The sequence below is a fragment of the Amblyraja radiata genome, chromosome 33 (assembly GCF_010909765.2).
Source record: "Amblyraja radiata isolate CabotCenter1 chromosome 33, sAmbRad1.1.pri, whole genome shotgun sequence".
NCBI classification, from domain to species: Eukaryota; Metazoa; Chordata; class Chondrichthyes; order Rajiformes; family Rajidae; genus Amblyraja; species Amblyraja radiata.
This window is the reverse complement of record NC_045988.1, coordinates 19,473,617-19,536,724: the sequence shown is the minus strand read 5'-3', so window position 1 is coordinate 19,536,724 and position 63,108 is coordinate 19,473,617. Positions and strand designations below refer to the sequence as shown.

General features: G+C 42.8%; 1 protein-coding gene across 1 annotated transcript; it reads left to right on the top strand.

The window, feature by feature from the left end:
- Positions 1 to 14,123: 14,123 nt before the first annotated feature.
- spa17 (sperm autoantigenic protein 17) lies at positions 14,124 to 59,839 on the top strand. Its single transcript, XM_033049681.1, has 7 exons — positions 14,124 to 14,801; positions 17,637 to 17,707; positions 30,188 to 30,277; positions 39,907 to 40,005; positions 42,801 to 43,295; positions 46,247 to 46,353; positions 58,088 to 59,839. Exons 1-7 carry the CDS (start codon positions 14,648 to 14,650, stop codon positions 58,773 to 58,775), a joined length of 1,704 nt encoding a protein of 567 aa, XP_032905572.1. The 5' UTR covers positions 14,124 to 14,647; the 3' UTR covers positions 58,776 to 59,839.
- Positions 59,840 to 63,108: the final 3,269 nt, after the last annotated feature.

Genomic DNA, 63,108 nt, shown 5'->3' with positions numbered 1-63,108 from the left:
TACAACCTGTAGCATTCAGAAGGAGGAGGCTAGCACGGAACCATTAATTTCCTGGAATATAACTGGGATAAATGATACAAACCATTTATCAAACTATGTATAGATTATTTTGTAGGCTGATCATTGTTGTCTTTCATTATCATGTGAGTGAAGAACAGAGCGGAAACACATCAGCCCAGTGACCAAGGTTTAGATTTATTATTGTCACGTGTACCGAGGTACAGCGAAAAAGCTTTGTTTTCTTTCTGCCCCATCAAATCAGTTAATACTAATTGGACCATTCCCCAGCTTATAGAGCGTACCCTCCATATGAGAAGACCATTTATGGAGTAGCTGAAGGCAGATGGCAAGAGCACTTTTATTCAATGTCTTCATTCATGGCATGTGGGTGTGTTGATAGAAAGGCCGGCACCCTTTTGTCCCTTGAAAATCCATGTACAATTTTCTCACAGTTCTATTTTTGAAATCTAGCTCCAAATTGGTTTCCAGTGCTGCAATGCTAACTGCAGTAAGATATCCCTCCCCACCTCCAGTCTCCCTGCAGTCTTCATCACATTCAAATGTTGCCTCCTCCACCACATTTAGTGGATAGATGATAATGATACAGTTCAGAAATAACTTTTCTGAACACCTTCTCTTCAACGTAAATCTTGACAGTCAAAACCTTTTTCTCAGGGTGGAAATGTCAAAGGATAGAGGGCATATCTTTAAGGTGGAGACAATTTATATTAAATGAACATGTACATTTAAACATACATGCCGACCAGCACATTGTCACAAAAATAGGATTGAGTATCAATAGATACATGAAGATAGACACAAAATGATGGAGTAACTCAGTGAGCCAGGCAGCATCTCTGGATAGAAGGAATGGGTGACGTTTTGGGTCGAGATCCTTCTTCAGACCGATAGATACATGATGGATAGCACTGGCATGTAGGGTGAGGCCTAGTTTCACTCTATGATTCAATCACTTACAGTATTAACACTGTATCAATTCACTTGTTATGATTTCAAGGTCAAAACATGGTGAATAGATCCATCATCCCTGAGTTTGCAGCTAATCCCACTCCAAACACGGAATGGAATTGGTCCTGGCATCATGTTTGGCACAGGCAGCCTGTAATGTCATCAGGCATTTATATGGGGATGGCTGAGTGTTTTGGCATTGGTGATAAATGTGGCAATCATTCAAAAAGGTTGAGAACACTAGATCGGTCCTTTTAGCCTGGGGCATCCTCAGAGTACTTTCATTTGGAGTTCAAATATAGTGCAGAACTACGTACAATATGGTCTGTTGGGATATTAGAAAAGCTCAGGTCAGAATTACAAAGTACTGAGAGCACATCAATGAACTCCATTTCAGTGACCTGTACCATGTACTGTAAGGAGTATGTGTATGTGAACAAGCAGCATTCATTAATTGAAACTGCAGGCTTCCATTTCATGAAATGTACCTCCGAAATTAATTCAGGCACATAGGTTGGAAAACACTGAACCTGTTACCAATGCCATCTGTGGATAATGCAGGAAACAGGCCCCCTGGCGATGGGCAAGACTTTCTTATCAAAAGCACTGTGTGATAAGGCAGAAAATTTGGCTCTTGTGAACTGCTGCCTTGGAACATGAAGAAGGAATTGTGAATTTGAAACAAATTTTCAACATCATGCATGTTTCGGATTTATTTTGAACATTTCCTGCTTGACCATCAGGTTGATAGCCTGTCCTTTAAGAAGGCCGAGTAGCGTAGTGATGAAGTGGACACCCCTAGGGCAGGCTGTGGGGCTGGTGGTGTGAAGAGAAGTCTGAAGGATGAGAGGGTTATGGATGGGAAAGATCTGAAATCAGGATAGGAACTGGTGGTTGTCTAGTGCAGGAAAGTTTTGAGAAATCAATTGAAAAACACAGCATGGAAACAGCCCTTCAGCACACCGAATCCACACCGACTCAGAGCAATTTACAGAGTCCAATTATGGGAAGAAACTGGAGCACCCAAGGAAACTCATGTGGTCACAGGGAGAATGTACAAACTCCACACAGACACCACCAGAGGTCAGGATCAAAGCCAGGTCTTTGGCGCTGTGAGGCAGTAGCTCAAGGATGAAGTGGCTTCCTCTGTTACCCCCCAAACAATAGACTTAAATGATGGATTATTGCCTCTTATTAGCCAGAGATTGTGAGCTCAATAAGCATTGTGTAGACAGCAATGACCAAGGGAGATGAGAAAGGAAAGTGCTGATTTTACTATTAGTTTGGCCAAGAGATTATGAGGCTAGCTATTGACAGAAAGATCAGTCACATCCTCTTTCTTTCAATTATATCGTTATTATACAGCACCTCATGACAAAATCTTAGTCTGTCCATGAAATAGTATATAGGTCCGCCTCCACCAAAGTGTGGACAGGTGAAGTCTGCTACTGTTGTCTATAGTCAAAGATTACTGGGTGACTGGAATATACTTTATATTCAAAGGGCAATATAATATGGGATACTTTTTCATGTGGATGTTCGTGACAAATTGATCACAAGGGACAAAAACTGGTTGGTGGCTCCATATATTGTATGCATGTCAAAGAGTGCCAAATAATAAAATCATTTGATTCAATCAAGATAAAAATACGTCTGTTTCTACTGCACTTTTAACCAAATATTTACATCTATTTCTTTCACCTGATATATATTATTTTAGTTTTCAGCTGAACTTAAAATGAGAATACATAATTCATTTCATAGCTGTGACGTTAGTGCCAACATGAAGTATGCAGGACAACATATATCAAAAGTTTTGATTGATGATTGAAAGATATATGTTGAAAACGGGCCCTTTGACCGACGTCAACAATTGACCACTTGTTCACACTAGTTCTATATCCCACTTTTGCATCTACTCCCTACACACGAGGGGCAATTTACAAACACCAATTAATCTACAAACCTGCACATGTTTGGGATATGGGAGGAAACCCGAGTACCCAGACACACGTAAAACGTGCAAACTCCGCATGAGGTCAGGATTGAACCTGGTTCCCTGACGCTGTGAGGCACCAGCTCTACCAGCTGCACCACTGTGAGAGAGACCGATGAAAATTCAGCACTGTAATACAAGCAAGAGAAATGGACTGCCCTACTCTGTACTGATGTTTATTTTTCGTTAAAAGGAGCACTATAAATCTTAGAATATTACATAGTTTAATGAATGTGTAAAAGTACACAGAAAGATAAAGAAATCCAAACAAGACTTTTATAAAAATGCACTGTGCAATATTTCCTATATTCGATTTATTTTTAATAGTTGTGCACTTATATTTTATATATTATTAATACATGCAATTTTGATTTCAGCTGAGTCATTTCAGTGATTACGCATTGATTTACCTGCAGTTTTATACTGTCTGTATATCAAAGAATGCTGAATAATAAGATCATTGAGAAAATGAAAATAGATGCGTGTTCCACTGGCAGCCGGATATTATATATTTTTTGAACACACATTTACATGCTTATTTTTTACCCAAACATCTAGGTTTTGTTTTATTTTTCAGTTGGATCTAAATCTATGCACTATTAAAGATAACTGTATCATGAATGCCAGCATGTAGTATGGGTGAGAACTATATATGTCATAGACTAGTAATGGTAGAATGCAAGGAATCAATGCAGGAGGTCACAGGGCCCGTTTTGCCATGAAAGAAGATGACGATCGAACATCTACACCATCTACTTCCCTGGCTGCAACCATGTCCCTTGATTCCCATTGAGTTAAAATTAAATATTGGTGGGTGGGTTCAGATGATGGAAAGGCTAATGGGGATAATTACTCTGGGGGTAGTTTTGCAGTAAAATTCAGGGTAATTACTGCAGGGGTGATTTTGCAGTTGCCAAATAATATCCCAAACTTTGATATATGGAAGCAACATAATCTAGCCAAAAACAGAACAGGCGATGGACTGTGATGATATTAGGGTTGCCAACTGTCCCGTATTAGCCGGGACATCCCGTATATTGGGCTAAATTGGTTTGTCCTATACGGGACCGCCCTTGTCCCGTATTTGACTGCTACTACTCGGGTCGAGGGGCTGTCGGGTCAGAGCGCTGCATCCGGACCCACCTCACCCAGCCCGACGTAGTGTAGCCGATAGAGTGCAGCAGCAGCACCTCGCCCGTGGCCCCGTCGGTCGACAGCCCGGCCAGCTGTCCGACCTTCGGACCTTCGCTTACCGCCGACACTACCACCATCCCTCCTTCTCATAGCCGATCATCGGTTCTTTGCGCGCGGCCTGGGCCAAAACACCTCAGCTGGGATGCCGGCTGGGCTTTGTGTGCAGTCCAGCACCTGGGCCAACTCATCATTCACCCAGCCACAACCGAGTTGGTCAACGAATTGCCATCGGGAATTTGTCCCTTATTTTGACCTTTTGTCCCTTATTTGGGAGTGAGAAAGTTGGCAACCCTAGATGATATGGTGGTACAATGGTTAATGCAGCTGCCTCTCAGCTTCAGGGACTCCAGGTTTAATCCTAACCTTGGTTTGTGTGCTGTTCTATCCGTGACAGGGTTGTGTTCCTTCCATATCCCTAAAACTGGTAGAGTAATTGACAAATGTAAAATCCCCCCCCAGTGTATATGGGTGATAGGAGAACTGGGAGGAGTAGATTGGCATGTGAGATGGAACAGATCACTGGGAAATGAGGTCCTATTGTTAGGGTGGCAATAAAGCTAATGATCACAAGGGTGTAATGCAGGGGTTGGCAATCTTGTTCTGCATAGGGGCCAGGATGCATGTCTGTGAGCGGATGGCATGCCACATCTATCACGTGTACTCATGGATCCCGCCCCGGATGGCAGGCATCAAATCACGTGTTCACATAGATCCCGCTCCTTCGAGGATGCACCCAGAGCACTGGCCCCTAATTACGGGTGCTCGCGAACATGGCGTCCTGCAGACCATTGCCTTGGCTCTCTCCTGACACTCACACTCACACTCAGTCGTCCCCAGCTTATTGACAACCCCGATACTGACAGTGAAGCCCAGACACATAAGGTGCGCGGCCGTGCCGGCGGCTTTGCACAGGATGTGGTACAGACAGAGCTCGGCCGTGCTCGGTGGCGCTCGATGGCGCTCGGCGGCTCCGCCATTGCATCTGCCAGCACAGGCCTACTTGCGTCACCGTGCTTGGGCGCCACGACCTCGGGCCCGGGAGGTACCGAAGATGATGGAAGTCTGCTGGCCAGATGATTACAGAAAAAATAATGCGCCTGCGGGCCGGATGATTTTGGGTTACGGGCTATATTCGACCCGGGGGCTGTAGGTTGCCGACCCCGAGTGTAATGGAAAGGGAAAGAACATGCAGATAAAAGTGGAGGGATAAACAAAATTAGACACAATAATAAAGGGATCTTTATTGGATTACATTTAACATTCATAACAAGGCAAATGAACTGATGACACAATTAGGAATAAATTGCTATGATCTGTGTGGATTTACATAAATGTGGGGGAAGGTGACCGCTGTTATACTTAGCATGATTGTGCTTAATGTACGGCAAGATTGTCACTGAACTGTATGCAAAAAAAATAATTTCATTGTACTTGGGTACAGGATTATAAAGTACCATTGCACCATTGAGAGTGAGAACTGAACATTCTCATGTAAGTGATATTTCAGAAGACAGGCAGAGTGTAAAAGCATGTGTTACAAAAGGATAAGATCAGTACAGCAGTGAGAAGTGATCTTGACTTGAAAGGTAAGATGTAGAAACAGTTTTGGTGGAAATTAGAAATAGGTGAAAGCATTTACTGATGATAGAAGTTAACATGCTTCCTAATTAGAGCTAATACGTAGGGCAGTATAAAGCAAGAAATAATAAGGGCTTGTTAAAAAGGTAATGCAAAACTATTTGGGTGAATTTAATTTCCATATTGGGTTGCCAATTTGATTTGTCTAAAACAAATGAAGACATTGTCACAAAGTGAATTTTGTATAGTTTCGAAGAACAAAGAGCAATTTTAATCTCTATGCAACTGGATCATCAACTTCCTCCTTGCCATATCACAATCAGTAAGAATTGGCAGCAACACTTCATCCTTGATACTCATCAGCTGTTACCCACAAATGTCTAGCTAGACATTGTTCCAATGCTGTCTTTAAATTCGCCATGAAACCACCGGCGAATAATGGGTAATGATTTATTCGAGGGAAATTGAAAATCTGATTGAATGATGCCAGAACAATAACATTACTCTCAATGCTGGCAAGACCAAGGAGCTGATAGTTGACTCTAGAAAGGGAAAGTCAAAGATCCAAAAACCTATCTTCATCGACAGGTTGGCAGTGGAGAGAGTAAACAACTTCAAGTTCCTGGACATGTATATCTCTGAAGGTCTGTTCAGGGCCCAGCACATTGATGTAATCATAAAGAAAGCACATCAATGCCTCTACTTCCTCAGAAGATTGAGGAAATTTGGCAGGTTGATGAACACTCTCTTGAACGGTGGTGAATGCATCACGGCGTCGTTCAGCAACTCTGGCTGAATGACCATCCTGGTCTTGTTCTCATTTCACTCCTACCAAAAGCTATAGGAGTCTGAATATATGAAGATTTTGACCACCAGGTTCAAGAATAGCTTCTTCCCAACAACCATTGGGCTCTTGAACACTAGACAACATTAACTTCAACTATGAACTGCTATCGATTGTCTCTGATTGCACCAAGGACCTCAGGTTATTTTTTTGCACTAGTATTGGGGTTATTGATTTATTGAGTTTTTGTTGATTATTTATTATTTATGTGCATTGTGTTTGCAGGCCTGTTATGCTGTTATGCCCTCTCCACTGTGGTGGATGTTAATTTGTGTTTATTGTATGTTTTGTTATTTATTATTATATGTATGACTGCAGGCAACGAAATTTCGTTCAGACCGAAAGGTCTGAATGACAATAAAGGAATCTAATCTAATCTAATCTAATCTGTTGTATGTGACATTTCATTCTTCCTTTGTAAGTACATGTGGCAACTAACACTTTTGACTCTCTTACCCAGGCAAGGAGCAGGATATTTTAGTACTGGTCAAGTGTAACAAAACACTTGAGAGATCAGGTAGCATCTGTGGAGAGGGAAATAGATTTAACATTTAATTTATTATATATCGTACTGGTGGCTCATCCTAAATTAAACCTAGGTCCACCTGGAGTCCTTTGAGGAGAATCTGACTTTAATGTTAAGCCTGATGGTGAAAGTAAATTATTAAGAGGTGAGATAGTGGGGGCATGGCAACGCAGCAGTGGAGTTGCTGCCTTACAGCATTGCAGCGCCAAAGACCCGGGTTTGATCCCAACTATGGCTGCTGTCTGTATGGAGTTTGTACGTTCTCCCCGTGGCCATGTGGGTTTTCTCTGAGATCTTCGCTTTCCTTCCACACTCCAAAGAGGTACAGGTTTGTAGGTTGATTGGCTTGGTATAAATGTAAATTGTCCAAAGTGTGTTGTAAGATAGTGGTAATGTGCGTGGATCGCTGGTCGGTGCATAGTCGGTGGGCTGAAGGGCCTGTTTCCGCGCTATATCTCTAAACTAACTAAACTATTCCAGAAATAGTCATGTGAGCTCAATTTTTTCATAAGTTCAAATCATAACTTGTTCATTTAATTGCAGGACTCAGTTGAAACCTATATGACGAGAACAGCAGCATCTATAGATCTCTTTAAAAAAATGCTGGCATTTCTGAAAAATGAGCAGAATATGGAAATTTGTGAGAAAATATAATATAAAATCCCAAAGCAGATGTAACAGAATTGTACATTAAGTATGTTAATAAGGCAGAGAGATTAATAATGAATGCATTCTTTATGAGAATTCCAACTCACAAGAAGATCTGACCAATGACTGTCTGTTACTAAATTAAAAAAAGAAAATTGGTATTTATATAACATTTTTTTATCAAGTTCTCATGACATCCCACACTATTTCTCACTCAGTGAATTACAATTTGAAGTGTCATGCAGCCAAAATGCACATAGCTCCGCGACTGAGATGAGATACTGTACACTCGGTGAGATGAGCCCAACAGCTGAAGATTCACCTCCCTTCCTGTCAACCATGTCACTTGCATGCCCCAAACTCAGAGGCACAAGCAGCATGGATACAGACACTGAGTCTGAATTATTTCCACAGGGCCAGCTCATGTTTGCCTGCATCAAGAATGAGATATTTTAGTTGCGATGTGAAAAAAAGTAATAGGAACCTGAGGGGTAACCTTTTCACACAGAGGGTGGAGGGTATATGGAACGAGCTTTCAGAGTTATTAGTTGACGCAAGTACAATAATCACATTAAAAAAAAACATTTGGACAGGTACATGGATAAGAAACGTTTTAGAGGGATATGATCCAAACGCAGGCGATGGGACTAGTTTAGTTGCTTGGCATGGGCGAGTTTGACCGAGTTCACTCACTTTTGCGTCATCTGCAAACTTATTAATCATGCCTTGTATATTTCCATCCTAATTGTTGATATAAACCAAAAACAGCAAAGGGCCTAGCACTGATCCCTGAGGCACACCACTAGTCGCAGACTGCCAGTCAAAAAAACAAGCTTCCACCATCACCGTCTGCTTCCTTCCACAAAGCCAGTTCTCTATCTAGTCAGCTAGTTCTCCCTGGATCCCATGTGATCTAACCTTCCAGAACAACCTACCATGCAGAACCTTATCAAATGCCTCGCTGAAGTCATATAGATAACATCTACAGCTTTGACTTCATCAACCCTATTGGATACGTCCAAAAAACTCAATCATATTCATAAGATACATTCTCCCACATACATGTTCCCATGCTGATTATCCCTAATCAGCTCATGTCTATCCAAATGCATATATATTTCATCCCTCAGAATACTTTCCAGTAACTTGCCTGCTACTGACTGGTCTACAATTCGCAGGCCTTTCCTTGTAGCCCTACTTAAATAGAGGCACAACATTAGCCACCCTCCAGTCATCCTGTACCTCATCCTTGTCTAATGATGATTCATATATCTCAACTAGTGGTTTCTGCAATTTCTTCTCTAGCTTCCCACAGTGTCCGTGGATCTATCTAATCAGGCCTGGGAGATTTATCTACCTTTATACGCCTTAGGACCTCCAGAACCTCCACGGCCATAATACAGATTATCTTTGACATCACCATTAACTATCCCAAGTTCACCAGTCCTCATGTCTCTTTCCATGATAAAAACAAAGGAGATATACTCATTGAGGTCCTTGCCCACCTCCTGTGACTCCACATAGAGATGACCGTTTTAGTTTCTGAGGGCTTTATTCTTTCTGTGGTTCCCTCTTTGGATCTCTTTGTATTTTCCTTAATATCATCTGTCAGAGCTCTCGCCTACCCCACTTGTGCCTTCCTATTTTCTTTCTTAAGTATGTTCTTCAGTTCCTGAAACTCTTCGAGGGATACACTTGATCCCAGCTGTGTATACCTGTCCTATACCATCACCCTTTTCCTCATCAGAGTCTCAATCCAGGCTTCCTTGTTCCCACCTGCCTTGCCCTTCACTATAACAGGAACATGCATACCCTGAACACCTGTCACTGCACTTTTAAGATACCCATTCCTTCCTTCTCTCCAGAGATGCTGCATGTCCCCTTGAGACCCTCCAGCTGTCTGTGTCTATCTCCACTTTCCAAATGTTCCTTTGTCCCTAAACAGCCTACTCCAAACAACTTTAGTAAATTTCAGTCTAATACCATCTAAGTTGGCCTTGTCCTATTTCACGATTTGAATTTAGCTCAAGAAATGTTTCCCTTCTTCAATTAGGACTAAGGTCTCCATTACTTCCACATGTCCTTGCCAACAGACGCTTATTTTAAACTTAATGGGAGTGTAGAATCTTCAACAGCTCGATCAATAGTGCATTGAAATGTCAATCTTAGATTATGTGCTCAAATTCTGGATTTTAGATTAGGTAGTTAAATCTTAAAGTAGGGATTTAATTGAAAAGCCTCTGATAGTGGTGAGAGTGAGACTAAGCCAACACATTACTTTTAATTCAGTTTAGCTTCAGGTGGAAGTGGATTAGGACACAATCATTTATTGGATATACCTGCATGTGTTTATTGTAGGCACTCAGGAGATTTCTAAGTAACAGATAGAATGCTTTTGTAAATTACATGTGTACAGTGAAGAATAAATGTTGCTCCTATGGAATCCCTTAATGGTTGCTTTGCTGAGAGTTAGAGTGATAATGTCACCCAAGTTTTCCAGGTCAGCTCTGTCGCATAACTTTTCCAAGCAATTTTTTGTAGCTGGTATGAAGAACAAGCAAAAGGTAGGAATGAAAAGGAAATTAGGCTCAGTGCAATTAGGAGATTTTTGTTGGCTGGGAATATTGAAGGGCGAGCAGCTGAGAAAGTTGGAGATCAGATAGAGATCAGTTAGTTTAGTTTAGTTCAGAGATGGGGGTCAAGGAAAGAGCGTTCACATCACGGCCTTGTTTCCACTAATCTTTCCACCACCACGCACAAGAAGCACAAGGAACGCAAGACAGACACCATTGTGCAGATGCCGAGAAGTGTGTTCAGCTCTGGCTGAACAACTTCTAATCTTGTACATGGACTTGATAAGAAGAAGAAGTTTAGAGATACAGCATGGAAACAGGTCATGTGGTGAAAGGAGTTCATGCCGACATCTTCATACTAGTTCTATGTAATCCCACTTTCTCATCCATTGCCTACACATGAGGGGGCAATTTACAAAGGCCAATTAACCTACAAACCTGCACGTCTTTGGAATGTGGGAGGAAACCGGAGCACCCGGAGGAAACCCATACGGTCACAGGGAGAAGGTACAAGCTCCACAGAGGCAGCACCTGAGGTCAGGATGGGACCCAGGTCTCTAATATGTGAGGCAGTGAGTGGCTCCACCAGCTGCACCACTGAGCAGCACTTAACCTGAATGTCACCTATGTGGTTTAGTGTGCACTTTAATACAAAGCTGGCCGTTGACAATAATGTGGCAACTAACAATGAAGGGAAAGGAAATCCGGAGTATAGGAGTGATTCAGTGATAGTATCTTTGTCTCTGTGTAAGGACATTGAGTCAAGAACCAGGGGCCACAGTTTAAGAATAGGGGGTAAGCCATTTAGAACTGAGATGAGGAAACACTTTTGAATTGAGTTGTGAATCTGTGGAATTCTCTGCCTCAGAGGGCAGTGGAGGCCAATTCTCTGCCTCAGAGGGAGTGGTGCTGTGTTTGATGCTGCTTTCTCCCATGTTCAGAGACTTGTGTTCAAACCTGACCTCTGGTGTTGTCCATGTGGAGTTTCTACATTCTCCCAGTGACTGTGTTTCCTTCCATACTCCAAATATATGTAAATTGGTAGATTAATAGGTCACTCTAAATTACCTGTAGTGTGCCAGCGAATGGTTGAATCTAGTTGATGGAAATGGGGGTGAATAAGTACCCCTATAGTACGTTCATGTTATGTTGTGGCAATTTCAGGGTTGATTCACTTTATTTATCAGCTTCAGATAATGGTTGAACACTCACATGAGTCTGATTCAAGCCACATACCAACATATGAGTCTGATTCAAGCCACATACCAGCATGTGAGAGTAAATAAAATACTGCTGAACAGCAATGATGCTGAAAGTCTGCCTTCCAACATTGTGGCTTTTCAGACAAGCATAAAAGCTCTAACAAAGAGGAATTGACCAGGGATGTTAACTCTGCTTATCTCTCCACAGATCTATTCGGTATTTCTATCCATTCTTGTTTTTACTGGAAGTGTCCTGGTGGCTCACACATTCATCTGAGGTGGAGTTCATTGCCACAGGTGGCTGTGGAAACCTTTGGGTCAAAAAAGTTCAATACCAATGGGTATTTTTAAAGCAAAGATTGATAGATACTTGATTAGTAAGGGCGTCAAAGGTTAGATCATAAGATCAGAAGTGATAGGAACAGAATTAGGCCATTTGGCCCATCAAGTCTACTCTGCCATTCAATCAAGGATGATCTATCACTCCCTCCTCACTCCATTCTCCCGCCTTCTCCTCATAACCTCTGACACCTGCATATATCAAGAATATATATCTATCTCTGCCTTAAATATATCCACTGACTTGGCCTCCACAGCCTTCTGTGGCAAAGAATTCCACAGGCTCACCACCATCTGACTAAAGAAGGGTGAAAAGGGGAAAAGGCAGGAGAATGGGGTTGAGAGGAAAAAATAGATCATCCGTGATTGAATGGCGGAGTAGCTTAATGGGCCAAATGGAATAATTCTACTCGTATGTCTTATGATATTATGGTCTTATTGGACCATGGTGTGATTGCAAGGGGCCAGTGTTCTGACCTCCCCACCATCGAAGGGATTTATCGTAGCCTCAAAAAGGCAGCCAGCATCATCAGAGACCAACACCAGTCTGGCCACACACTCATTTCACCCCTGCCATCGGGAAGAAGGTACAGGAGTCTGAAAACTGTAACGTCCAGGCACAGGAACAGCTTCTTCCATACAGCCATCAGGCCATTAAACACTACAACCTCAAATAAGCTCTGAACTGCAATAGACTACTATTATTATTATTATTATTATTATTATTATTAATATTATTATTATTGCATTACTATTGTTTGTTTTTTGTGTGAACGTATATGTGCATGCATATATTCACACGTATATATGTGTGTGTGTATTTGTGAGTATGTGTATCAATACACACTGAAATTTTTTTCTCTCGTTTATCATATTGTTCATAGTGCACTATATTTACAAATTCTGTTGTACTAATAATGTCATTGTTCTATCTGGGACATATGACAATAAAATACTCTTGTCTCTTGACATAGGGATGACCTTCTCTAATAATCTGGGTCACATTACCACAGCCCACCCCAGAGCTGTGACAAGTGACTGCTCCGAAGTCTGAAGAAGGGTCTCGACCCAACATATCACCTCTTCCTTCTCTCCAGAGATGCTGCCTGTCCCGCTGAGTTACTCCAGCATCTTGTGTCTGTCTTCAGCACAAGTACCTGCTCCGTCCCGACTCCAGCGTTTCTCCGGTTTCGACCCTTGCGCGCCCCGTAGGTGAGTGCCCGAGCCGCCGTTTCCAGGCAACGATTCAACAACTTGACAACGGAGCAGCGGGGCCTAGCAACGGCGGGCGGGTCGAGGACACACAGCGGGGAGCCGGGAGCGGCGGCGGGAGAGAGGGGTAGACCTGGGAGAGAGGGGTAGACCTGGGAGAGAGGGGTAGAGCTGGGAGAGAGGGGTAGACCTGGGAGAGAGGGGTAGAACTGGGACAGAGGGGTAGAACTGGGAGAGAGGGAGAGACCTGGGAGAGAGGGGTAAAACTGGGAGAGAGGGGTAGAACTGGGAGAGACCTGGGAGAGAGGGAGCGACCTGGGAGAGAGGGAGAGGCCTGGGAGAGAGGGGTAGAATTGGCTAGAGAGGGGTAGAGCTGGCTAGAGAGGGGTAGAACTGGCTAGAGAGGGAGAGACCTGGGAGAGAGGGGTAGAGCTGGGAGAGAGGGGGAGACCTGGGAGAGAGGGGTAGACCTGGGAGAGAGGGAGAGACCTGGCTAGAGAGGGGTAGACCTGGGAGAGAGGGAGAGACCTGGCTAGAGAGGGGTAGAACTGGCTAGAGAGGGAGAGACCTGGGAGAGAGGGGGTAGACCTGGGAGAGAGGGAGAGACCTGGGAGAGAGGGGTAGACCTGGCTAGAGAGGGGTAGACCTGGCTAGAGAGGGGTAGAGCTGGGAGAGAGGAGCTGGGATAAAGGGAGAGACCTTGCTAGAGAGGGATACAGCTGGGAGAGAGGGGTAGACCTGGCTATAGAGTGGTAGACCTGGCTAGAGAGGGGTAGACCTGGCTAGAGAGGGGATACCTGGCTAGAGAGGGGTAGAGCTGGGATAAAGGGAGAGACCTGAGAGAGGGAGAGAGACCCTGGAGAGAGAGAGAGAGACCCTGGAGAGAGAGAGAGACCTGGGAGAGAGGGAGAAAGACCTGGAATAGAGGCGTAGACCTGGGAGAGAGGGAGAGATCTGAGATAAAGGGGTAGACCTGGGAGAGGGAGAGTGACCTGGGAGAAACAGAGAGACCTGGGAGAGAGAGAGACCTGGGAGAGAGAGAAGGGTAGACCTGAGAGAGATACCTGAGAGAGACCTGGGAGAGAGGGAGAGACCTGGGATAAAGGGAGAGACGAGATTGGGAGAGATCTGGGACAGAGAGGCAGACCCGAGACGAGACACGCATAAGGATAAGGAAGGAAGAGGGAAAAACCTGGGACAGAGGGAGAGAAAGACTTAGGATAGGTATAGAAAGAGGGAGGGACTGGGGAAAGAACAGTAATTGATACAAAGGTCTAGACAGAGAAGATACCTAGGACAGGGACAGGAAAAGCCCTAGACGTGGGAGAGGAGATATCTGGGACGAAGAGGTAGAGCTCTGGGATAGGTAGAAGAGGCGTGAGAAAGGGAGGAAGAAAACCTGGGTCAGAAAGAGGAGATTCCTGGGATAGAGAGGCCTATGACGAGAGATTACATAGTTGGCCCAACAGTTTTCTGAGGAATAACAAGCTAAGGCTAATATTCAGGTTCGCGTTTTAATTAGCAGTGGGTTGGATATTGTATATTGGTCTCAGAGCTTGTACCAGTATGTCAGTACCATTTTCCAACACCACTCTCCGAATTCCCCGTGGCTTTGGGAACTTGTTGGAGGGGCTGTCCAGAGAGGTGCTGAGGGATCAGCCAGCTGACATCGTAGGGTTCGCTGCCGCCTATTTTGATGATCTGCTCAAAAAGAGAATCGGTAACTCAAATTATTCCTATGCCTTAAACTCTCTGACCTACATTGTCTTCCAATCTCCTAATTCAAAGATCTTTGCCTTTGCATCCTGATACCTTCACGTCCTCTGTCCTCTCTATGTTTGTGGCTTTACAGTTCACTACTATTTCTTCCAGCTTCAGCTCTAGCTGATATTCCACACTGCTGTTGCCTTCACCATCTCACCCCTATGTTCTGAGATTTGCTTCTTCGCAAACTCCCATCGTTCAAGTTCTGTGTCACAGGTTCTGGACTGCATGATCTATTTCTGGACTCAATTTCTGGACAGTATCATAGGGCTGGTTGCATGATTGCTTTCTAGGTTCTTGTCAAAAGGGAGAGTGAAGTTTATTTTAATATCATGGAGCGAGAGATAAAATATGCTTCATGCCTTTACCATTAAGTCTTGTGGCATGTCAAAAGGGATGAATGAACACATGCCCATGTTGAATACACATGGAAGAAGCACCTAAGGTATAAAGGGTTGAAATGCCCACAACCTAGAGTGCCTCAGTGTCACCAACATTAATCGAGTTGGCTGAGCCCTGAAAATAATTACCAGACTGGGTCTGTGGCAGGTGATGAATTAACCAATGAGCGATTAACTCACTTGACCTCATCCTCATCATTCTATCAATTTAAGATGTATCTTCCATGACAGTATTAGTGGAGACTCAAGGAACAAGAGGGAAAGATTGATCAGCCGTGTTTGAATGTTGGAGTAGACTTGATGGGCTGAATGGCCTAATTCTGCTCCTATAACATGCTGGTTTACAAAAAAAGACACAAAGTGCTGGAGTAACTCAGCAGGTCAGGCAGCATCTCTGGAGAATACGAATAGGTGATGTTTGGGTCGGCAGCCTTCTTAGAAGTCCTTACAGAACCATTTTTATTTACATACTGGTTAACAAAATCACATAATTTAATGTCCATTTCTACTTGTCTCTGACCTGAAGAGGACAATTAATAGACAATAGACAATAGGTGGGAGGAGTAGGCCATTTTGCCCTTCAAGCCAGCACAGCTATTCAATGTGATCCTGGCTGATCATCCACAATCAGTACCCACAATCAGTACTACTTTGTTGGGCCTGGAGATACATATAAGTCAGAGCAGGCAAGGATAGAGTCATAGAGCGTGGAAACAGGCCCTTCAGCCCAACTTGCTCATGCCGACCAACACCCCATCTACACTAGTTCCACCTGCCTGCTTTTGGCCAATATCCCGCCTGTCCTATCCATGCACCTTTCTAAATATAGCTTAAACGTTGCGATAGTACTTGCATCAACTATCTCTGGCAGCATGCACTATACAATCATCACCCTTTGTGTAAAAACGTTATCACTCAAGTTCCCTTTCAATCTTTCTCCCCTCACCCTAAAACTATGTCCTCTGGTTCCCGATTCCCCTACTCTGTACAAAATATTCTGTGCATTTCCCTGATCTATTCCTCTCATGATTTTATACACCTCTATAAGTTTAGTTTAGTTTAATTTAGAGATACAGCGCGGAAACAGGCATTTCGGCCCACATCCGACCAGCGATCCCCACATATTAACACTATCCTACACCCACTAGGGACAATTTTTACATTTATCAAGCCAATTAACCTACATACCTGTACACCTTTGGAGTGTGGGAGGAAACCGAAGATCTCGAAGAAAACCCACGGTTAGATGCCAGTGTTGGGTTAGAACCCACGCAGGGAGAACTCCATACAGCCAAGCACCTGAAGTCGGGATCGAACCTAGGTCTCCGGCGTTGCATTCACTGTAAGGAAGCAACACTATCACTGCGCCACTGTGCAGATCCCTCATCCTCCTGCTTTCCAAGGAATAAAGCCCTAGGTTGTTCAATCTCTCCCTATAGCTCAGTCCCTCAAGTCCTTGCAACATCCTGGTAAATCTTTTCTGAACCCTTTCAAGCTTGTGAATATCGTTCCGATAGCATGGTGACCAAAACTGAACACAATACTCTACATGTGGTCTCACCAAAGCCTCGTATAACTGTAATATAACCTCCCAACGTCTATACTCAGTCCTCTGACCGATGAAGGCCAATGTGCCGAAAACATACTTGACCACCCTATCCACCTGTGACGCCACTTTCAAATAACTTTGCATCTGTACTCCTAGGTCCCTCTGCTCCACAGGGTGGCAGACTGAAGAAGAACAACAGTGAATGATAGAGTTTTTGAATGATCATCTATAAAATTCATGTTTGTAATTCCTAATACTAATTTATTTTATTCCGGACGTATCAGATCAAACTATGCAGTCCCAGTTGTGAATGGTGGTTCTTAACTGGATGAGCTGCTCATGTATGGATGAGGTAGCACACCTCTGCTCTGGTGCTGAAGGAGGAGGTTCCAAAAATATCCTTCTCTTCATCACGATAGGACCAGACAACCTCCTGACTATAATTCCAGAGATGTACTGGAGAATTAACAGCACCTCTAGTTAATCTGTTCTAGCAGTGTTACAACACTGGCATCTAACCAACAATGTGCAGTGTTTAGTCACATTGTTCAACTTGCATAATGCAACCACATGATACACAATTATTCATATTTACATTGAAGTCAAGTAAAATATTAATCTTCCAGCACTTGCAATTGTATGCCTTGCTGCACTAAATCTTGTAAGAAGAAAAGCCATACGATTAAAAAGTAAAATATTTTGTAAGTTCAGAAAATAATGAAGGAATAAAAGTTGTTGCACTATTTTCAACTGAATGCACTCCTCATATTTATTTCCATATTAATCTTCAGAATGTAATTCTCTTTTCTCTCCTCTCCCGACCACCTTCTATTCAATGCAGCCACTGGTATGGACCCTGCAGATTGGGCAGCACAATTAGAGGATCGATTCTACAACAACCATATATTCAAGGTAAGTGCTTGCACCTTTTGACATTTTGGGAGATTGTGTTATATTTTTAAGTTCCCAAATAAGTGAAACACAATTTAAGACATACAGTATTGGAAAACCATCTATGGCATATTTACCCCAATAGTGGTGTAGAATCTCATTTTGCATTTTCTATTGCCAGAAGGGTGAAGCCTTTGGAGAAATTGATATACAATATTACAATACAAAGCCTTAATCATTGTCTTAAAAATGAGTGGGGGGTTGATCAGGTAGGCAGAGAAAATTGCTTTATTGCAGGAGAATCAATGACCAAAGGCTTCAGACCTTTCTACTTTTTGTCTGAAGGTTTACCCAAAGCCATCTGCAAGTTGATTTAATCCTCTAATAGTTTAAATTCTGCAAGCATTATATTTATGCAATCACATAAATTGGGCTACTTGGTTGCTTGGATTATCTGAGAGTCGGATGGAAGTGGGTGAACAGTCCGGATGTGGTCAAGACGTAAAGGCCTTGCGGTATCCTATGGATAGCTGTTCCTTTAGCTGTTCCTTGATATCACATGGAATTAAACAAATTGGCATCTTTTGTGCTGGGGACCGCTGGAGGAGAAGTGTTTCCAACACCAACTCCACATTGCAAATGAGGATTTTGGACTCAAAATCAATGCACGGATGCTGAGTGTGCTAATGTGATGATGCTGTAAATTATATATATTTTTGATTCATCTGTCTATTGAGAATAAATGTACTAGTAGCTGACAAAAAGATAAAGAATTTGAGTTAAAGTTAGCTTGTGGCAATAAAGATACTTGTGTCTGAGAATGTTATTAAGATCCCCAGTAGATACAGTAATTGAATTTACTTTCTTGTCAGTCATGTTAGTTCAATTTTATGTAATTCATTGCTGATACCTAGAAAATCTAAAACTATATTTGATTATTCTTTCATTTTGCTGTTACCTCACATTTGGGTTTCATAATCCTTAACTTTGTAAAAATCTATGCAAAAATACTTACCATTTTTTGGATGCATCAACAAGGATTGGATGCATCAACAAGGATTAGTACCTCACTGATGTTTTGCCCAAATTGATGGGATGACAGGAAATTTCGACATCGATGACATGAAATTTCAACATTTGACATAAACAGAAGTAAAGGAGTTGTGAAGATTCTCTTTCTGTCTCATGGAAGGGATCCAGCTAGCACATGGGAACGTATGGATTGTATGCATTGAGACAAAAGAGACATTCAGGAGGATTCCACCCACGACCTCCTCCGAGGGAAGAGTCATCTATAGCGTCTGTTTTGTGCAACACTAAAAGACCTCGATCCAAATGTGGATCGAAATAGAAGATCTGAGATAATGGGATGAATCAATGCCTTCCTGTGTTTTCCCACAGGCTTTCATCCAAACATACACACCAAAAGTATATTCAAAGCTTTTGAAATGCTCGCATTTGCACTGCTTTATGGCAACCAGGCATAATGTAGCTTTAGGTCAGAGGGAGAAAGTTCAAAGGAGATGTGTGGGGCAAAGAATTTTATGCAGAGAGTGGTGGATGCCTGGAACAACTGCTCGGGGTGATGGTTGGAACAGGTAATAGTGGCGTTTAAGAGGCTTTTAGATAGGCACATAGATATACAGGGGATGGAGGGATTTGGATCATGAGTAAGCAGAGGAAATTAGTTTAAACTGGGGCGTTACAGTATGTTCAGCACAGACATTGTGGGCTAAAGGTCCTGTTCCTGTGTTCTGTTTTATGTTCTAAGTAAGTCATCATCACACCATTCTCTGCCTCATACTCACCACTGACACAATGTGTGCACAATTCGGAGTGGCACTGACGACTGAGTTACAGTTCTCAGAGAAGGACAAGCAAATGGTAGTACAGAGGAAGAACAGCAATTTGCTGTCTGAAAGTTTAATTGAGAATGATCAATGGCTTATCTCACATTTTCAACAGTGGTGAAATAGGATAGCCATAATTTGTCACTACAATTCGACAGAGAAGTGGATGAAAATTTCCAACAAGTACACCAGTGAAGTGACATTGGGCAGCACATTTCTTGGTATTATAGATTATCATTGTCTTAGTCTGGATAGAGATGGATGTGTGCTAGTTGTGGGTGGTAATGACCCAATTAACAATGCCAAAACCATTGCAGGGTTTAGCCAAATCTCCTTTCCATTTCCTGGGTCTGTAAAGGCACTGCTCTATTTCTAGCTAGCAGTGACGAGACCTATGAATAGTCAGTGACTTTACAGGTAGAGGCACCCACGCTGATTCCTTCGATCAAGGAGAGAGAAATTGCAGGCCAGAGTATATATATGTATATATATATATATATAAAAAAGTCTGAGCCAAAGTGAGGGCAGGTAGAAATAGCCAACAATACAAACCAAAATAAAGAGTTCTTTATATAAAGTTGAAGAATATAACATTGAGGGCTGCAGGCTGCACTGTGCCCAGATCCAAAACGAGGTGTTCTTCCTCAGGTTTGTGTTGAGCCTCATTGTAACAGTGTATGAGGCCGCAGGCAAAAAGGTCAGGGTCTTGAGCAAAACACAAATTGTTGGAGGAACTAAGCAGGTCAGGAAGCATCTGTAGAGGGAATGGACAGGTGACGTTTCCCGGGTCAGGACTCGTCTGGAGTCCGGATAAGGATCTCGACCTGAAATGTCACTATCCAATCCTTCCGCAGATGCCTGACCAGCGGAGTTCCTCCAGCACTTTGTGTTTTGCAAAATATTCCAGCATCTGCAGTTCCTTGTATCTCCATGTTTGGGATCTTTCCAGGTGATGCATTAATAGTAAGATTAAATGAGAACTAACCAGTTTGAAGTTTGATCTTTATTTTATGAGGAGTTACGATGAGGGATTACGTGAAGACCCCGCCAGCACGCATGCGCGACACACTTTAAAGCAGCGGTGTGGAATCACAGAAAACAACACAATGACTGAAATAAACATAGTAAAGATAAGCAGAACAAAGATACCAGTTGACCTTTATAATTGAGGGTGGGAGCGGAGGGCACGTAATCCCTCATCGTAACTCCTCATAAAATAAAGATCAAACTTCAAACTGGTAAGTTCTCTTTTAATCTTACCATTTTACTTCGGAGTCACGTGAGTGACTACGTGAAGATTTTAAAGCTCTGTGATTTCAAACCGTGTAACAGTTCATACTTCACTCGCTGCCGAAGTCATCCAAGGGAGGAAGTATGTTATCGTAATCAAACATGAATCTATTTATAAAACAATAATGGTATTTATTTGAAAACAATAACAAAGAAAATAATGCTCCCCCAGGCTTAAATTATATATTTGCAGAGTCTAAAATACTCTCTGCAAATAAAACAGGTTTTGCTAATGGCTTGTTGTAGAACGTTTGAAAAGTTCTTTCCATGGACCACCCCGCTGTTGCCAGGATGTGGTCTAATGGCACGTCCATTCTTTTAGCCGCCGACGTGGATGCTGCCCTGCTGGAGTGAGATGTGTAAATATCAGTATCCACTCCAGCAGCTCCCAGTACCTGTTTGAGCCATCTAGAGATGGTTTGACTCGACACCCGACCATGTGGCTTTTTGTGGCTGACCCATAGTGCTTTTTCTCTCCCTCGGGAATTTAGGTTATGTTGATGTATAGTAGAAGGTGAGTCATGACACATAAACGGGGGTCAGGTGGGTAAGCCCGGAATTCCATAATGAGTCCTGAAGTTCCTGGCCTGCTCTGTTTTACCAGCTCCTGAATGGTGAATGTTATTTGGTCTGATGTTACGACCATATTGTCCAGTCTGAGTAGGTAAAGGGACTGGACCCTTTGTGCTGAGGCTAACGCCATCAGCATAGCCGTTTTCAGGGTTAGCTGTTCCAGAGTGAGGGATCTGGCTGGTGGCCATCCCCTTAGGTATGTCAGGACAACGCTGACATCCCAGATCTTGGTGTACCTAGGTCTAGGGGGGTTAGAATTGATGATCCCTCTCATTAATTTGGCCACCAGCGGATGAGACCCTATGACCTGTTGTCCTGGTGCCTGTCTTAGGTAGGCCGACAGTGCACTTCTAGCACAATTGATAGCGCTATAGCTCCAGACCTTCATCATGGTGAAGGCTGGCCAGGAACTCCAGTACATTAGTTATGGTGGTTGATCAGTAGGTTGCCCCTGTTCTCGAGCAGTATGTTTCCCATTTTCTTATACTCGAGAGGTATTGTTTCTTGGTGGAAAGTCTGTGAGATGCTGTCATCGTGTCCATGGTTGTTAGACGATCCCAGGTCCAGCAAAGTTATTTTTAGAATCTGCAACCCAGTAGGTTTATTCTGTCATGGCATGGGTGACTTTCGCCTGACACAGGGTGAATCAGTAGATCTGGTCTGCTGGGAATGGTCATGGGTGTTTCAACGACCCTGTCAAGGATCGCTGCTGCCTCAGGGTCTGGTTCCCAAGCGACATACATTGGTACCTGGTGATTCAGTCGGGATGAAAAGAGATCGATATCTGGTTTTCCATATTGCTTTGTAATTTCAGCAAATACTTTGGGGTTTAACATCCATTCGGTGTTATCATTGAATTTGCGTGACCTGGTGTCTGCCACTGTATTTAGCTTACCTGGTAGGTAAGTTGCTGATAGCCAAATATGTTTGTCGACACACCATTGCCAGATTGTGTTGACCAAATTATCACATATCGATTTTATCCTGCCCATATGGTTAATATAGGCCACCACTGTGGTATTGTCAATCTGCAAACGAACATGCAAATGGTGCATATTTGTACAATATGCTTTTAAACCATAGAACGCACCCAACATTTCCAAATAATTTATGCCCAGTATCTGTAGTAGTGATGATTCTAGATTAGTCCATCTATCACCTGTACTGGATATGGTGTTAGTTGCTCCCCAGCCTTGAGCACTGGCATCTGTTTGTATAGTTAATGTTGGGTTATTGATAATGATGGGACTGAAACTATGCCAAATGTTCTCTTTCCACCATTGTAACTCTGATATTGCTTCAATGGACAATTTCATGGTTCGGTGAAAGTGACCTGCATGTTGTTTTAACGCTTGCATCTTTGCTCTTTGTAAGTTCTGATAATGCAAAGGTCCAAACTGGGTAGCTGGAAATGCTGCTACCAATTTCCCAATTACTCTTGCCACTTGTCGAATGGTTGGTCGATTGTTAACCATTAATATGTTACAGGTTTGTGCCAATTCTGCTGATTTTTCTTTTGGCAACGTTACAGACATGTGGACTGAGTTAATTGTGAATCCCAGATAGTCCATAGTTGTGGATGGCGTCAACTTAGATTTATCTGGATGTATGACAAAGCCCAAGGTTTCAAATAAATGTTTCGTAGTTAATACTGCTGAATTAGCTAATTCCATGGTTTTGCCTATCATCAGAATATCATCAAGATATGCCATGACAATATGTTTTTGTTTTCTTAATATTGCCAAGGCTGGTTTTAATATCTTGGTAAACAATCTTGGGGCTGATGTTAGGCCATTAGGCAACGATTTGTACTGCCATAGTTGCCCCATCCAGTACGATGATCCTTATGAATGCGTACTGAATAGTATGCATCTTTTAAGTCGATGCTTGCCATAAAGTATCCTTTGGAAATCAATTGTTTGGCAGTTACAAATGTTTCCATTTTAAAGTGTATATACCTAACAAAAGTATTCAATGTGGTTAAATCAATGATGATGCGACATCCACCATCTTTTTTGGTTTTAGTAAATATATTTGACACAAATTCCAAAGGTTCATGTTTAGATTTCTCTATGATACCCTTTGTATGTAACCTCACCAGTTCTGCTTGTCCCTCACGTTTTTCTTTTAGTGAGAGGGTAAAACCCCTTTGGGGTGCATGCTGAACTGGTGGCATGTTTTCTTGAATGAATTCAATTTTATATCCTTGAATACTGTTAAGTATATAACTATCAAGTGTGATAGTCCTCCATGCTTCCATAAACAAGTGTAGTCTCCTCCCTGTTAGCACAATCCCCCCACTTTTTATGTACTGGTAGGAACCAGACCCACCTACCTCCATTGCTATTGGTGGTGTATTCATTTCTTCGGTTTCTGGTTCCTTGTCTGTCAGGGTGGTGCTGTTGGGGGGTGGCGCATTTCCCATGGGGCCCGCTCTGGGCCCTGTCCTAAAAAAGACTTCCAGGGATGGTATGCAGGCCCCGAGCTTTCACCAGTACCATGAAGTAGACGCCTACTGGTGGATGCGATGGTGTACTGCCGCCTGGGTTGCGTGGTTCTGCTCGTTCCGGGTCCTGCCCTCATGAGGCCAAATGCCTTGGATTCTTCGTCCAAATCTTTGACTTGCTTTGGCAAGTCCTTGCCAAATAGCAGGATCTGTGGTTCTGAGGTCGGCGTTCTACACAGTCCTGCGAATTTTGAATTGAGGGCAGGTCTTATGGCCTCCTTCTGGAGTTTGTTAATCTCATACTGTGTGTTGCACAGTAGAGCCAGGGTGTCTTGTTGGTTTGTTGTCATGTCTACCCCGTCCACGGAACGAGCATATGGGGTGATAGCCGACGTCAGGAGCTTTAATATCTTTGTCTGCCTTCCGCAAAGACCGCTCCCTCCGCAACTCCCTCGTCAATTCTTCCCTTCCCTCCCGCACCACCCCCTCCCCGGGCACTTTCCGTTGCAACCGCAAGAAATGCAACACCTGTCCCTTCACCTCCCCCCTCGACTCCATTCAAGGACCCAAGCAGTCGTTCCAGGTGCGACAAAGGTTCACCTGTATCTCCTCCAACCTCATCTATTGCATCCGCTGCTCTAGATGTCAGCTGATTTACATCGGGGAGACCAAGCGTAGGTTGGGCGATCGTTTCGCCGAACACCTCCGCTCAGTCCGCAATAACCTACCTGAACTCCCGGTGGCTCAGCACTTCAACTCCCCCTCCCATTCCCAATCCGACCTCTCTGTCCTGGGTCTCCTCCATTGCCAGAGTGAGCAACAGCGGAAATTGGAGGAACAGCACCTCATATTCCGTCTGGGGACCTTGCGTCCGTATGGCATTAACATTGAATTCTCCCAATTTTGCTAGCACTTGCTGTCTCCTCCCCTTCCTTTACCCTCTAGCTGTCTCCTCCCACCCTCCCATCCGCCCGCCCTCGGGCTCCTCCTCCTCCTCCCCTTTTCCTTCTTTCTCCCCCCCCCCCCACCCCCCATCAGTCTGAAGAAGGGTTTCGGCCCAAAACGTCACCTATTTCCTTCGTTCCATAGATGCTGCTGCACCCGCTGAGTTTCCCCAGCAATTTTGTGAACCTCCGCTTTAATATCTTTTGCAGTTTTAATTCTTGAGTTCTGATACCCTGCCCAATGTACCCCCAGATTTGACGATTAACGGCAGGCACATTGAGTGAAATGCAATTTTCAGGAGGCGTGTAGAAGTCCAACACCTCATTGACTACCTGTTCTTGTAGTGGTTTTAAGGACAAGTAGTCAATGCTGGCCACCAGTTTAGGCTGTAACGGCCGCCCCGCTCGCGGTGTTGCCGCGTACCGGTTTACCACTCCCAGCAGCTCTTCCTGATCCTGTACCCCAATCCTGATCCTGTACCCCAAACTCCCGGTTTCTTCAGCCAGTAAACCCTGTTCTTGACCAGCCCAGTCCTGGTCGCCAACGCTCCCCTCTGCTGAGGGAGATGCGATGGCCAGTGCTTGATACTGCACTGGAGCAGGAGTACTTGTGCTCCCTTGGGGAGCTTGCCCCATCTCCCGGAGCAAGTCTCGCTGGAGTATTTGCTCCATGAGCCTTTCCATCCGGCTCAAATGGCCACCTTTGCCGCTCTCGGGCGGTGAGTCTTCCGCACCGGACTCGTCTGAGTAAACCGGCCGGTCCGACTTCCGTTTTGCCTTACCTCCAGCCCGCTGCTGTTGCTCGAGCTGTGCTAGCGGCGCTGGGTTCGGCTCGGAAATGTTGTCAGTGACTGTGGACCGCAGCGTGTGTGGTCCAGGTGCCGCCGCTCGCCCCCCACTGATGGAACCCTCCTGTTCCATTGCAGTCGAACAGGGTACGACCTTCCTCAGTTGTTTTCCCTTGTTCATGATCCTGTGTGAGTAAACCAGAACAAGGGTTCGAAAACACACGACCTCAGAGTAAGTTTACTTACCTGGAGGTCCCGTTTTAAACTTGTTGTGGGAGCAGCTCGTAATCCCGTTCGTCGCTGGCGGGGTCTTCACGTAGACACTCACGTGACTCCGAAGTAAAATTCACTTGCACGTCTTCCAATATAGTGTGCTGCATTCAGAAATCACAGTGGCTTCCTTTATATTGGAGAAACAAAAGACAGATTGGTACCTGTGGTCAGTTTGCAGGGGTGACCCCGACCGACCTTCTGCATCTTTAATTCACCACTCCATTCACACTAATACTTGCTGCACATATCCCACAGCATAGCTATTATATCATGCTAGACCAACGCAATATTCCATCACTCACCTGTTCCCCCAACGCAACCCATTCCTCCAACACAATATTCCACCACTTTCTCTCTCCTCTCCCCTCTCTCACCCCCTCTCCTCTCCCCCCCCCCCCCCCGATCCTCGGCACAGTGAAAAAATGTGGCGGTCGGGGTCTGGGGGTGGGATGAATCGCCCCGTGTGGGGGTCGGGGGTCGGGGGTGAATGACCCCATGTGGGGGTCGAGGGTCGAGGGGGGTGAATTACTCCGTGTGGGAGTGGGGATTGGGGGGGGTGAATCACCCCGTGTGGGGGTCAGGGTTGTGGGGGGTGAATCACCCCGAGTGTGGGTCGGGGTCCAGGGGTCGGGGGGGTGAATCACTCCGTGTGGGGGTGGAGGTTGGAGGGGGTGGTGAATCACCCCAGTGTGGGGGTCGGGGTCCGGTGCCGGTGCAGCACGGTCAGTGACTCTGGGTGGGCAGAGGGACCAGACTGTCTGCAACTCTGCTGCAGCTGATGGGGACGTTGCCGGGTTTTGTGTCGCCGTGTGTCCGCTGCCTGGAGAAGGGGCGGAAGGTGGAGGGCGGTGGTGGAGTGCTGACTCAGGGGGGAGAGTGGGGCTGTCCCGAGGGATCCGCTCCTTCCGCCACTTACACCCGGTGTCTGAGAGTCCCTTGGTGCTCGGGTTCAGAGCACTCAGTCACCCTCCAGCCTCAGGCAGTCGTGGGCTGGGACTTGCCCTCAATCTACCGGCACCCTGCTCTTTCGCAAGTCAATGACGAAAACCATCTGTATCTTCTTTCTGTCCATGAGCAGCAGTGATGTTTCACGGTTTTTACAAGGTGCACCCTTTGACCTTATAATCTTCCGTGCAACCCCCCTATTTGAATTCGGCCCTCCCCCTGACGTCACTCGAAGCTGGTGCCCGCCCACATTGAGGGCCATTGTGACGTCACATTGGAAGCAGGTTGAAAGATTTTCCGTTTAAAAACTTGGTTTTCGGTATTTTTTAAATGCTGTACCTTGGGAAATATATGTGGAATATATGTGGAAATGTGACGGGAAGATGTTTATCACCACAAGGGGAAAAATGTGAGTATGATGTGTGAAAATAGGAAGTCTATGGCCCAGCGTTTGGAAGAAGATAGGAAAACCAGATTGACACATCGTGGGCACAAACAAGATGAAGACTTAGTTATATTGAGATTACAGACTTGGAAGCTGAACTTGATCTTAACTGCTCCTTAATGACCACATTAGGTCACCTGGTCTCCACCTATCAGAGATATTTGGTGTGTTCTACCGTCCACCTCCCTCCTTCTCTTTCTAAAACTAACGATATCGCTCTTTACCAGTTTGGGTATAGGACCTGAAACATCAACAGTTTCTCTTCCACAGAGGCTGCATGTTCTGCAAAGAGTTTTCCACATGTCCTGTTTATATTTCAGATTTCCAGCATCTGTAGGGTTATTTGCTGATTTTCGTTTAGATTAACTTCTGCATTTGAGGTTATTTTAACTGGAGTTTCTCACTTGATAACAACAAGCCTGTGATCTATCATTTCTAATCTGTTCACCTGTTTGAGAGCCAAATCTTGGCATACAAATTCACTGGTAGCACAAAGGTGATGCATGCTTACTTGTCAGTAATAATAATAATAATACATTTTATTTATGGGCGCCTTTCAAGAGTCTCAAGGACACCTTACAAAAATTTAGCAAGTAGAGGAAAAACATGTATGCGGAATGAAATAAATATTAGAGACATGCCTAGTACACAAATTAAAGACAGATGTTATCAGTGGGTGTTATCTCTCATGTTAATTAGACCTCGAGGATACATGATTCCTAAGACAGGTTTGACTATCAAATTTTTCTCACCACTTACCTTTAAGCAATCTTACACCATTAACAGGAAGACTTGGTACTTTTAATGCCCACTATATTTGAACAAAATTTAACAGGAATGCAATGTTAAAAGCAAAAAGCACAGAATGCTGCCTTATTATGTCCTTATTTGCCTTAAATTGCTATTGAAACATTACAATCAGGAAGAATTTCTGCATTGTAAAGTCTCAGGCCTGAAAAGTCATTAATTAACATTGGGATCACAGCCTCTGACGGGACGAATGTGTAGAGCACGGTCTCTCACACTACATTTTCTCCCTATAACATGGAATATTAAAATTCAGTTCTCGTCAAGCAGTGCACTGGCATTCTGTTGTTTGTATCATATTTATTTTGACTGCAATTTTTTTAAATTATACTTTCATTCTCCACAAATTATAGGAATTTCCTCATTATGTTTTCAATCTGATTACAAGATTTGGACATTGAACTGGAAATCGGCTTAATGTAAATCAGACTCGTAATACTGTCAGATTTGAAACCCCAGTTATTTTTCCCATCTGATCTCCCCAGTCACAATGCTTGTGCGTAGACTGAGCAGCAGAAATGTCTCAATGTAAAAGATTTCTGAAATTAAAATGAAAGGAATGTCTAGACTTCTCTCTGCAACGTGGATCTCCGTGTGCAGAATCATTGGCGTAAATTGCATCCTAACACTCTGTGTGCCGACATATGGTGTGTTGGGAAATATTACCAGCCTCATCCATACACACCTGATGCAGCACTAAAGAACAGAAAATATAACAGAATACATTATCATTGTCAATGAGTTTAAGGAGGAACTGCAGATGCTGAAAAAATCGGAGGTAGACAAAAATGCTAGAGAAACTCAGCAGGTGAGGCAGCAACTCTACCAGCTGCTGCCTCAATAAATGTGGTTTGCTTTTTATTTAATTATTTTTATATTTTAAATGTTAATGGCTTTCATTTCAAGATTGTTTGGAAAGATAACTTTAAAATGACTGAAAGTAGACAGTAAAAGTTAACAATTATAATGAAATCCTGTGTTGGTGAGGGACTTATTTATTACATAGCTCACATGAGTAAGAATAATCAACATACATTTCACAGCATATAATCTAATGATCCGATGGTACAGCAAATGCAATAAAAATAAGAAATTGGGGGGCAATTCTATGACACAGCTGGTAGAGCTGCTGCCTCACAATGCCAGAGACTCGGGTTCAATCCTGACCTCGGGTGCTGACTTGTGTGGTGTTTGCAAGTTCTGCTGGTGAGCCTCTGGGTTTCCTCCGGGTGCTCCTGTTTCCACCCATATCCGAAAGACGTGCGGGGTTGTAGGTTAATTGACCACTGTAAATTGCTGTTAGAATGTAGGATGGGGATGTTAAAGTGGGATAACATAGAACTAATGTGAAATGGTGATCAATGGTCGGAGGTTTAGCAATGACTGTATTGTTGTAGCTGAAACCTTAAATATAACCAAGAAAGGGTAACACATCTATTACCCAGCTGATGAAGTTCAAGGCCCTTTCCTTAAGAACATAATACAATTCGAGGAGCAGCACATTGGTGCAGGTAATAGAGCTGCTTCCGAACAGCGCCGGAGACCTAGGTTCAATCCTAATTTTTGTGTGGAGTTTACAATTTCTCCCTGTGACCACATGGGTTTCCTCCGGGCGCTCCTAAATACATTCGGGTTTGTAGGTTAATTGGCTGCTGTAAAGTGCTCTGAATATATATGGCATGGATACGTAAGTGGGATAACGTAGATCTAGTGTGCATGGGTGATTAATGGTAGCCATGGACTTGGCAGGCCAAAGGGCCTTTTTTTTTCATGCTACATCTTTCAATCAAACTATCTCCACAGGGAAGGTCTCTGCATTGTTGAAGGTATCATCCTTTGAATAAATTACATAGATTGCTGTCTGATAACTCAAATGTATCCACAGCTTTTCATGCCATGATTTGGAGATAAGAAAGGGTTTCAACAATTCTTGAGGCCACCTAAATGTCTGAATGTGTTCTGAAATGTCTTTAAACAATGTGATAAGCCACTGTGTGAACCCAATTTATTCTTTATTTGCGTAAACACTAATTTAAGCACAAAGGCAAATTATAGTGAATTGTTCTTCACAAAATGCAGCTAATTTGATTTGTTGGCCTGCCCTGTATAATTAGAATAATTATCCATTTACTTTTTGCAGGAAAAACGATCAATTATACCTGAAAATGAACCAAAAGCTGCTCCCGTGACGATTGATACAGCATTCCAGGATAAAGATAAAGGTTCAGATGTAAGTATCCTAGTTTCAATTAATGTATTCATAATAGAGTACTTTCTTTCAAACATTTTCTTTTACATTTTAGGGGAAAGGTAAATAAAACCCACTGGAAAGTTTAAAAAAACTACAGAGGATGGAATTGTAAATAAAAATCAGAAAATGCTGGAAATGCTCAGCAGCTCAGGCAGCAGGTGTCAAAAGAAGAACAACAATTTAAATAATTTCTTCAGAATGATTCTGGCCTGTTGAGTACATCCAGCACTTCTGCCTATGAAAACAATTACTGTTAAGTGTTCCAACTAAATTGGTTGGTACATATTGACAAAATCAAAAATTCAGTTCACAATACCAAAGGAACATTAGTGAACAGCTGACACATACATTGTGGGCTGCTAGCAGAGTTGGAAAGAGTAGAAGGGGACAATAAAGAGGTAGTCATATGAAAATGGCAAATTTTGGGATACACTGATCAAAGATGAACTACGTGTAATATATTGGGCAATGGAGTTTGAGATATTGGTTAAAAGAACGTGAAATCTACCTTGATTTTGAAGAATAATTATGCAGGGACGTAAGAATGGTGTACAGCAGGAGGTTCAGAGGTGAGGCATTCAGAAAATTAATTGATAAAATAGCGAGACAAAATGATAATGGTAGAACTGAGGTTCAGAATATGACAGTGGGCTCATTAATAATATGAGCCGTTGTGTAAAGTGAATGTTAATAAATTGATTTTCCATTATATGTCTCATTTGATTCTTAGTTTTTTTAAACTTTTATTGGCTAAAAATATTTACACCAACAGTGACAGGTTAGAGGCTAGACATGAAAGGAGATTTTGATTGTTCATCTCTCATTATATGTCCATCGATTTGTAATTTAAATCACTGTGGATGTAATTTTGTTTTTAATTGATTATTGTGTCCCACCCTATTATACTCAGATATGAAAACAACACCGTATCTCAGTACCAGGGAAAGTGAAGACTTGTTTTTAACAGCACTTGGTCTTAACAGCACTTACTCCCATAGGTTCATGAGCAATGGTTCATCTTCATTTGATATGATGAGTTCATAGAACCATTAACTTCCCATGTAGCCAAGACTGCATCTTCTGGACTAACTAATTTAAGCACGATAAGCTTATATTGAGCTCACAAGAGTGCTGCATGGAGTATTGTATTGGATAGATGTGGAAAGGCAGAAAATTGCAAGCTCGAGCCTATAGTTAGTCAACAGGACAATCCATCAGATTATATTATTCACTGTGAGATCACTTTCCTTTCCACATATAAACAGGGACCTTCTGCAATTATATTCTGTTTACTTTGTGTGTGGAATAATATGAATAGACTAATACAGTAACCAACCTTTACTCAATTGGTTCCAGTTTTATATTTTCTGCAACTTTGAAGTTGAATACCAGTTTTGTAGAACATTTTAAAATGTTGACAGTATTAAGTGTTATTACTATTTGCAAGTGAATGTGCTTTCACATTAGGGTTATTATAATGTTAAAATATACTAGTTTGTGGTTTTTGTTTTACATGCCTGATACTTATAGAAACACATCCTTGCTAATTGTGTTGATTCCGGATCTAATACTCTCTCCCTAGTCTGGTTCAGTAAAACTACTGAGTCAAACACTGGAGTCCAAACCCTTCTTTCTTTGTATACAGCACCACTGGCTGGCCTCGGATCTACTCACTCGAGCTCTCAGCAGCCTTGCAAAAACAGAACAGAAGGAAAGACAACCGACATGCCTTAACGAATTACCCTCCCTTTTATACTGCTATACAGTGGTGGGAAAGCTAATAGGCCTTTCTCACGGGGCGACTTGACGCAAGAGGTAACCAGAGTGAAGTGGTCGTGGTCTAGCACGATATCACACGATATAACGGGGGGTAGATAAAGAGTTCCCACGGTACTCGGCATTTCTGTTATTTGTGCGAGTGACTTGTCCGTCTCCCGAGCTTTCCCGTTAAATCTTGAAGTAACATTGTGAACTGTGAAGTGTTGTTAAATCATCACGTGGCACAAATAATGTCACTTTTTTTTCCATACACTATAAATATCCTCCCTTGGTTGAATTGGCTCATTTGGAGACATGCCTGTACTAATGCCGTGACTTTACTGCAGGAAGATGCCACATTACTTAGACGATGTTAGTTGCGCCCAAGTTTAAATTTCCAACGTGTGTTTCAGAGTAAAGAGTCAGCGCAGAATCCTTGATAATCAAAAACTGTCTGAATCAGCAAGTTAGACACAAAATGCTGGAGTAACTCAGCGGGCCAAGCAGCATCTCTGGAGAAAAGGAATAGATTCCATTTTTGGTCGGGACACTTCTTCGGGATGATTGTAGGGGGGAACTGGAAGCAAGAAAAGACCGGGACAAATCAGGGCCAACAACAGATGACCTCAGCAGGGTATTTTGAAGAGGGGTCCCGACCCGAAATGTCGCCTAACCCTTTCCTCCAGAGATGCTGCCTGACCCACTGAGTCACTCCAGCACTTTATGTCTATATTTGGTTCCCTGATAGGCCAATTGTTGGCTAGGGATAGTGTGATCCCAAGAGGGAACCATCGTTGCAAACCTTGGACTGGTTAACCGACATTTACTGCATGGGGGAGGGGGGGGGGGGGGCGGCAGGAGGGGGTGGGTGGGGGAGAGAGTGAGAGAGTGTAAGTTACCTAAAATTAAATAATTCAATGTTCATAATGAACACAGACACAAAATGTTGGAGTAACTCAATGGGTCAGGCAACATATCTGGAGAAAATGAACAGGTGGCGTTTGTGTCTATCTTCGGTAAAAACCAGCATCCGCAGTTCCTTCCTGCACAATGGATCTCAGTGTCAGTCTCTGACTCCCGTTGGCAGGCCATTCGGCCCGCAGCCCGCCCAGCGATGACTAACCCATGTCACAGGGGGATGGTGTGAAGGCGGAGTTAGACAGAGCTTGATTAATGTTACGGTTGGGGAATAGGCCATAATATGGCCAGGGAAACGCTGTTATTCGTGATGCCCCCTCCGCCCTTTCCCAGCTGTTCTCAATCGCACCCCTGGCCACACAAAAATTTATACTTTAAGAAGGAATACATGGAACATTTAAACTCAGAACGCTTCTAACAGAGTGAGCCATGTGAGCACTTTGATCATTCTCCCTGTATTTGCATTTGACAAAATAGTCGGAAAAAAATGTTTAAAAGTGTTCATACCTTTTGCTATGCCTAATTGGCCCTTACCTCTGCGAAAATAGTCTGATATTCGTAGGTGAAATGTCACCAACAATGATTGATTCTATTATTAATTGACTAATAATTGACTATTAGCGGAAAGATGCAATTCTGATCTAATATTATCAATGCCTCTGTCTTTGGAAGCAACACCAGCAATTTATTAAATCTGACTACATGCGGCACAGTGGTAGAGTTGCTGCCTCACAGCCCCAGAGACCGGGGTTCGATCCTGACCATGGGTGCAGTCTGTATGGAGTTTGTATGTTCTCCCTGTGACCGTGTGGGTTTTCTCCGAGTGCACCGGTTTCCTCTCACACTCCAGAGATTACAGGTTTGTAAGTTAATCGGCTTCGGTAACATTGTAAAATTGTCCCTGGAGTGTATAAGAATAGGTGGTCGGCGCGGACTCGGTGGGCCGAAGGGCCTGTTTCGGCGCTATATCTCTAAAATCTGAAGTTAGGTAATGTCTAAAGGAACTGCAGATGCTGGTTAATACACACAAAAGGACACAAAATGTTGGTGTAACTCAGCAGGTAAGTCAGATCTGGGAAGAAAAACATAAAGAGCTGGAGTAAGTCAGCGGGTCAGGCAGCATCTCTGGAGAAAAAGAATAGGTGGCGATTCGAATCGGAACCCTTCTTCAGACATCCTAATCGGTCAAAACAAAATATTATTTACCATTCAATGTATACTTCCAGAATGGACTGGAATTCATCAACTTAAATATTAAATATTTAGCAAACTCTTCAGTGGCACATGTTACTTTGAAGTGCTGAGATAGCATTATTCCAGCTCGCATCTGACTGAACTTAACCCAAGACTTAAACTGGCTTTCTGTGTTGAGTCTGAAGATGTGTCTCGTCCCGAAACATCACCTATTTTTCTCCAGAGATGCTGCTTGACTCGCTGAGTTACTCCAGCTTTTTGTGTCTGTCTTCGGTTTAAACCAGCATGTGCAGTTCACTCCTTACACGGGTCTCTGGAGAACATTGATTGGTAGCGTTCCGGACCCTGCTTCGGAAAGGCATCGATCGCTAGTCGGCAAGGACTCCGAGCTGTCTCTCTCAAAGAAGTACATGTGAAAAATTTCTCACGGACCATAAAAAAGCGGGACCTTTCAGTAAAGTCCCTTTTAAAGATTATAGTTATTTTCTTGAATCTCATTAACATAACTCATGAATAAGTTGATGTCCATATGCGGATGCAAATCTTTATTTTTTAAATTCAATCCCACAGAAGACAATTTTTACTCACCTTCTGTCCCCTCTGTCCAGCTTCCGGGTTCACCGTTCGCAGGAGTTCCCACGGTACACGCAAGAGTGAATACGGATATCGTACTGGCCACTACGTCCATATAATGTTTCAATGTTCAACCACAAGTGTACAAGTCACTCTTGGAGAAATTCAAGCTTGCTTGAATTTTCTCCTGAGTCAACAAGTTACACGATTACCTGCCGTTAGCGCCACGGTGGTCCACGAATGCCGTACGGTTATCGTACGAGGTTCCCACGATGTTCAACTCTGGTTACCTCTTGCGTCAAGTCGCCCCGTGAGAAAGGCCTATAACGGTGCAAAAGTACAGAGGGGAGGCAACCCCTACAAATCAATCAATTAAACCTCTCTTAGATCAATCACAAATGCTGGCGAAACAAAGTTGAAACATAAAGCATCCCCAACCAATCACAAAAATGCATTAAGCGTCAGTGTACTGAAACACAACAAAAACACTTTAGGAGCCCAGACTTGGTGGCGGCAGGTGGGTCACAGGGGCAGAAGCTTCACGGGGCTTCTTCATAGGTCTTCAGAGGTCCAGACTTACTGGAGCCAACTAGTTCACATGGGTCTCCAGCACTTTGCAATGTATTGTCACTATCAGTGAAGCCCAGTTTTTCACAGAGACCTGCCATTTCCAAAGTACCCAAATCCTTGCAAATTAACAATTGCACACAGAAAACCTTTGCTGTCCAATCTGCTCATGACTCTATCATTGGCTCACACTCAAAACAATTACTAACACACAATGAAGTATGCTAACTTGTGGAAAACCATGGCTTCATTGGACAGGCACAGAAACAAACAGAAACTAATCACTGTAGAACATAGAACTCTCAGAGACAATAACATCTATCTAATATGCATGTAGTCCATCATTTTGTGCGTAATATGGAGAAGAACATTATTCTGCCTTGCATACATGGCATACATCACTTGCCTATGTTTAATCTTCCTAATAAAGTTTAAGATTTTAGATTACCAGTACCTTTCCATTCCTAAATATCGCACCAATGACTTTAAAGTCATCTCTATGATGTCTACTTTACACACACTATCATGATTTCTGTCATCACATAATATAATCAAAACGCTCTAGTTTAAAAACCTTTATTCTCATTTTCAATCCATTATATTCCAATTTTTCTTATCTTTGTAATCTCTTCAAACCAGTGACTTTGCTTATTTTCAGTTCTGACATCTCGCATGTTGCTGATTGTTACAACTTTTATTTGGAGGCCATATACATGGTTGCCTTTTGTTAAAGTCCGATTTGTTTCAAACAGATAACAACACAAAAATTAGTAATACAGTAACGTCTTTATTTCGCCAGGCGGGTGTGGGACGACAGGCTCTGAGTGTGACAATACAGACTACATAGCTCCTCATGTTTCACACAAAGATGTAAACTTCAATCACATGTACTGATATCCCAATAATCTTATGTTTATATTATTCCATAATATTCTTCCGATTTAAATCGGAATTCGGATTTTGTTTTCCTGGAAATGAATCTGATTTTTCTCCTCGACTAAATCCCTTGATTCAATTAAACCTCGCCTCAACTAAACCTCACCTCACACTTAAACCTCAACTCGCCAAACCTCGCCTCGACTAAACCTCCCACCTCACGACTACACTCCACCTCACACCTAATCCCGCCTCGACTAATCGGCGCCTCTCTCCAGATCCCGCAGGGGGGGATGCGGCCGCCGTGGGCGGGGCGGGGCTTGACGTCAACGCCAGTGCGAGTGCAACCCTCCCCTCCCACCGGCTCTCTCGGGCAGTGCGCCTGCCCCGCTCTCCGTGCTCGGTCCCGCCCCCCCAGTTGGAGTCGTTCCGCTCACGTGATGTGCCGCAAATGGCTGGAGAGCGGCGCTATAAATAGCGGGAGCGGGTGAGAGGTGGCGATTAATCGAGGTGCGGTTTAGGTGTGAGGTGGAGTTTGGTCGTGAGGTGGGAGGTTTAGTTAAGTTTAGGTGAGGTGGAGTGAGGTGGGGTTAAGATGTGAGGTGTGAGGTGAACTTTAGTGAGGTGTGAGCTTTATTTGAGGGGCGAGGTTTAGTGCGGTACGGTTTAGTTGAGGATAGGTTTAGGTATGAGGAGAAGTTTGTTAGTGATGTATCATCGAGGTGAGGAGATTAATGAGGCGAGGAGATTAGTCGAGGTGTAGGTGTGTAGGTGAGGAGAAGTGATGGTAGGTGAGGTGAGGAGTTGGGTATCTGAGTCGGGAAGGGAGACCGAGGTGCTGCTGAAGGAGACGAGACCACTGCCTTCTGTGGCAGAGAATTCCACAAATTCACAACTCTCTGGGTGAAAAAGTTTTTTCTCAACTCAGTGCTAGACAAAGAGACATTTCAGGTAACATATTTTTTGTAAAGATTTTTGAGCTGTATGAAGTCATTTATTGAAACATATAAGATTATTAAGGGATTGGACACGTTGGAGGCAGGAAACATGTTCCCAATGCTGGGCGAGTCCAGAAACAGGGGTCACAGTTTAAGAATAAGGGGTAGGCCATTTAGAAAGGAGATGACCCAGAGAGTTGTGAATCTGTGGAATTCTCTGCCTCAGATGGCAGTGGAGGCCAATTCTCTGGAAGCTTTCAAGAGAGAGATAGCTAGAGCTCTTAAAGATAGCAGAGTCAAGTGATATGGGGAGAAGACAGGAACGGGGTACTGTGGGGTGAATAGTGGTGCTGGCTCGACGGGCCGAATGGCATACTCCTGCACCTATTGTCTATTGTTTATTTCATGAAATATAGATCTTTGGGGGTTATTTTACTGGTTATGTGTTTGAAAAATTCCAAGCTTCTGTTATGCAAACTACCAGCAATAGGATCCACCCGGGTGGGTGTGGTTCCGTAATACTGATCAATATACCTAAATTTTACTTGCATAAAAAGAGGTGATTGGTCCGATTCCCTGTAAGCCAGGATCTTGGGCGTGTGATTGGATGGTGATCTGGATTGTGATTGGTCAGACTCCCTGTCAGTCAGCAACGCACTTCTGTGCTTCAGATACTGTTCAGGGTCTTGCTGTTGACTGTAGACTTTCCCCTTACATTCGACCTGCCAAAGTGCAACACATCACACTTGCCCTGTTAACTCACAAACTCTCCCCGTGACCTCTCCCTCTCTCCCCATCAGGGAGAGGAGCCCTGTGCCAAAAGTTATTCAAAGTTCGCTGGTAATTTGCACAGCGGGCAGACTCTTATCACCGGCAAACCAGGTCTCAAAGCCTTCATCCGAATCATTTTCTATCTCTCCTCATGGAGAGCTATCACCATTGCTACGCCTGCTGCCGCTGCCCCCTGAACTACCTTCCGTTTGGGTAGAATGAAACCCCAGCAGTGGAAGGCATTTAGTAGCTCAACCGGTGTCTTCAGCATTCTCCTTATCTCCGTCAGCACTTCTGTATCACCGCTGAGCCCTGTGGAAGCCTTAGTTGTTTCAAGATTGTTTTAACCTGTGCAGACAGTTAGTTAAAATGCTCGTCTCCAGCATCAGTGCGATACGCTGTCGTAATTCTCTCCCAGAAATCACCGCTGATTCCCTGGGTAAGGGTCTGCATTCAATTACTTTGCCCATGTCAATAGGTTGTTTCAGGCATTGAGTCAGGACAGGGTCATCAGGGTAAGGTGCCTCGATCAGCATCATGCTGTTTTCCCTTTTCAGTCTTCTTTGACTTATATCCTGTCCCTCTGGTGCTCTGCATTGTTTAACTCTCTCACTGCTGGATTACTGCTCTACCTTCCTCTTCTGCCTCAGCCCTTTCCTTTCTTCTTTCTCATCTTCCTTTTCAGTTTCCGAGTCGCTATCAGTATCATCTTCTTCTGGGGGTGCCACTTTCTACTCCCTTCATGGCCCCAGCCAAACCGTAGCCTCTTACTCAGTCTTCAGAGATAGTTTCCTGAAAGATCCTGCCGACTACGCCAATGTTAAAGTCCGATTCGCTTCAAACAGATAACAACACAAAAGTTAGTAACACGGTAGCGTCTTTATTTCGCCAGGCGGGTGTGGGAGGACAGGGTCCGAGTATGACAAAACTCCTTGTGTTCCACACAAGGATGTAAAGTTCAATCACATGTACTTATACCCCAATAATCAGCAAATCAGCAAATCAGCAATTCTTTATTTTACAAAGAATTGTACAGCCTCTTGCCTTGTCTATATAGGGTAATATCAAAGATTGACAGTTTCTTCCAATAGAGGAAAGGTTATGCCCATATATGGTTTTGCTTGAAAAAGCTATTTCTTATTTTTGCAGATCCAAGCGGCCTTGTTTTTTGACCTTGTTGATTCAGTGTCTTTACATTACAATCTCTGGAGTAAAGAGTAAAGACCAAGTGTTCTGAACATCTTTCTGAATGTTTATGTCAGAAGGGCAAAACATCTAGTGTTTTTATATTGTAATCTTGCTCGTGTTTATATTATAAGACAAGACATCTGGTATGTTTGTACTTTAATCTTGCTGAGTGTTGAGAGGAAAGGTTAAACATTCATTTTGTATACTTCTAAATCTACAGCAGAATCATCTTTCACTTTAGAAGTTGGCTCGAAAGTAATTGGCTTCTTACTTCCTTTCAGATACTCTGAAAAATCATAAGATCATAAGTGATAGGAGCAGAATTAGGTCATTTGTCCCATCAAGTCTACTCCGCCATTACATCAGGGAGATCTATCTCTCCCTCCTAACCCCATTCTCCTGCCTTCTCCCCATAACCTCTGACACCCATACCAATCAAGAATCAATCTATCTCTGCCTTAAATATATCCATTGATTATGCCACTACAGCCTCTGTGGCAATGAATTCCAGAGACTCACCACCCTCTGACTAAAGAAATTCCTCCTCATCTCCTTCCTAAACGAATGTCTTTTAATTTTAAGGATATGACCTAGACTGTCCCACAAGTGGAAACATCCTTTCTATATCCACTTTATCCAAGCCTTTCACTATTCTGTACGTTTCAATGAGGTCCCCCTATCAAATCCAACCGCTTTCACCACTGGGTGGCGGTGGCTTAGAAGCAAAATGTTTATTATGACTACTCATGAGCTGTTATACTATATTGCTGATCTATTTATGAAAGCCGTGGTTACTATTTAATTACTATATTTTAATTTTTACAGGACCTGGCAGAGCCTTTGGAGGGACTGCAAAAAATATGCATAAAGAAGCCAGCCCATTTCACATCAATTTCCCAAGACACTATTTCTATGATGCTACAGGTAAAGTGCAAAGTTTACACAGCAGGAAGAACATCTATAGCAGCAAAACAACTTTAAAAAGTGTGGTGGACTTGACCATTAGCATGGGGGCAATCATTTATATGCAAATCTACATCAGCGATGTCCTTAACTGGACTATTACTAAGCAGAGACTGTGGTGCAACTCTCTAATAATGAGGTACTGCACTGGTGGACTCCACTGAATACAGTGACGGAAATCGCAATCAAAATATGGAGGGGAACGGGGGACAGGGGGGACATAATTTCTTGGTGACCGCACACGCAAGCGCACACTCACACACGAGGCTTCGGAGGCTCAATCCAGCGCTCAATGCAGCTCAACTCTGCCTGTCTCACCGGGTTAACCTACAGCCCTGCCTGAACTGATGGGACACCAGCGCTGCTTCTCCGCGCTGGCTGTAAACCTGGGCCATATTTCCCGCAAGCCCAGGCAGGGCTGTAGGTTAACCTGGCGGGACATGCAGAGTTGAGCAGGGTTTTGCGCTGCTTCTCTGCACTGGCTGTGGGCCTGGGGGTACAGCTCCGTCTGACTCCTGACATCTCTGGCCACCCGTGGGGGGGGGGGGCACTCGGGTGGGGACGGGACAGCGCCGGAGAGGCCGGGATCGATCCTGGCTGAGGATGAGGCGCAGGTCTGTGCCGAGAGTGTTTTGGCACATCTCCCTCCTCCAATCACCGCACTCTATCCTCAGTCCCACCCCCCCCCCCACTCCTCCCTCTTCCAATGATCGCGTTGAATCATCATGTCCCGCCCCCATTGCCTGCTGACCGATGTCTCTCTCGTCCAATCGGCGCCCTCGATCAGCAGTCCCACCCCCACTGTCTCGCGGAAAGCGGAGATTTCACCGGGTTTTAAAATCCGGATTACAAAAACTTGGGGGGGGATCGTCCCCCACCTCTCAAAACAGAGAGGGAGGGGTAGAGAGAGGGAGAGGGTGGGGGGCAGAGAGGAAGGGGTATGTGGCACTCGGCCTCGCAGGGTAGGGCTGGTTCCCGAACGCAATACTCCACCACTCACCCACAGGTCCCAATACTCAGCACTCCCTACAAAGGGAGGGAGTGGTGGTAGAGAGGGTGGTGGTAGAGAGGAAGGGGGTGATAGAGAAGGAGGGGGGCAGAGAATGAGAGGGTAGAGAGTTAGAGGGAGGGGAGTAGAGAAGAAGGGGGAGGGGTTATAGAGGGAGACTATGCGTGACAGGCAGCATCTCTGGAGAGAAGGAATGGGTGGCGTTTCGGGTCTGAAGAAGGGTCTCGACCGAAAATGTCGCCCATTCCTTCTATCCAGAGATGCTGCCTGTCCCGCTGAGGTACTGCAGCTTTTTGTGTCTATCTTCAGTATACAGAGTCGCCTGTTTGGCACCATTTCCAAGATCCAGTCGTAGTAAGTGCAGAGGTCTTGACCTGACCATGAAGGTCTGTTGTCCTGCCGGCGTTGCAGGGTCGGCCATGATGAGTGTTGCCGTTGGTGTCTCTGTGGTATCTGGGTAGATTGGGGTGAATCACAGAATGGATGTTGGATATCTTTGTATACCAGTGCAGCGTTTATGAGTTTGAGGATGTGACATTCAAGGTGTCCGAGGAGATTACTCCCTGCTGATGAAGAAGGTCGTGGAGAATCTGGAGAAGGCCAAGGATCACACCTCCAGCCCAAAAGTGGAGAAGATGCTGCTGCGCTACAACCGTAGCTTCACCACCGGCTCCATCGATGCACAAACATCTTCCGGTACTCCTTGCGTAGCAGTACGGTGTGGCGCAGCGTGAGATAGCGCTCGGGCTTGTAGTCCGTCACCTGTGAGTAGCTCTGTGCCCTGCCTGACTCAACATCCGCAGTGCTCTTGTACACCTGCAGCTTCCTGAGGAAGGCCTTGATGGCAGCCTTGCCCACCGTGCCGATCTTCTCCTGGTCCAGGGTGCTGATGGCGTCGCGTTTGTCGTCGGCACCGGTGATCTGCCGCACGGTGACCAGACCCTCGGCCACTTCCAGCAGCACCTGCAGGATGGCAACGCAAGCCTGCATGTGGGCCTGCCTCCACTTCTGGGTCTCTGAGGTGTAGAACTCCAGGCTCAAGACTCCTGCCCTTCTCTGGATTCACCAGGCTGGTGTCAAAGTTAAACTTGTCCTTGTTGTCCTGGATGAAGAGCTTCCCGCTGCCGTGACCCAGCAGCTCGACCTGGTCTTGGAAGGAGGGGTCATTGCACGATGTACAGGTCCTTGTTGCGATCCTCTAGGAAGGTGAGTTTCTCCTTCTAGGTGTAGTAGGCCATTGCCAGCACATTACCGAGCGAGACGTTTTTAAACCCCACGGTCTGACGGATGTTGTCGTAGTTAGGGATATTGATGCCAGCTGGGATGCCACTGCCAGCGAAGGTGAGCACGTCGCGAGAGGTGAAGTCGATCCCAGCGTGGCCGAGTGGGTTGGAATGTTGTAGTGACCCTCGCGGCCGGAGTGTGCGAGTGGATTGTGACGTCAGTCGTAATTTTTTCCCTTCAAAATTAGGTTTGAAAACTTTAATATTTTGAAGCTGTTTTTAAAAGGTTAGTAACTTGAGAAATATAGGTTGAAATGCGACGGGAAGATTTTTATCCTGTCAACGGAAAAAATGTGAATGGCATGTGTGAAAATGGGAAGGCTGTCTGGCCAAGCGTTTTGGAAGATTAAAAGATAGCCAACAGAACCCTGCATACACACAGACATTTAGAATGTTAAGAAAGTACAATATACATAGATTTAAACGATACAAAAATGGAAATAATAATAAAATTGTTTTTGTAGGATAAGGTAACGCGCGCAAAACAATATCGAGAAGATGCCACCACAGATGTCAAGACAGTTCCAGTGGAGGAAATATCCCAAGAGTTAGTTGGGTCCGCACCAGAACAAGGCGTTTCAGACACCACAAAGTTGACTGATGAGGCCTCTGTGGAAGTTCCAATAGAAGCCACCACATCTCCGATAATGGCAGCAGGTCCAGAAGAAAGTTCTTTGGAAGTCACCACTTCTCAGGCGGCTGCAGTAGCCCCAGAAGGAAGTCCTGGTGAAATAACTGAGACTCAACCAATCACAGAAGCATCAGTACCAGGAGAAATTGAAGACACTGCATCTGAATTTGTTGCAGATGCATCGAATCGAGGTGCTTTGGAAGAAACAACCTCGCAGGTGATTGCAGCACCATTAGAAGGAGAGTCAAAAGAAGATGAATCTACTCAAATGATTGCAACAACATCAGCACAAGACGAAAAAATTCCATCCTCTGAGGAACCAAGTGCGGTAAGTAACGGTTTAGCTTATCAATCTAACAATGAGTACATTGTCTTACAAGCATTCTTTATTTCTATAGGTTCTGGCCTAGAAATGTATCGAGGCAGCACAAAAAAAGCAGTGCTGTACAATTGAAATTTGCATTATCTTGGAACAGAACAATTTTGTCCACATTTCTGGAAGCATTATCAATCCATGAGAAATTTCCCTCTTAGAAACATAGAAAATAGGTGCAAGAGGATGCCATTCGGCCCTTCGAGCCAACACCGCCATTCATTGTGATCATGGCTGATCGTCCTCAATCAATAACCCATGCCTGCCTTCTCCCCATATCCCTTGATTCCACTAGCTCCTAGAGCTCTATCTAACTTTCTCTTAAATCCATCCAGTGATTTGGCCTCCACTGCCCTCTGTGGCAGGGAATTCCACAAATTCACAACTCTCTGGGTGAAAATGTTTTTTCTCACCTCAGTCTTAAATGGCCTCCCCTTTATTCGAAGACTGTGGCCCCTGGGTTCTGGACTCGCCCAACATTGGGAACAATTTTCCTGCATCTAGCTAGTCCAGTCCTTTTGTAATTTTATATATCTCTATAAGATAACCCCTCATCCTTCTAAACTCCAGTGAATACGCCTAGTCTGTTCAATCTTTCCTCAAATGAGAGTCACGCCATCCCAGGGATCAATCTCATGATCCTACGCTGCACTGCCTCAATCACAAGGATGTCCTTTCTCAAATTAGGAGAACAAAACTGTACAAAATACTTCAGATGTGGTCTTACCAGAGCCCTATACAAGAAGAACCTCTTTACTCCTATACTGAAATCCTCTTGTTATGAAGGCCAACATTCCATTAGCTTTCTTCACTGCCTGCTTAACCTGCACGCCAACTTTCAGTGACTGGCGTACAAGGACACCCAGGTCTCGCTGCACTTCCCCCTTGCCTAACCTAACCTAACCTCATTGAGATAATAATCTGCCCCCTTGTTTTTGCCGCCAAAGTGGATAACCTCACATTTATTTATATTATACTGCATCCGCCACGCATCTGCCCACTCACTCAACCTGTCCAGGTTACCCTGCAACCTCCTAACATCCTCTTCACAGTTCACACTGCCACCCAGCTTTGTGTCATCCACAAACTTGCTAGTGTTGCTCCCAATTCCCTCTTCCAAATCATTAATATATATGGTAAACAATTGCGGCCCCAACATCGAGCCTTGCGGCACTCTACTCGCCACTGCCTGCCATTCTGAAAAGGACCCGTTCACTCCTACTCTTTGCTTCCAGTCTGCCAACCAATTTTCTATCCATGTCAACACCCTATCCCCAATACCATGTGCTCTAATTTTAGTCACCAGTCTCCCGTGCGGGACATTATCAAAGGCTTTCTGAAAGTCTAGATACATTACAACCACTGGCTCCCCTTCATCCATTTACTTGTCACATCCTCAAAAAATTCCAGAAGATTAGTCAAGCATGATTTCCCTTTCATTAATCCATGTTGACTTGGACTAATCATTTTACTGCTATCCAAATGCCCCATTATTACCTCTTTAATAATTGACTCTAGCATCTTCCCCACCACCAAAGTCAGGCTAACTGGTCTGTAATTCCCCGTTTTTTCTCTCTCGCTCCTTTCTTGAAAAGTGGGATAACATTAGCTATCCTCCAATCCACAGGAACTGATCCTGAATCTATTGAACATTGGAAAATGATCACCAATGCGTCCACTATTTCTAGAGCCACCTCCCTGAGGACTCTGGGATGCAGACCATCAGGCCTTAGGGATTTATCATCCTTCAGTCCCATTAGCCTACCCAATACTATTTCTCGCCTAGTGAAAATTTCTTTCAGTTCCTCTACCCCCTTAGATCCTCTGTCCTCCAGTACATCTGGGAGATTGCTTGTTTCTTCCTTAGTGAAGACAGATCCGAAGTACCTATTCAACTCCTCTGCCATTTCCTTGTTACCCATAATATTTTCACCCGTGTCTGCCTTCAAGGGACCCACATGTGACTTTGCTACTCTTTTTCCCTTAACATATCTAAAGAAGCTTTTATTGTCCTTCCTTATATTTCTGGCCAGCTTCACCTCGTACTTCATCTTTTCAGCCCGTTTTGTTTCCTTCTATGGTTCAAAGAAAGTTTCCCAATCCTCTGGCTTCTGGCTACTCTTTGCTGTGTTAAACATATTTTCTTTTAGTTTTATTCTATCCCTAACTTCTCTTGTCAGCCACGGTTGCCTCCTGACAGGCGAGAGGATCTCAAGGTTTTTTAAACACTCATAACTTTTTTATTTTTCATTGATGGGAAAAATCCTCGGGGCCTGCTCAGCAGAGGAGGACTGTGAGTAAATGGCCAAAAATCATAGCGATATATGGTAGTTTTTTTTCTAAAATCAATATACAGTGTAGACAGGAAATGGTCAAGATGAGACTTTTAATTATATAGATATCTCCAGTGTATTTGAACAATTTGTAAAAAAAGTTAAATTAGCCTTGAGATAGTGGTTGGCACAGAATTATATACTTTGTATGATTTCTCATACATGCTTTGTAGTATTTCTCCTCCAAACCAGGAATAATCATTATGTTTTTTGGGAGCGGCACATTTGTGAAACTGAAATTCTTTGGCAGAGGACATTTTGTCTGATCCTCGTCAGACCTGTGTTAAGCGATATGCCCGATAGATAGACGTGAAGAAAATAAATTAGATTCAACATGGATCTCAACCTCTACCTTCTATAGCATGTATAATGCAAAAAACAGCCAATTCATTAAAATGGTCCAAAAATTGAGAAAATATTATTCTGAAACATGAAAGTTCTGTTCTGTAAATCTCACATTTGAACTTCTCACACTTGATATGTCTTTCGCAAACGATGTTAGAAGTGTTCAGTAACACTCTTTGAACACGAAAAAACCTACATGGAACAATTTTTACTTTTTTTAAATTACAGGACACACATTTAAATGAAGATAAGGCTGCAGTGATCATACAGTCAGCATATAGAGGTTACTCTACAAGGAAGACAAAGAAAGAAACGGCAACCCCTCCACCTGATGAGTGAGTTCTGTAATACAGTGCCTCAGCTGACAAACAAAAGTGTCCATACCGTCCTATATTTCAATTGCTGGATCTTACAGTATTTTGACTTCACTGCCATTATTGAAAAAGTACTGCTTGCTTTGTGTTGTGCAGACATTTCAAACACAGGATCAGAGTTATTTAAAAACATCTATTTCAGCAAGAATTTTTCTTTTATACAGAGAACAATAGTCATGTTAATTTTTCAAGTACCTTGACTTTCACGTGTACACCAATTTAAGAAATAAAATAAAGCTCTTTGCATTCTTTCAGCAAATATTCTTCTGACAAAATATTCTGTTTAAATTGAATAAACCAAACATAGCGAAAGGGCTTTTGAAATTTAAAGAATGAATTTAAAACATGCAGTTATGGAGCTACCAGGATAATAACCAGATGTGCTAATGCCTCAGAAAATTAGAGGGCCTTTTTATAATTTTCTGTATGATCTTGCTGGTGGGGCAAACCACATGAGCGGTAAAATATTCAATTTGGCCATGTAAGTAAATCTGTTATAGTTCAAATTAGGAAGTTCAATCCCTGAGACTATGTCTTTATATCTCTTCATTTCATTGACATTCTAATGTACTGAAAACATAGAAACATAGAAACATAGAAAATAGGTGCAGGAGTAGGCCATTCGGCCTTTCGAGCCTGCACCGCCATTCGATATGATCATGGCTGATCATCCATCTCAGTATCCCATCCCTGCCTTCTCTCCATACCCCCTGATCCCTTTAGCCACAAGGGCCACATCTAACTCCCTCTTAAATATAGCCAATGAATTCTATAATGTTAGAAAGTCCTCAGCAAAATAAGCAGTCCATTCCTGCATGCAACAAGGCCTGGACAACATTTGGGCATGGGCTTTAGTTTAATTTAGTTTAGTTTAGAGATACAGCGTGGAAATAGGCCCTTCGGCTCATCGAGTCCATGCCGACCAACGATTGCCCATACACTAGTTCTATACTTCAGACTAGGGATATTTTACAGAAGCCAATTACCTTACAAAACTTCATGGTCATAAGGAGAACGTGCAAAGTCCGTACAGACAACACCTGTAGTCAGGATCAAACCTGGGTCTCTGGTACTGTGAGGCAGCAACTCTACCGTTGACACACTGTGCCGCAGTATTCAGGATCAAGTAGCATTTGCATCACAAACGTATCAGACAATGACCATCCAACAGGAGTGTCTAACCACCTTACCCTTGACATTCAAAGGTAATAATATTACCAAATCCTCATCTTTAATATCAACATCGACCCTATCATCAATGTCTTGGGGTACAGTTAATTATAAACTCAAATGAATCAGCCACCCAAAAATGGTGACCACTAAATACTGGGTCTGCTCACTCACATTTGATTGTAAAACCTAACCTTGATTAGTTAGAGCCCATAATATTAATAAGAAGCCGACATGCTTCAAAATTGTATAATTGAGTGTTTTCGATGTAGAATGTTTATGCTTCATTCAATTGCCATTAACTAAATACAAATTTTAAATAACTGGCTGTAAACAACTTTATGTAATTAATGATTCCGAATCACTTGAAAACATTTAATCAATTGTAAAACTTATGCTGGTGCATGGATCACGCTGCCAGGGTGGTGGAGGTAATATAATAATGACATTTAAGAGGCTTTCAGATAGGCACATGAATATGCAGAGGCATACAGATCATGTGCAGGCAGATGAGATTAGTTTATCTTGGTGTCACATTTGCCCATTGTGGGTCAAAGGACTATTCCAATGTTGTTACTGTTCTATGTTCCATATGGCCTGCAACTGACCCTTGCGTCCATCAATTCAGATCAAGGCCTTTATGGACATTGAAAGGAAAAGTGGAGGAAGGTACTACCCTAAATGATTCAATGTACACTGTTGCTAGGGTAGTGGAAAAGGGCTGCTTATGTGTCATTGTCTTAGAAACCAATGTTATAGAGCTGGCCTCTCTGGAGGATTGAGATGGCCACTACACAAGTGCTGTCTATGTTAACGCTGAAATCCCAAGTGTATGAAAATGCTCAGTATATTTCTTGTATCTGGTGTCCAGACGGATGGGAACATCCAGTTCTCATGTTGCACAAGATTTTATGCAAGGCCTGAAACCCATAATTTCTAAAATTGAGGAGATGCCCAGTGATTTCACAATTAAGAATTGTGAAACCAACCATGATGCAATCGATAAAGGGGAAGATCTCGGCTTCCATGAAGCACAGGTTGAAACAACCTAACCAATAAAAGTTGCACTGGGAAGTTCTGATCCCTACCAGCATACCATTGCATCTATGGTTGTCAAGGTCCTTAATGGTGTCACGTCACTCAGTGATCTTCTCTCTTCCTGGTTCTATGCTAATTGAGGCCCCGTCCTGGGTTCCATTCAATGTATCTGAAATCATGCTTCATGCCTCTGTCTTCAGTGCCATTGCAATAGCCCATAACCCAGCCAGAATAGTTTGCTGTTGCTCATACAAAGAGTACATTTTGATGTTAGTCCATGTGTTCATCCTTAAAGGCCGTCTGAATTCCTAGCTAATCATCCACATGTACCACAGCGATGCTGGGGAGGGGGTGGGGGGGGAGGGGGGGGGGAGGGGGGAGGGAGGGGGGAGGGAGGGGGGGGGGAGGGGGGGGGGGGGGGGGGGGAGGAGGGAGGGAGGAGGGAGGGAGGAGGGAGGGGGGAGGGAGGGGGGAGGGAGGGGGGAGGGAGGGGGGAGCATGGCACAGAAATAGTAGGGCATGCAAAATCACATAGAACATTTAACACTCAGTGTTTATGCTTAGGTTTATGTCTGGTTTATTATTATCAAGTGTACAACACAGTGAAAAGTGTTGTTATCCAGGCAGATCGCTCAATCCAAGAGTGCAATCTTACCATACATTATACGACTAGTGCAAAAAGAGAAAGAAAACAGAGTGCATAGACTGCACAGAGCACATCAGTGCACTGCAGTGAAAGATTTGGTCGGCAGGTAGTGGTGCAGTGGAATCTTTGTGCTCAATGGGCTTTTGTAGATGTACTTTGGAGATCTCAGCAGTTTTGGCTTTAAATATAAAAAGATTCATCGATTCTTTGGTTCAGATTTGCATGATTTGTACAGAAGGAGGTCTGATTTCTGGAATGATTACTAACTAGAGAACTGCATCACTCAGTTAATTTGAATTTCCTTATAAGAATTGGGAATTGTCAGATCAGGTCATTATTCATTCCATATTCCTGATCCACTTCAATACTTGTGGTGAGAGGAACTGACACTGGTGTTTTAGGAATAGCTATGGCATAGCAAGCAATCGGGAAAGGAAAAGTATATTTCCATGCAGGAGTGAGTGGAGGAAACTTTCCATTTTGGAGATGCTAAATAACCCAAATGATAGCTTCTGATGATGTAAGATTAAGGGTTTTACCTGTAGTGGGAGGAAGCTTTCATAGCTTGCTGTCCTCCATTTGAAAAATAGCATACATTGCGCACTTTGCGTCGGACTGCAGTGAAACGATCGGTTGGTGGGTCGTGGTGCAATGGGAATCTTTGTGCTGAATGGGCTAAAATATTTTTGGAGTGGTACTCAGTGTAGCAAGCGTAGAATATTCTTCTTAGAACTATGGGGAATTTATAAGCTGCCCAAGCGAAATATGAGATGCTGTTCCTCCAATTTGCGTTTAGCCTCACTCTGACATTGTGGGAGACCCAGGACAGAAAGGTCAGTGTGCGAATGGGAACGAGTATGAATGTGTGTAGCAAATGGGAGATCAGGTTGGTTCAGATGGACTGTGGGAAGGTGTTCAGTGAAACGATCACCCAGTCTACGTTTGGTTTCGCCGATATATAAGAGTCCACATCTTGAACAACGGGTACAGTTGATAAGGTTGGAGGAGGAGCAAGTGAACCTCTGCCAAACTTGAAAGGACTGTCAGGTTAGTGTCAAGTGTACTGAGACACTGGACAGAGTCGAGGGAGGGGCCATATGGACAGGTGTGGCATCTCTTACAGTTGCAGGGGAAAGTACCTGGGGTGGGGGTGGTTTGGGTGGGAAGGGATGAGTTAAGCAGGGAGTTACAGAGGGAACGGTCTCTGCAGAAGGCGGAAAGGGGTGGAGATGGGAAGATGTGACTAGTGGTGGGATCCTGTTGGAAGAGGCGAAAATGTCAGAGGATTATATGTTGTATGCGACGGTTGATGGGGTGAAAGGTATGGACTGGGGGATTCTGTCCCTGTTGCGACTACGGGGTGGGGGAACAAGGACGGAGCTGCAATGGATACAGTTGATGAGGTTGGCGGAGGTGCAAGTGAAACTCTGCCCAACCTGAAAGGACTGTCGAGGTCCCTGGACAGACTCTATATGCAAATTCGATAAGTAAAGAGCTCGTTCAGGTAACTTTGTCATCACTGGTGATCCTTAGGGGCAATGGGAAAGCTTTAATGCCATTTAGTATTTAAGAGGTAATAACAAGACTAACAATATTAATAACAATAATTGATAGAGATGGTCATCACAAGGTTTGGTATACATAGCTAGCCAGTTAATATTTACAAGAGTCAAGAGAGTTTATTGTCATATGTCCCGATACGGAACATAAAATTCATATTTGCAGCAGCACAACAGATATGTAAACTAACATTTTATGAACAGCATAATAAACAACAAAAAGTTCAGTATATATTTAAAAAAAAAAATAATAATAATAGTGCAAAACAATTCAATTGAATTGAAATCTACAATCTCAGGTGAAATTATGCCAAAGTCTTGTTTCGTTAAGGAATTAACTGCAAATCCATGTTCTCACCTGATAGAGAGATGTTCTCAAGTCAATGGTGGGCACTAACGGCACACCCTGGTCCAGAAAGCTGAATCGCATCTTGAGGACTTTAATGGCATGCGTTGTTAAGGAGAGAAATGGTAGTTTTTGACCTTCAGAGCCATCCGCGTATCTAGTGTGGTGACGTCATGTAGCCCAGATCAAGACATTGTCTCAGGAGAAAGGTGCCAGGTGAGCTTCCGAATACATGATGTTGGCCATAATGATTTTTAATTGGTGGTCACCTGGAATCTGAATGATTCAAGAAGCACATCCTTGTCTTCGATAATTACAATTTCCTACATGTTTTCTTTCTCTTGTGGGACTTTTGACTCTTTTGTCAATCACCTCACATTTATGACCCTGTGCCACAGTAATCAAGTTCTTATTTACAGAGGTTTTTATTTCTTCTTCAGATTTTGAAATGTTGCCAATAATACCCAGGTCCCAACCGTTGACATTGTTACACGGAACAGTGATTCTAGCACTCTCCTGGAAATCATTGCCACACTTATTCAGGATTTTCTTTTTAAACATTCACTATTATTATATTTCCTTTGACCTAGCTTATATCTTTGCCACTTTGCATGAGGTCTAGTTTTGCTATATAGGCCAAACATGGGCAGGTGGGACTATCGTAGATGGGGCATCTTGATCGGCATGAGTATGATGGACCTAATGGCCTCTTTCTTTGCTGTATGGCTTTATGACACTGTCTTAGTCGATTGTGTAGTATTTTATGTTAGCCTTTTGATAATCCACTTCAACTACATTATGCTCATTTACTTTATCCTGTGATTCATTAAAAAATACAATCAGTACTCCTGGATGCAGTCTTATATGAGGTTAATTGATAACAATCATCCATGCTCTCATTATAGCTTATTGCATAAGCAACATTCCCATGGAATTCTTTATAATTAAATGAGTGGTATAGACAAAAGAGCAAACTCAACTTGGTGCAATCACACAATAGATTCTAGTCAGCATGAGAAATATTGGTATTGGTATTGCATGCTCAGGAAAAAAATAATGCTTGTAAAATAAAAAAGTGCGTATGATGACCAGTAGTTTCTTGCAGCGGTTATTTACAGGCAAACTGATGAAAATATGCATAGTAGTCAATGAGGAATTGAACTACAATGCTATGCAAATAAACATGCATTAACAATTGGATTTAAAATTTCATGCAGAAAAGTAATGTAGGACCAAAATTAAGGTTATTACATCTCTAGACCACCAAATTTTGCATAAATCCATTTCAAGGTCAAGTCAAGAGAGTTGAGTGTGTTTAATTGTCATATGTACTGACAACGGAACAATGAAATTCTTACTTGTAGCAGCATAAGAGGCCGGAAACTGAGAATATCTTTGGTCTATTGAATCTATTTCTCAAATGTAATTTTATTCTGTTGGGCTGCAGCAAGAATTGCATTCAGATAGTGACTTTCTCAAATTCAGGATGTTATGAGTCTTTTACAGGTTCCAGTGAAGTAATTTTGAAAGGTAATTAAAGGCAGTCCTTGGTTTCCCAAAAGTTGTATTCCTATCTTTAGATAGTGGTTTATGGTAAGTTCCAAAGCATTCTGCATTTTAGTTAATTTCCCACAAAATAATGAAATGAATAGGCTTTTAAATAATAAGTCCCAAGAAAACAAATGTTCCTTGCCCACAGTCCATTTCCCCTTACAGATGCTGCCTGACCGAACAAGTTCCTCCAGGTGCACTCCTTTTTTAAGCAAGGCATTGGTTTGAATCAACAATCGTATTCAATGTAAAATAAACCACACATTCTGATAATGAACCACATATTGCCAACTTTTTTGTATAAGAAACCATCCATTTTTAATGAAAGATAAAATATTGTAATTCGAGGAACGTGAAATTGCATAAAGTCCATGATTTCATTTTGGTCATCAGTAGTTTAGTTTAGAGATACAATGTGGAAACAGGCCCTTCGGCCTACTGAGTCGGCTTCGACCAATGATCACCCGTATACTAATTACAACCTACACATAAGGGAAATTTACAGTAGCCAAAAACCGCTTCTTCGGAATGTAGGAGGAATCTGGAGCACCCGGAGAAAACCCACATGGTCACAGGGAAAACCTACAAACTCCGTACATTCAGCACCTATAGCCCGGGTCTCTAGCGCTGTAATGCAGCAGCCCTACCAGGGTGCCATTGTGCCACACTACACATTTGATGCACTAACTCATGGAGAACACTGGACATATGCATTGCCCCCCATTGCATGTACCATGTGCCTAAATGGCATTCATGTGGTTGCCAATTGCCTATGTGCGTCCTGTGCTGTTATAAATCACACATTGTAGAACATAGTGCCATGGTTAACTCTCATCTTCTGGCTCCCCATCCTTCTAGCTCCTTCAAAAAGAATGATCTCTACAAATTTCTGATCCCTGTCAACCCATAGCCCCATGCAGTCACAGAGAGAACGTACAAACTCAGTCCAGACAGCACCTGTAGTCAGGATTGAACCCGGTCTTTGGCACTGTAAGGCAGCAACTCTACCATTGCGCCACTTGGCTGCCCACTCCCCAGCTTAATCACACGTTCTGCAGCACTAGGTCACAGGTCTACAAGCAAATGTCTGGATGCATATTCGTTTGCATTTCGTTGTCTCTGTACTGTACACTGACAATGACAATTAAAATTGAATCTGAATCTGAATCTGATATTATATGTGGTGGGGGTTCTGCCTCCACCATCCTTTCCAGCAGTGAGCAGCTGAATTTTAGACAACTTCCCCCAACATGTTGATTGAAAAGCAAAAGCCGTTCCAATCCAACCTTTGTTAATCTTTATTGAAAATATTTTTAAAATGTTTGTCCTCAGACAGGAGAGTAACAATCTGATTGCAATGCAGACCATTTTACTTTTCGCATAGTTTACCATGAGGATAAATCTCTGAAGTAGCAGCTCAGATCGCATATTTGATTTGTTATTTGTGCCTGAGCGGATCTTATATTTATGCTAATCCAGAACCATCAATCATTCCTTAAATATGTGTGGGCTGAATAGTAGGAACTTCAGGAATATATGAGCCCTATTGACTACAATATTGTTGTCATCACTTGACATTATTGCAAAGGATGCTGCAATTTTAGGTGGTTGAATGATGCACAAAACCAATGAAGAAAGATTGTGTAATCATTTTCACCCACAAAATCTAAAACATATCTTCCCTACCCAATATTATTGAAAACCACAATTTTTGAAGACTTAATAATGTTAAAAAATAATGATTTTTGTTGGGCAGTTCATCAGATTATTCCACATTTCAGTGTTCCTGACATGATGATAAACAAACATATTTCTGTTTGTTTCTTAAGCACAATTCCATATATTTTCTTTCACTTATTATACAGATCCCCAATAAAGAGCACGTTAGAGGGCTATGACGGTCAGATTGCATCTATAAGCCTCGGTTTCATCCGTAAATGAACAAAAACACAAACAAATCAAAGAAAATGGGTAGATATAGAAATGTCACTATAAACGTGGAAGGTTTTTGCCAATTAACTACATTCTCTTTTGTTAAAACCTGCCAATTGTAACGTGCTGATGTTTTTCTTTATTATACCATGCTGCAGTCTAGATGACATGTTCAGACATCTCATTCAGGTCCTTGATAGGACAAGCAAGAGACTTTTGACAGCTATGCCTTCACGTTATTCAAGACAGTGAGAGCTGAACTCCTGTAGTGTGTATTTTCTAAAAATAGGATGGACAGTGGAATTGCCGCTCGATGCAGAGATTTATTCACAGCATAGACCAGGAAGTGAATACAATTGGGCTGTCCACGAAGGATGATCTAAAAGACAGTGAAAGAGGAGAGCCCAAGATTCAGACAGAAAGATGTTTCTCCATTCCTCTATTATTGATGTTTGCAATAAGAATAGGTAAGGTTCTATCACGAATAATAGCATCAAGCTTAGTAATTGTTCCCTAGTCTAAATCTTTGTCTAGCTGAAATTTGCTATCTTACAGAATGATAACATTTGTATTAGAAACTTCCAGTTCCTGATTTTTAGCTTCATATTGAAGAAGTCGAATGAGAATAAAAGAGACTTCAAAAGTCACTGAATGAATATAAAGCAGGTCAACTAGAGGAAATATTGAAGGCTCATCAAAACAACCAATGGAAATTAAAAAAAAACCCACTGAAAGCCAATGATTGAGGATGAAGTAGACCTAACATCACAAAAGTGATGTGTAGGAAGGAACTGCAGATCCTGGTTTAAACCGCAGATAGACACAAAAAGCTGGAGTAACTCAGCAGGTCAGACAGCATCACCTGAGAAAAGGAATAGGTGATGTTTCGGGTCGAGATCTGAAGAAGGGTCTCGACCCGAAACATCACCTATTCCTTTCTCCAGAGTTGCTGTCTGACCTGCTGAGTTACTCCAGCTTTTTGTGTCTATTACAAAAGTGATAATTTATCTGCGAAAGGTCTGGAAGAAGGAAGTTTGTCTGACCAACCTATTAGTTGCACATCAGTAGCTGACATAAATTGAAAGGTTAGGTAGTCACAAAATGCTGGAGTAACTCAGCGGGACAGCAGCATCTCTGGAGAGAAGGAATGGGTGACGTTTCGGGTCGAGACCCTTCTTCAGACCTCTGCATTGATATTAAGACATGATATTAAGATATGACGAACCAGTATCTGCAGTTCTTTCCTACACTTTCTACACATAAATAGAAAGGGTAAATGGGAGAGGTAGCTATTACGCTCAGAGCTTTTGTTCCCAAAGCGTTATTCCTTTTCATTGGTGGGAATCACAATGTTGTTCCCACGCTGTCTTCAACCATTCAATGCATTGTATATTTAATACATGTACAAGTGTTGCATGCATCAACGTATCTGAATTTGATATAGTAAATGTACATCCGGTCAGTGGCATGTGGAGTCGCCCAATCGCTGACACTGTCCTGATTGAACTGGTGGAAGCATGAAGGCTACTCTGAAACATTAGTTTGTACTTTTTGTGTCACAATCAGCTTGGCAGTTAATATCTAGTAAAGGCAAAGATGACTGGCTGAAATTGGGCATGACTGATGAATAGTGCATCATAAACGCAGATGCTTCTGCCCATGAATCCTCAATAGTTTGGGGGTACAATGCACACCAGTCACTGTCCAATTGCAATCCAACCTCATTCCACTCATCGTTCATTAGGCTGGGGAGGTTGTGTGACCAACGCTCACGCACATGATATGTCAATATGGCTACCTTCCCACTGGAAATAAAGGCAAATGCTGGCTATTCCTCCCTCTTACTGCTCACTACATAGGCAGTCAATGTTCAGTGAAGCAGTCCAACCTGGGGACTTGCAACTTTAATCATTATAGTTTCATATCTCACAAACTGATGAATGAATGAATTAAGAAATATTTCAAACAATCACATAATATGTTAACAACATAATATGTCAATAACAACAGTTTACCAATAACTTGTCAAATTGGCCACATTAGTTGGTGGTTATGTCTTAATATCAGAGGACTGATATCTATGAAGATGTCTTTTTCTAGTTTGATTTGATTTAACTAACAGGAACTTAATATTGTAAAATGTTTCTTTATACAAAAACTGTAAAAAAAAAAACAAGTAAATAACTGACAGGGATCTTTCCATTGCAGCTCTTAACATTGGCTCCCGACTGACATTGCTGTTCTGCCCCAATCTGATATTGTAGCCTAAACAATGGAATAACATTCCTGAGGAATAAATAATCTCACTGCTTTCTTTCTGAGTCATATGGGTCGTTGACGCCCAATGTACAATCCTAAATAGGTTGCTCTCATTATTAATATTTAATCTATAAAGAACACCTCCTTCACTATTGAAATAATTAAGATATAAGAATTTTCATGCACTACAATCACTCTGATTAGTCTTTCAAAATTATTTATTTATATAATTGGTGATAGATTAAACAAGATTTCAAGAAACTCCACACTATGAATTTTGTAAATCAATATCATTAATCTTTACAGTAAACTGTTTACCAGACTATTGTCTTTTCTTTAATGTGCTTTTCTTTTTTTCAATACAATTAATAAATTGTTCAGAATTGACAATTCTGAATGTTAGAAAAATCAGGTTATTGATGTTAAGTTTTTCATTTAACCGCTAATCTTTGATATATTTTAGTTGATTTAGAAAGTCTTTCTCTTTCTCCACTGTTATTAAGCAGAATGAATCTTAAGCCAAATTGCTTTTTGATTCGCCTTGCTGAATTGTACTTTCTTCATTAGGCTTGGCATTTAGAAACATAGAAAGTAGGTGCAGGAGTAGGCCATACAGAATCGGTAACCTGTTCCTGCTTTTCCCCCCATATCCCTTGATTCCGCTAGCCTGCATGTTACAGGCTGTTTTGATTATTATGTGATATTTTAAATGTACATCTGATCAAGTTTATTTTGTTAATACAATAGTTTTCTATTTCAAAATTTTATTTTGTCAAGATGAAGAATATTTATAATGATAGAAGAAATCTTCCATTTGGTGGTTTAGTATCCAGGTACAAGGTTAACTCAGTATGCTTTAAACTTCAATTCTTCCATCACTGTTGCATAACTTCAAGCTCAAGTGCTAGATTTTTTAATGTACACTTTTACCATGTTGTGGGTCTGTCGGAGTAAGATCAAGGAATGATTACTTTATTATCCATCTCAATGAAGAACTGGACAATATATCTGAGTAAGATCAGTTAGGGTGATTTTACCATCCAGTTCAATGAATAACTAGACTGTGCAAAAGAGCAAAATGTGACTTCTGATGGAACTAATCTGGGATGATTTTGTTTGCAAAGACATATTCTGATGTGAAAATAGATATAACTGAAAATTGTTCAGTTAAAGAAGATGTATTTCTTTTTTCAGAGCTGATGGTGACTTATTTACAGAAGCATATCCAGGTACAGATGGAATTGATTACAGCTCGGGAGAAGAGCTGGCATTTACTGAAGAAGAAAATACCAATGTCGAAGAAGGCGTGGAGATAACCCATGAGGAAACTCAAAGCAGAATGGAAACCAGTAGCCTCCATTCAACAGTGAAGGATGGCACTACAGAGACTAACATTTGCGCTGCAGAGCTTGGCTCCCCAATAGGGGTAGTAAACATTACTGCAGATGCAGACATCTGTAGATCAGAACTCCAGTCAGTCATGAAAGAAGACAATAAAAGGGAGCCAGACATGGCCACTGAGATGGCTGGACATGACATCTGTGAGACTGAGTTGGATCAGAAAGATGTCTTTGAGGCTACATCTGGTAGCACTGCGAATGTTGATACTGAACCGGGCTTTGTAGAGAGAAAGGATTCTAGCCACGAAGATAACAAAAGCAATGAGATTGATATTAAATCCCAGGATGAACCTGCAGATAACACAGTAGAAGAGGCAGCACACCAGCATGAGGTTAGTGGAGTGCTGACTGATAGCCAAGATCAGGAAAATGTAGATCAGAAACACACTGAAGTTATTACAGAGGCTGATCTCGCAGGTAATGGCAATCCATCCACAGAGGAGAGCCGGAGTGCTGAGGAAGGCAGCAATATAGGGGAATAAATATTCACGTTCCGTAGTCCATTATTAGAGGCAAGTATAACTTTGAAATATCTGGGCTATCGTTGATGAAAAGACAAAATATTAATAAGTATAATCAAAATCTGTAGATGGCAGATCTGAATTTGCTGGTGAGGTGTTTGCATGTTCACAGTATGACTGTGTTACCAAAGATGCTGCTGGTAAATGAATTGGCTGTTGCAAATTACTCTGAGTGCAGATGAAAGGCAGTAGGATCAGTCGGGAGTTGGATTTGTGAATGAGAATAGATTATAGGGAATTAAAGTTCCTGGATTGACCAAGACATCCTTATAGCTCCTCCCTGTGTATGAAATTATGATATATTGTGATAAACCATCGAGTGCCTGATTTACCTTCCTAACCATTATGTTAATGGTGCCTGTCTGATATTGTACCTGCTTTCCAATAGTCATCTTCATCTCTCGTTAAATAGCCCTGACTTTACTCTACTCTTTTCAAAAAGTACAATCACATCTCCAGCTTAACCTTTCCATCCAGTGTTGTAAAACATACTACCCAGATTCATGCCCATGTCTCTCTCGATCTTTTTTTTTTCATTTCCTCTATTCGTTATCTGGCATTGCCAATGTACTGAAAATCTCTGCATACCTCTGATCTGAATTACCTTCATTATCAAGTCAAGAGTGTTCAATTGTCACATGTGTCAGAAAACAATGACATTCTTACTTGCTGCAGCTTTACTGGTGCATTAAATGCAACAACACAACAAACAAATATACAATAAAGTATTAATTCATTCATCATTTATTCTAGGTAAACTGGACCAAGCTAAATGTGCAAGGCCACGGATAGTCAGAGAGGTGTCAATTTTGCTTGATGTTAGGTCTATGTTCTGGAATATCATTGCAAACATGTGGCCTACCTGATCTATCACACAGGTGTACCACTTAAGCATGCTGGTGATTTAATTTCAATTAAACTGATTGTTAAGGAAAGTTGGACATTTACTATAGGGGTCATGGAGCCATGCTTTCCTTCCAGTTCCTTGGAGCTTCAGTCCATTGATGGCGTGAGACATTTGGACATGTCACCTCCGTGATGTTGGTCCATGCTTGCATGGCTTTTGAAGCACATTGACCACCTATGCAAGTTAGGTCTTCTATGATGTGATTTAAAGAGAACCTAGCAAATCATGTGACAGTGTAAGTGAATCGTTAAGTAAGATGCCTAGCCATTGTGAAGATTTCCAAAGGTCTCGCATCTCACTTCCTTGGTTGTAACCTCAAGCCGTACCTTCACAAGTTCATCTCTTTCCCTCAACTGACTGTGACCTCCCTTAATCCCTACCCATCCCTCAAGATCCTGATCCTCCTTGACTAATACTTCCTACTCTAATCTCCAACCACTAAGCTCTTCACGCACAGTCTGTCTTAACCTACCTTATCTCCCGGTTGCTCAGTAGTTCAACTCCCCCTCCTATTCCCAATCTGACCTTTCTGTCCTGGGCTTCCTCCATTGTCATAATGAGGCCAGCGCAAATTGGAGGAACAGCACCTCATATTTTGCTTGGGTAGTTTACACCCCAGCGGTATGAACATTGAATTCTTTAACTTTAGATAGCCCTTGCTTTCTCTCTCCATCCCCTTCCGCTTCCCAGTTCTCCCACTAGTCTTACTGTCTCCGACTACATTCTAACTTAGTCCCGCCCCCTCCCCTGACATCAGTCTGAAGAAAGGTCTCAACCCGAAACGTCGCCCATTCCTTCTCTCCTGAGATGTTGCCTGCCCCGCTGAGTTACTCCAGCATTTTGTGTCTACCTTTGATTTAAACCAGCATCCACAGTTCTTTCTTACACCTTTATGCCTTATTGTTCCTCGATTCATTTCTCTGCAACCGGATCCTCAACTTCCTTATCGGCAGACCTCAATCAGTATGAATTGGCAACAACACCTCTTCTTCTTTGACCATCAGCACAGGTTTAATTTGGGGCTCTGTGCTTAGTACCCTGCTATATCTTCTCTATATCTGTGCTGTGTAGTCAGACACAGCTCCAATGTCAAATTTAAATTTGTCAATGACACCACCATCATCATTGGATGAATAACAGGCAATGAAGAGTCAAAAGTACAAGAGTGAAATCGACAATGAAGTTGAGTGGTGGCAGAACAGCAGCCTTGCAATCAACTAGCAAGACCCCGTGGCTGATTGTTGACTATGGGAATGAAAAACTGATGGTTCATGGTGGGATGGTGAGATAGTTTTAAGTTCCTGGACGTGCAAATCCCTGCTGATTTGACCTGGGCCCAGCACATTGATGCAATCACAAAGAAAGCTCCCCAATGCCTCTACTTCATCAGAATATTTAAAGAGATTTGGCAACTCAATCAAACTTCTACAGGGTGTATTGTGGCGACTATACTGACAATTTGCATCATGGTCTGGTTAGGAACTATGAACATGCAAGAACAAAGGAAGTGATGGACATTGCTTGGACCATCTCGGGTACTGACCTCCCCATCATCAAATGGATCTGCAAGAAATGCTGCCTCAAGAAGGTAGTAAATATCAAAAATACACACAACCCACTTTTTGATGCTACCGGCAGGAAGAAGATACAGGAACCTGAGAAGTATTATATCCAGCTTCAAGAACAGCTTCTTTCCATCAAGCATCAGGTTCTTGGGCCATCCTGCTCAACTCTATCCACAACCCTAGCTCCCTAGCTCAGCCACCTCAACATACTTTGTTTTTGTGCACTTTGAATCACTAATCATTTATTGCATATATATTGTTGTTGTGAATCTAAAGCTGCTAAATTGTGCCTTGTGTGCCTGTTCATATCTAGTGCATTAACACTCTTGAGTGAAGTTTCTTGACTTCTCTTTCAACCAAGACATACAGACACATCTAACTGCCCACTATTATTTTCCTTCACATGCCCTACTATGATGCATAATCAAAGCCATGTTGGATTGGAGCTGGCTATTAGTACATACACTAATTAAAAACTGATCAAGGCCACAAACACTTGTGTAATTCAAAATATGCTGGACATGTTCCTTTCTTGTTTTTCCTTTTGTGTGCAGGAAGGAACTGCAGATAGACACAAAATGCTGGAATGACTCAGCGGGACAGGCAGCATCTCTGGAGAGAAGAAATGGACGATTTTTTGGGTCGAGACCCTTCTTCAGGTCGGAAACGTCACCCATTCCTTCTCTCCAGAGATGCTGCCTGTCTTGCTGAGTCACTCCAGCATTTTGTATTTATCTCCTTTTGTGTAATTTGTTGGTGTGGCAACGTTGTGAATTGGCAGCACTTGAGATCTATCTACCTCATCAATTATTTGACCAGTGACAGTTAAATGCATGCAATGTTGCAAATTTTGAGACGATGCAGAATAAGGATGCGACACGTCCACACGTTGTATCGCTGACGTTACAGTATTTCCTAAATTTGCTTTGCAGCTCTGATTTTGGAGTCAGTCAGTCATTCTATTTTGGTGAAAGATGGACATGAAAATCATTATTGGTGCAGAGTGAGCTGCGGATGAGTGCACATATTTTGTGAGGATTCAGAGCTTGATGTGGCGGGGTTGCATACTAAGAATTTAATATAACCCCTCTGTCCTCCACCACTACCTTTTTTCAGAAATCCTTTGTGTAAGATTGCTGAAGGTGAAAATTTTCTCTGCAGTTATATGCGTAAAGCATGAAATCAGACTTCAGTCCAGCAAGTCTGTGCTGATCATCAAGCACTTATGTACTATAAAATCTTGCACTAATCCCATAATCTTTTCCCTACATTCTCATCAACCCCACCCCACCCCGATTCCCCTACTCACCTACATACAAGGGGCAGTTTACTGTGGCCAATTAAACCACTGTGGCCAATTAACTGTGCATCTTTGAGATATAGGAGAAAAACAGAGCACCCAGAGGAAACTCATGCAATCACAGAGATAACGTGCAAACTCCACACAAGCAGCACCAGAGCTCAAGATCAAAAGCCAGGTCGCTAAAGGTGGGAGTTGCTGTCTGGCCTTGGTGTTATCCTAGTTTAGTTATTAAGTTAATCTTACCATGTTAAATTGTGTGTGCATAACACAAAATTTGTAGGAAGTAGAAGGAAACAGATATATTTCTCAGGCACATTGTGTGATATCATGAACTAGTTAGAATCCCAAGGTGAAATTCTTCTTCTTTAGGTGACAACAACTCACCTTGCACCAAATGTGCTCGAAAGAAGTAAGAACTTTTAATCTGCCTCTCAATGTAGCAGAATTAGAAATGTTTTCTTTTAATACAACTGTTTTGTTTACTTCATCATGTGAATCTTGTACGTATCAGTGACAGGC

Bases quoted from the DNA above. Each gene is read 5' to 3' on its own strand.
- spa17 (XM_033049681.1), top strand. From the start codon at position 14,648: ATGTCAGTACCATTTTCCAACACCACTCTCCGAATTCCCCGTGGCTTT. The intron at 14,802-17,636 runs GTAACTCAAATT...TATTCAATGCAG, and splicing joins TCTGCTCAAAAAGAGAATCG to CCACTGGTATGGACCCTGCA. The intron at 43,296-46,246 runs GTAAGTAACGGT...TTTAAATTACAG, and splicing joins CCTCTGAGGAACCAAGTGCG to GACACACATTTAAATGAAGA.